This window comes from Schistocerca serialis, chromosome 11, assembly GCF_023864345.2.
Source record: "Schistocerca serialis cubense isolate TAMUIC-IGC-003099 chromosome 11, iqSchSeri2.2, whole genome shotgun sequence".
Taxonomy (NCBI): domain Eukaryota; kingdom Metazoa; phylum Arthropoda; class Insecta; order Orthoptera; family Acrididae; genus Schistocerca; species Schistocerca serialis.
Window position 1 is genome coordinate 163,652,914 of NC_064648.1, and position 69,924 is coordinate 163,722,837.

Sequence of the window (69,924 nt, forward strand, 5' to 3'; positions counted from 1 at the left end):
ATGGATGTAAATGAGGTGGGAGATGTAAGTACGAGATCAAATTTGACAGTGTTCTGAAATATCTAAGTCGAAACGAGGCCCAGGGAGTAAACAGTCTTCTGGCAGGATTACAGGCAGCCTCGGGAGAGCCGGCCATGGCGGAGCTCTCCGACCTGTTGTGCCCGGCGTATGAGACAGGCGAAGCACCCACAGACCTTAAGAAGAATGTAAAGTTATCAGTTCCAAAGAAAGCAGTTGCTGGTAGGTGTGAAAATTACTAAAGTATCGGTTTAACAACTCGTCGTTGTAAAATACTAACACAGATTCTTTACAGAAGAATGAGAAAACTGGTAGACGCCGACCTCAGGGAAGATAAGTTTGGATTCCCGAGAAACGTGGGAACATGCGAGGCGCAACCTGACCAAATGGAGGGGCGGTTGGTAGGACACGTTCCGAGACGTCGACAGGTAACCAATTTAGTTTTGAAGTGAAGTGTGGAGGGTAAAAATCGTAGAGGAAGACCAGGTGGTGAATACAGTAAGGAGATTGGGATGGATGTGGGCTGCAGTATGTACTTGGAGATGAAGAGGCCTGCAAGTTATACAGTAGAATGGAGAGCTATTTTTAAAACCAGTCTTCACACTGAGGGGCGCAACAACATCTCTCTGTGTTATAACATCTTATTTTCCAGTTGGCGTATTTCTTCATTGTTTATAACTGACTGTCAGAGTACCTCTGAAGATGACGTGAGGAATACATATTTATTTAAAGTGGGGATAGTTGAAGATCACAGGTTGCTGATGAAGAATAGATTTCGTGGATCCACTGTATTTTAATGTACTCGACTTGCTTAGCGATGATTCCTGCTTGTTTGTGAAGGGGCTGACCTGCTCGTTAATTCTGCCGCATGTCGGGCCCTGACAACAGTACGCAGTGTCGTCTGTGTACAGGGCTCTTCTTTCGATCCTCGACCCTTAGCGATGTCAGCCGTGTTGTTGGTGTGTAGCAGTGGAGACGTGACTGTCCCACGTGGCGTCTCTGCGACTGGCATAATACTTGTCCAATGGTGATCACCAAGCAGCGCTTGTACTTACCTGTTTCCAGCAACGTTTTTAGTAAACTGCACACTTTGGCATGCGAAGTTCAAAAGTAACGTTTCAAAGAGCAGTCCAGCATGCCACAACCAATGGAAGGCGCGTTCGCCGTCCACGAGAAAGCGTGCCGGCGTCGCGCCCGCCGTGTTGCGTTCAGCCTGCGTCGCTCTGCTGCTCAGTCCTGGGACCGGGTCGCCTGTGCTGTGGTTGCCGCTGAACCCGGCTTGTTCTTGTGCCATTATGTTGCTCTATTCCTTGAACAATTTTGGTCTGTCTCGAAAGCTTTCCCTGTCACTGAGAGCACGGTAACCTATAATTTGGTGTTGTTTTTTGGTCTTTCGGGTTGGGAAATCATCTTGATTTTAGCTTGCTTCTATTTTACAGAGACTATTTTCAGTTTAATGGCCGCGATGAAGAAACGTCTGATGTGTTTGAGGCAGGTGTCTTGTGAAAGGAGTGATTTATTTTGTTATCTTCCAGTGCCTCCAGTCTCTGAGCTGCTTTCTTTCCATTTCATATTCGTCAATCTTATAAAGTAGTGGATGTTAAGCGGTTGCATTCGGATTTTCGAATATTATTTCCTTGTCGGTTTCATCGAATTTTGGATACCACGGATGACCGTGAATGTTTTTGTAGCACTTTGAGGAACTTTTTTGAGGTCGTCAGTAATCAATGACATTCTCATCTGCTATTAAGGATGGTTGTTCGCAAATGGTGTGCTATGACCTGTTGGAACTTTTTTCCAAAAACTACTTCTATTGTGGGACCTAATTCTTGTGATTACCCCGCGCATCATTTGGTGGGTTTCTCTTCTTATTAGGTCACTGAAAACGTTGAAGCCAATCGTAGCATATCCATTTGGTTAGTGCCGTATGGTCTACAGAATTTCCCTACTGTTTAATTTTGTTTCTTATGTACGTCAGGAGTCTTAAGGAGTGGTTTGAATAGTTGATTGGTTAGGTTTTGTGTTAAAACGTATCAATCTGATTTTTTCGACTATCCGATTTCGTGAGTTTATGATCGTTTTAAGTTTTTTCCTAGTTTTTGTGATTCACAGCATAATAAATGATAGGTATTCGTTAGCTATGCAGTCGCCAAATTCAGTGTAGCTTCAGAATCTGGGTAGCTATGTTGTACGTAGTATATGTCCTAAGATAGAAGTGCCATAGTGATTGATAAAAGGCGGCGAGTGATTTCTGAGTCTAGCGTGATTCAAAATGGCTACAACAAGTTTAATATCTTTCTTGTTCAATTTTTCAGCAAATATCGCAGATCTAACACTGAGTCTCCTGTTCCTTTACCTGGGCACAATGAGGGTATATAATTATCGAGATCAGTTGGCAGTTCCTCGCCAGGATACATCGTTGTGGTGTTTTATACGAAAGACTATGAAGCATCTATCTCAGCTTCTACTACGGTCTGGTTTGCGTGACAGATACAGTTATCTAGATTGATTTCTCTACCTGCTCATGAGGTACGTGCTGCGACTATAATACCAACTTCTTTTTCTCTTACTATGCCTTTAGGGAGTTTGTTTTTAGAGCAGAAACCCAGTGTGTTGACAATGCAGATAGTGGCAATATCTTTCTTAGGCTTGAATGTGAAGGTTAATTCTTGTTTCCTGGTGTCTCAGGCCAGGTTGGGCATTGGCCTCCTTGTCTATCAATACGGCGATATAGACGTGGATCCGTGTTCGCCAAAGAACGTAGTAGGAGCTTTTTAGAAGCTGCTGTTATTGTTTCCCTTCTTACAAATATCAGGTTGTGAAGGGCTGTAGTGAAGACTCAGAGTATGTTTTCCGTTTGATTGTTTTCGTGACATTCTTGGACGAAGACCGTGATAGTTTCATCAATGCGCTTAATGTATTCAGTTTTGTCTGCTGAGACAGGCTGTTTTGGTCTTTCTTTGCAACTCTCATCACTATTAACGTTATCAGTGTTGGAGCTCCTGCATTTTGGTGCTTCTTGTTTCGGGTCTATTTTGCCATTAAAAATTCGATGTGCTCGACTCTGTTCTTCACATTTCTCTTTATATCGCAGCTTTTCGTGGCTTATTGGAAAGTGTTGCAATATGGACGTAGCTGTTATTGAGGAGGTAGTGTTTAAATAGTCCAACCCTGTGAGGTACACAGTGCATTCTGAACTGGTGAACAAGTAGCTTGTTAGTTGGTTCTTTGTAACTATAGATGACTGGAAGGAATTGCGGGGAATTTTGATTTAGTTTCCCGTTACCTTTAGGTCCCCTTCAGTTTTTTCGTTTGTTGTATCACGGTCAAAATTGGTTATCACAAAGGCGAGCGTGAGTCTGTGTGGTTTCTCTCTTGCTTACTGTTTGGCGTGCGATGTGATTTCTGTTACTGTTGCTTCAGATCGGTAAGTAACTCAAACTGTTCTCTCGGGTTTCGATATCTGATGGGTCTGTTGTGATGTTGGCAAATTTTTTCGGATTTTTTTATGAACGACTTGGTGGCCCAGGCAACTGTTTTAGTGCAGGTTACAACGATTTGGCGGTTTCTTTGCCACCTTCTTATAGTTTATTGTAGGGTTTGCTAAAGTGCCATAAGTTGTGTTGGATGTGCTTTAATTCCATCTGCACCCAACCAGTGGTAAGACTTGTTCTTCGTGAGATGTATTTGGATGAGTGTAAACTTTTTGTAATTGGCGACTTTGGCTGTTTACTTCGGGTTTCTTGTCCGGGTTTTCGGCTAGTTCACGTAGTGTTGCGTTTCTGGAGATCTGGTGGAGACAGAGTTCCCTGCTTCAGTCTGGTGCGCTGAAAGCTGTTGTTGCATATCAGAAACAGGACGATCCATAGTCCCCCCGCTCTGCTTGAGAGCGCTCCCAGTCAGCTTCGAGTCCTGTGCCTTTAGCCTCGGCAGATGCGAGTTGGTCGTCCCTGTCTCAAGTGTGGCGGTTGTGCACTGCCGATCCCAAGTCTGAGTCGCTCTGACAATGCTGCATTTGACGGCAGTGGCGCGAGTTCCGCATGATGCACTTTGCAGGGGACATCGTCTGAGTAACACGTGTGCTGTCGAACAACTACGTACATGTAACAACAGTTCAAGCAGTTTCGGCTGCTAGAGTGCTTGTCTCCAGATACATCAGAGGAAAGCCCTTAATAGGTATATCGGTTGCAGAAGTTAATGCTTGATACCCCACGAGTGAAAGGGTTGTAACAGGTGATTCCCTGACCACCCATATCTGCTCGCTGGTTCGCCTTTTTGAAGACCAGAACGTGACAGCAGCGGCTGTAAGCAGCAGCAGGGAGTGGCCAGTGGTGGGGCTTGCGGTCCTCTGCTGCTCCTGATTGGCTGAAAGGCCCACGTGTAAAAGGATTTCGTGGAGAGGCTCGGAGCTCGGGGAATCGAAAGCTGGTCGTCGGCGCCCGTGTGGCCGACGTGGCGGGTCGCGGGCGCTCTGGAGCGGAGTTCTGTGTCGCGACGCACAGTGTTCTCGAGTTTCAAAACGCGTTCGGATAGCGATAATCTCAGTTTGTTATCCAAATCTGGGAGTAATGTTTTTTGAGTGACCGTCCTCCTGTTGAGTTTGAACTGTGTATTTCGTACAGCCAGTCGAAAGTAATTTCCTGGACTTGGCTGTGAATGTTCCCAGTACTGCGGTCGTAACTCGGGATCTTGCCTGGGGGTAAGTAGGTAGCACGAGGGCCGTTACCTACTGGCTTTCGAGCGATGAGGTTCGATACTTTCCAACGGGTCGAGGCTCGGCTGGCGACCACTGTGTCGGACCGACTTTACGCGTGTCCCGGTGGTGCAGGACGCTTGTGTGGGTGGGCCCCGTGTCGGCTCTGGCCGCCACCACCTAAAGAGAAGGCCGCGGCGCGCTCTCGTGACGTCACGCAGAGCGGGCCAGGGTTGGCTTGGCGCTGCGCTGACAGAATCGAGGCGCACGGCCTGCAAATCTCCGTCAAATGGTTTTACAGAATCTGTTGAGCTGCCGGCGCCCCCCTGCGGCCTGGCGGGCTGCACCCGGCACCTGCCTCCCTCGTGGCGCTGCGGCCTCTGGTTCCACTGCGTCCAAACGGAAATCGCGGTTAACACTGCGGGTGCCTGCTAAGTGCAAAATTCACGAAAATCACTCCAGGTAGTACTATTTATCACAGGATTTTCAGTTGGGCTGGATACTAAATTCACACAGACACTCCTTTACTTTGCTCACTCAGGTTTTATTTGAACAAATGGGAGATCGTCTATTGATTACGAATCACAACAATTTCTGCGTACTGTGCGCTTCTAGTGAAGCTACTATGGCACATGTTTTCCAGGACTCACAGTACTTGCACAAGTTTATCCTTCCACAGTACTGTTTCTGTAAATACGCCTTTAAGTAATGTTCTTCCTTGCCCAAGAGTGGCACGTGGAACATTAACTTTTAACATCTGCCATAGTACCCTTACAAACCTCTAGCTTAACAAATCACCGTCTTGTCTCACAAACCCAATGATGCTAATCTCATATAACTCTGCCATTCGACATTTTGCGTTCCCTTCAAGCCACATTTCGCACAACAAGTCATGTGTTACTTTCTTACTATACCTGTTTGAGCCAGTCTATGTAATCAAACCACTAATAAGCTCAACAAACCCATTTACACTTTCATGCACACACCACTTCAGTCATTCGCCCCTCTCTTTTGATTTTATAAGTATCTGAATGTCTCTTGTCATGGTACTTGAATTACAAATCACGTAAAAGTACATCTTTCACACACATATGGAAAATTTTTCTGTTTCAGACATAATATGATATATACTAATATCATACATTACACATTAATAAAATCGACAAACTGCAAAGAGAGATCCTCGACGGAAAACGGAGAAAAAACGTCATACGAACATATGTCCAGAAATGCACCATCGCCACGGTAGATGACACTGACGAACGGGAATTCCTCCGACAACGTGCTGCGTTTTCCTTGTATATAACAGGCCGTGTGATTAACGCAGCCTATTGTATACACGAGGCATTTCCCAACAATTTTAGTGAGTAGTCTCAGTGCATTAGAATAGGTAGACAGAGGCTACCACTCACAAATAAGCACACAGTTATAAATGAAGGAGACGTTAGGAAAGAGAAGTACTGGCTGTACGATATCAGATTTAATGACATTTAATATTGTCATACCAGGTAGAGTCCATTTTATTGCTGGGTTTAATGCAGTGTAGTGTGGAGACAGTTATTTGCGAAAAATACTGAAGGAGGCTACAGCGAGGATTCTGAAAAGGGAGACTGTTCATTGTTTCTCCTGGCCAGATTCCTCTCGGCTGCCGAACACAGCTCTAGACCTGCAGGGATGTTGGTTGGGTTCCACCAAAGAAGTATCCTGTTCTTCAGTACGGGGAGCGTCGTTCCATTGCAAACGAAACAGACGAAGAGCACTGGTCCTTGCACCATCGTAACTAGATGCATATAGTACACTACCTGCGCTATTCCCTGAGCCTGGTGGAACCCAATTCTAATAATAATTCCTGTTCCACTTAATATAATGGCCTTAACTGACATAAAAAGACATTCCTTCTTTGAGGCAAATTTCTTGTTATCAACAATTTCGAGTTGCCGCATGGAGCACCGATTACGTAGGTACATGTATCCAAGCAGTCCGAGACAAACGAAATTGAATCCCACAGACACTGAAATCCCTGCAAGGACTACTATGCGACTGTAGATCAGGTAATATTTACTCGTCTTTTCCAAAGCAACAGCTGCCACACACACTATACTGCACGGTATAAACACGCACAGCACCTCACGACGGAATAACTGGCTTACTTCAGCAGGTAGTAGCTGGTCAGGAAGCCTGAGATGGCGAACACAAGCGTACATGTGGTAGCAGAATGAGTTCAGCCAGAAACAGCTGAGAAGTGTGAGGGCGCTGTCTATCAGCACTGCTGTAGGTAAGTCAGGGACGCCTGCCATACGATACACGACCTCAGAACACAGGATCTGGACTATGCACGTGATCTGAAAGGACAAGAGTATCTTTCCAGGCAAGTTGCGCAACTGGGGAAGGTACATGTATACTCCGGCAGTCGAAAAACGGAAAAAACATTTTTCAGTATAAATGACATTTCTAAAGGCTTCAAGCTGTCAATTTTGAAATCCTTGTATTTCAAGGTGGCGTTGGTTAAACTGAGTATCGGAAAGTGGTTAATTTGTAATTACATGTGACGAAGAAGTAGCTTTTGCGTGAGTTTGTGTAATCGGTTTTTCTTTTCGGTTTGCATTTGCGTCTTTGAGTGCGTTTTTGCCTGGGACAGTAAGGAGGTATCGAGCTGAAATTGATATCACGTACTGAGGTCGGTAGTCGCTTGGCGGTGTCAGAGTTTGAAAATTGTAAGTGAAGGCATCGAGGAGTTACGGACGTTTATGCAGCATGATTGGAAACACGAAGGGCAGAGACGCGCCGCGCCGCCTGGCCCAGTGAGCGTAGTTTGCTTTGATATCGGACCGTGTGGCGAGGTAAAAAATTACTAGTTTCCACAGTGGAATGAAAGGAGAGTAACGGAAAGTGTTTAATTCGTAACTACATAAGACGAAAACGTAGCTTTTGCGCGAGTTTGTGTGATCCGTTTTACGGTTTGTATTTGCGTCTTCGAGTGCGTTTTTGCCTGGGACAGTAAGGTCGTATGTAGTTGAAATTGATATCACGTACTGAGGTCGGTAGTCGCTTGGCGGTGTCAGAGTTTTAAAATTGTAAGTGAAGGCATCGAGGAGTTACGGACGTTTATGCAGCGTATTTTGAGACGATGAGAAGAGACGCGCCGCGCCGCCTGGCCCAGTAAGTGTAGTTTGCTTTGATATAGGACCGTTTGGCGACGTAAAAAAATACTAGTTTCCACAGTGGAATGAAAGGAGAGTAACGGAAAGTGTTTAATTTGCAAGTACATCAGACGAAAAAGTAGCTTTTGCGCGAGTTTGTGTGATCCGTTTTTCGGTTTGTATTTGCGTCTTTGAGTGCGTTTTTGCCTGGGACAGTAAGGTCGTATCGAGGTGAAATTTGTATGACGTACTGAGGTCGGTGGTCTCTTGGCGGTGTCAAAGTTTTAAGATTTGAAGTGAGGGCATCGAGGAGTTAGGGACGTTTATGCAGCGTATTTTGAGACGATGAGAAGAGACGCGCCGCGCCGCCTGGCCCAGTAAGTGTAGTTTGCTTTGATATAGGACCGTTTGGCGACGTAAAAAAATACTAGTTTCCACAGTGGAATGAAAGGAGAGTAACGGAAAGTGTTTAATTTGCAAGTACATCAGACGAAAAAGTAGCTTTTGCGCGAGTTTGTGTGATCCGTTTTTCGGTTTGTATTTGCGTCTTTGAGTGCGTTTTTGCCTGGGACAGTAAGGTCGTATCGAGGTGAAATTTGTATGACGTACTGAGGTCGGTGGTCTCTTGGCGGTGTCAAAGTTTTAAGATTTGAAGTGAGGGCATCGAGGAGTTAGGGACGTTTATGCAGCGTATTTTGAGACGATGAGAAGAGACGCGCCGCGCCGCCTGGCCCAGTAAGTGTAGTTTGCTTTGATATAGGACCGTTTGGCGACGTAAAAAAATACTAGTTTCCACAGTGGAATGAAAGGAGAGTAACGGAAAGTGTTTAATTTGCAAGTACATCAGACGAAAAAGTAGCTTTTGCGCGAGTTTGTGTGATCCGTTTTTCGGTTTGTATTTGCGTCTTTGAGTGCGTTTTTGCCTGGGACAGTAAGGTCGTATCGAGGTGAAATTTGTATGACGTACTGAGGTCGGTGGTCTCTTGGCGGTGTCAAAGTTTTAAGATTTGAAGTGAGGGCATCGAGGAGTTAGGGACGTTTATGCAGCGTATTTTGAGACGATGAGAAGAGACGCGCCGCGCCGCCTGGCCCAGTAAGTGTAGTTTGCTTAGATATAGGACCGTTTGGCGACGTAAAAAAATACTAGTTTCCACAGTGGAATGAAAGGAAAGTAACGGAAAGTGTTTAATTTGCAAGTACATCAGACGAAAAAGTAGCTTTTGCGCGAGTTTGTGTGATCCGTTTTTCGGTTTGTATTTGCGTCTTTGAGTGCGTTTTTGCCTGGGACAGTAAGGTGGTATCGAGGTGAAATTTGTATGACGTACTGAGGTCGGTGGTCTCTTGGCGGTGTCAAAGTTTTAAGATTTGAAGTGAGGGCATCGAGGAGTTAGGGACGTTTATGCAGCGTATTTTGAGACGATGAGAAGAGACGCGCCGCGCCGCCTGGCCCAGTAAGTGTAGTTTGCTTTGATATAGGACCGTTTGGAGACGTAAAAAAATACTAGTTTCCACAGTGGAATGAAAGGAGAGTAACGGAAAGTGTTTAATTTGCAAGTACATCAGACGAAAAAGTAGCTTTTGCGCGAGTTTGTGTAATCCGTTTTTCGGTTTGTATTTGCGTCTTTGAGTGCGTTTTTGCCTGGGACAGTAAGGTGGTATCGAGGTGAAATTTGTATGACGTACTGAGGTCGGTGGTCTCTTGGCGGTGTCAAAGTTTTAAGATTTGAAGTGAGGGCATCGAGGAGTTAGGGACGTTTATGCAGCGTATTTTGAGACGATGAGAAGAGACGCGCCGCGCCGCCTGGCCCAGTAAGTGTAGTTTGCTTTGATATAGGACCGTTTGGCGACGTAAAAAAATACTAGTTTCCACAGTGGAATGAAAGGAGAGTAACGGAAAGTGTTTAATTTGCAAGTACATCAGACGAAAAAGTAGCTTTTGCGCGAGTTTGTGTAATCCGTTTTTCGGTTTGTATTTGCGTCTTTGAGTGCGTTTTTGCCTGGGACAGTAAGGTCGTATCGAGGTGAAATTTGTATGACGTACTGAGGTCGGTGGTCTCTTGGCGGTGTCAAAGTTTTAAGATTTGAAGTGAGGGCATCGAGGAGTTACGGACGTTTATGCAGCGTATTTTGAGACGATGAGAAGAGACGCGCCGCGCCGCGCCGCCTGGCCCAGTAAGTGTAGTTTGCTTTGATATAGGACCGTTTGGCGACGTAAAAAAATACTAGTTTCCACAGTAGAATGAAAGGAGAGTAACGGAAAGTGTTTAATTTGCAAGTACATCAGACGAAAAAGTAGCTTTTGCGCGAGTTTGTGTAATCCGTTTTTCGGTTTGTATTTGCGTCTTTGAGTGCGTTTTTGCCTGGGACAGTAAGGTCGTATCGAGGTGAAATTTGTATGACGTACTGAGGTCGGTGGTCTCTTGGCGGTGTCAAAGTTTTAAGATTTGAAGTGAGGGCATCGAGGAGTTACGGACGTTTATGCAGCGTATTTTGAGACGATGAGAAGAGACGCGCCGCGCCGCGCCGCCTGGCAAAGTAAGTGTAGTTTGCTTTGATATAGGACCGTTTGGCGACGTAAAAAAATACTAGTTTCCACAGTGGAATGAAAGGAGAGTAACGGAAAGTGTTTAATTTGCAAGTACATCAGACGAAAAAGTAGCTTTTGCGCGAGTTTGTGTAATCCGTTTTTCGGTTTGTATTTGCGTCTTTGAGTGCGTTTTTGCCTGGGACAGTAAGGTCGTATCGAGGTGAAATTTGTATGACGTACTGAGGTCGGTGGTCTCTTGGCGGTGTCAAAGTTTTAAGATTTGAAGTGAGGGCAACGAGGAGTTACGGACGTTTATGCAGCGTATTTTGAGACGATGAGAAGAGACGCGCCGCGCCGCGCCGCCTGGCCCAGTAAGTGTAGTTTGCTTTGATATAGGACCGTTTGGCGACGTAAAAAAATACTAGTTTCCACAGTGGAATGAAAGGAGAGTAACGGAAAGTGTTTAATTTGCAAGTACATCAGACGAAAAAGTAGCTTTTGCGCGAGTTTGTGTAATCCGTTTTTCGGTTTGTATTTGCGTCTTTGAGTGCGTTTTTGCCTGGGACAGTAAGGTCGTATCGAGGTGAAATTTGTATGACGTACTGAGGTCGGTGGTCTCTTGGCGGTGTCAAAGTTTTAAGATTTGAAGTGAGGGCATCGAGGAGTTACGGACGTTTATGCAGCGTATTTTGAGACGATGAGAAGAGACGCGCCGCGCCGCGCCGCCTGGCCCAGTAAGTGTAGTTTGCTTTGATATAGGACCGTTTGGCGACGTAAAAAAATACTAGTTTCCACAGTGGAATGAAAGGAGAGTAACGGAAAGTGTTTAATTTGCAAGTACATCAGACGAAAAAGTAGCTTTTGCGCGAGTTTGTGTAATCCGTTTTTCGGTTTGTATTTGCGTCTTTGAGTGCGTTTTTGCCTGGGACAGTAAGGTCGTATCGAGGTGAAATTTGTATGACGTACTGAGGTCGGTGGTCTCTTGGCGGTGTCAAAGTTTTAAGATTTGAAGTGAGGGCATCGAGGAGTTACGGACGTTTATGCAGCGTATTTTGAGACGATGAGAAGAGACGCGCCGCGCCGCGCCGCCTGGCCCAGTAAGTGTAGTTTGCTTTGATATAGGACCGTTTGGCGACGTAAAAAAATACTAGTTTCCACAGTAGAATGAAAGGAGAGTAACGGAAAGTGTTTAATTTGCAAGTACATCAGACGAAAAAGTAGCTTTTGCGCGAGTTTGTGTAATCCGTTTTTCGGTTTGTATTTGCGTCTTTGAGTGCGTTTTTGCCTGGGACAGTAAGGTCGTATCGAGGTGAAATTTGTATGACGTACTGAGGTCGGTGGTCTCTTGGCGGTGTCAAAGTTTTAAGATTTGAAGTGAGGGCATCGAGGAGTTACGGACGTTTATGCAGCGTATTTTGAGACGATGAGAAGAGACGCGCCGCGCCGCGCCGCCTGGCAAAGTAAGTGTAGTTTGCTTTGATATAGGACCGTTTGGCGACGTAAAAAAATACTAGTTTCCACAGTGGAATGAAAGGAGAGTAACGGAAAGTGTTTAATTTGCAAGTACATCAGACGAAAAAGTAGCTTTTGCGCGAGTTTGTGTAATCCGTTTTTCGGTTTGTATTTGCGTCTTTGAGTGCGTTTTTGCCTGGGACAGTAAGGTCGTATCGAGGTGAAATTTGTATGACGTACTGAGGTCGGTGGTCTCTTGGCGGTGTCAAAGTTTTAAGATTTGAAGTGAGGGCAACGAGGAGTTACGGACGTTTATGCAGCGTATTTTGAGACGATGAGAAGAGACGCGCCGCGCCGCGCCGCCTGGCCCAGTAAGTGTAGTTTGCTTTGATATAGGACCGTTTGGCGACGTAAAAAAATACTAGTTTCCACAGTGGAATGAAAGGAGAGTAACGGAAAGTGTTTAATTTGCAAGTACATCAGACGAAAAAGTAGCTTTTGCGCGAGTTTGTGTAATCCGTTTTTCGGTTTGTATTTGCGTCTTTGAGTGCGTTTTTGCCTGGGACAGTAAGGTCGTATCGAGGTGAAATTTGTATGACGTACTGAGGTCGGTGGTCTCTTGGCGGTGTCAAAGTTTTAAGATTTGAAGTGAGGGCATCGAGGAGTTACGGACGTTTATGCAGCGTATTTTGAGACGATGAGAAGAGACGCGCCGCGCCGCGCCGCCTGGCCCAGTAAGTGTAGTTTGCTTTGATATAGGACCGTTTGGCGACGTAAAAAAATACTAGTTTCCACAGTGGAATGAAAGGAGAGTAACGGAAAGTGTTTAATTTGCAAGTACATCAGACGAAAAAGTAGCTTTTGCGCGAGTTTGTGTAATCCGTTTTTCGGTTTGTATTTGCGTCTTTGAGTGCGTTTTTGCCTGGGACAGTAAGGTCGTATCGAGGTGAAATTTGTATGACGTACTGAGGTCGGTGGTCTCTTGGCGGTGTCAAAGTTTTAAGATTTGAAGTGAGGGCATCGAGGAGTTACGGACGTTTATGCAGCGTATTTTGAGACGATGAGAAGAGACGCGCCGCGCCGCGCCGCCTGGCCCAGTAAGTGTAGTTTGCTTTGATATAGGACCGTTTGGCGACGTAAAAAAATACTAGTTTCCACAGTAGAATGAAAGGAGAGTATCGGAAAGTGGTTAATTTGTAACTACATAAGACGAAAACGTAGCTTTTGCGTGAGTTTGTGTAATCGGTTTTTCTTTTCGGTTTGCATTTGCGTCTTTGAGTGCGTTTTTGCCTGGGACAGTAAGGTCGTATGTAGTTGAAATTGATATCACGTACTGAGGTCGGTAGTCGCTTGGCGGTGTCAGAGTTTGAAAATTGTAAGTGAAGGCATCGAGGAGTTACGGACGTTTATGCAGCATGATTTGAAACACGAAGAGCAGAGACGCGCCGCGCCGCGCCGCCTGGCCCAGTGAGCGTAGTTTGCTTTGATATAGGACCGTGTGGCGACGTAAAAAAATACTAGTTTCCACAGTAGAATGAAAGGAGAGTATCGGAAAGTGGTTAATTTGTAATTACATGTGACGAAGAAGTAGCTTTTGCGTGAGTTTGTGTAATCGGTTTTTCTTTTCCGTTTGCATTTGCGTCTTTGAGTGCGTTTTTGCCTGGGACAGTAAGGTCGTATGTAGTTGAAATTGATATCACGTACTGAGGTCGGTAGTCGCTTGGCGGTGTGAGAGTTTGAAAATTGTAAGTGAAGGCATCGAGGAGTTACGGACGTTTATGCAGCATGATTTGACACACGAAGAGCAGAGACGCGCCGCGCCGCGCCGCCTGGTCCAGTGAGCGTAGTTTGCTTTGATATAGGACCGTGTGGCGACGTAAAAAAATACTAGTTTCCACAGTAGAATGAAAGGAGAGTATCGGAAAGTGGTTAATTTGTAATTACATGTGACGAAGAAGTAGCTTTTGCGTGAGTTTGTGTAATCGGTTTTTCTTTTCGGTTTGCGCTTGCGCCTTTGAGTGCGTTTTTGCCTGGGACAGTAAGGTCGTATCGAGGTGAAATTTGTATTACGTACTGAGGTCGGTAGTCGCTTGGCGGTGTCAGAGTTTGAAAATTGTAAGTGAAGGCATCGAGGAGTTACGGACGTTTATGCAGCATGATTTGACACACGAAGAGCAGAGACGCGCCGCGCCGCGCCGCCTGGTCCAGTGAGCGTAGTTTGCTTTGATATAGGACCGTGTGGCGACGTAAAAAAATACTAGTTTCCACAGTGGAATGAAAGGAGAGTATCGGAAAGTGGTTAATTTGTAATTACATGTGACGAAGAAGTAGCTTTTGCGTGAGTTTCTGTAATCGGTTTTCCTTTTCGGTTTGCATTTGCGCCTTTGAGTGCGTTTTTGCCTGGGACAGTAAGGTCGTATCGAGGTGAAATTTGTATTACGTACTGAGGTCGGTAGTCGCTTGGCGGTGTCAGAGTTTGAAAATTGTAAGTGAAGGCATCGAGGAGTTACGGACGTTTATGCAGCATGATTTGACACACGAAGAGCAGAGACGCGCCGCGCCGCGCCGCCTGGTCCAGTGAGCGTAGTTTGCTTTGATATAGGACCGTGTGGCGACGTAAAAAAATACTAGTTGCCACAGTAGAATGAAAGGAGAGTATCGGAAAGTGGTTAATTTGTAATTACATGTGACGAAGAAGTAGCTTTTGCGTGAGTTTGTGTAATCGGTTTTTCTTTTCGGTTTGCATTTGCGCCTTTGAGTGCGTTTTTGCCTGGGACAGTAAGGTCGTATCGAGGTGAAATTTGTATTACGTACTGAGGTCGGTAGTCGCTTGGCGGTGTCAGAGTTTGAAAATTGTAAGTGAAGGCATCGAGGAGTTACGGACGTTTATGCAGCATGATTTGAAACACGAAGAGCAGAGACGCGCCGCGCCACGCCGCCTGGTCCAGTGAGCGTAGTTTGCTTTGATATAGGACCGTGTGGCGACGTAAAAAAATACTAGTTTCCACAGTGGAATGAATGGAGAGTAACGGAAAGTGGTTAATTTGTAATTACATGTGACGAAGAAGTAGCTTTTGCGTGAGTTTGTGTAATCGGTTTTTCTTTTCGGTTTGCATTTGCGCCTTTGAGTGCGTTTTTGCCTGGGACAGTAAGGTCGTATCGAGGTGAAATTTGTATGACGTACTGAGGTCGGTGGTCTCTTGGCGGTGTCAAAGTTTTAAGATTTGAAGTGAGGGCATCGAGGAGTTAGGGACGTTTATGCAGCGTATTTTGAGACGATGAGAAGAGACGCGCCGCGCCGCCTGGCCCAGTAAGTGTAGTTTGCTTTGATATAGGACCGTTTGGCGACGTAAAAAAATACTAGTTTCCACAGTGGAATGAAAGGAGAGTAACGGAAAGTGTTTAATTTGCAAGTACATCAGACGAAAAAGTAGCTTTTGCGCGAGTTTGTGTAATCCGTTTTTCGGTTTGTATTTGCGTCTTTGAGTGCGTTTTTGCCTGGGACAGTAAGGTGGTATCGAGGTGAAATTTGTATGACGTACTGAGGTCGGTGGTCTCTTGGCGGTGTCAGAGTTTTAAGACTGTAGGTGACGTGTCGTTTGATTCGTTGATGCAGTAGATATTCCGGGCACCGCTAAGTGTACCCCGGCCTCTCGCTGTCACTTGGTCGGAGTGGCCGCCTTATAACGTAACTGGAAGCAAGCGGAGCGCAGCGGAGTCGCATTGCAAAGTCGTTTGCTAAGTCGGGCGGCTTGGAGGGGGACATTATGCATGCTGCCAAGCCAACAGGCTGCGTACTGCACTCATGCCTCCCCCCCCCCCCCACAAACTACACAGGCGATACAAATGCGCCTGTTGAAATAACTTGTTTGCGGCCTTGCATGTTAAGTTGGAAAGTCGTTTGCTAAGTCGGGCGGCTTGGAGGGGGACATAATGCATGCTGCCAAGCCAACAGGCTGCGTACTGCACTCATGCCTCCCCCCCCCCCCCCCACAAACTACACAGGCGATACAAATGCGCCTGTTGAAATAACTTGTTTGCGGCCTTGCATGTTAAGTTGGGAAGCAAATAAGGAAGCAGCTCGTGCGCCGCGAAGCCATCAGACACACCAGCCCCCAAGCAGCAATTAAAATTGTCGCTGTTAATTGTATTAGCAGGCGTGCCGCCCCCACCTCTGATGGCGCCTATTACAGCGTATTTTTTTTTCCCCCTGGCTTTCCTTCTAGACACCCTTTCACTGCTGCCACACAGCACTGGTTGTGTTTTAAATATTATGTAATGCTCCAATTATTTTAATGCAGCCCAATTGCGACGATTTGTGTGTGTGTGTGTGTGATCTGGAAATTTCTGTTTTGCTTTCTCAGTCTGGAAGCTAGGGTTGCAACAATATTATATTGAAGCCTGCTAACTCAGGAAGTGCAGCCTGGAAGCAAATAGCTGAACATGGATTTTATGACGCTTCCAGGCGACTGTGAGAGGCTGTGCTCATCCCTCGATTCGCACCACGGAATATCGGCCGCGAGCTGCGAATTCCGACGAATCACGGGCCGCATTTTGTGCCCCATAACCCCCCCCCCCACCACACCCCCTATCGCAATACGGGACCGCGCTTTCCGACGCATTCTGTGGTGTCACCGCCAGACACCACACTTGCTAGGTGGTACTTTAAATCGGCCGCGGTCCATTTAGTACATGTCGGACCCGCGTGTCGCCACTGTGTGATCGCAGACCGTGTGCCACCACAAGGCAGGTCTCGAGATACGGAATAGCACTCGCCCCAGTTGTACGACGACTTTGCTAGCGACTACACTGACGCAGCCTTTCTCTCATTTGCCGAGAGACAGTTAGAATAGCCTTCAGCTAAGTCCATGACTATGACATAGCAAGGCGCCATTAACCGTATCTGAAGATAGTCTTATTTGTATTATCAAGAGCGATGTACCACAAGGATGGAATAAAGTTAAGTATTCGAGGAGCTGCATACTTTTCTTATTAGCATTCAATACTTATCCTGTTCCAGAATTCACGCCCATCTGCGTTAGATAGCGTGCATTTCGGCTTCCTATATCTACAAGGTGTTGGCACATTTGCCAACACATCACATTCCGTCCTTGGCGTACAATTTATCGTCTGCCCTGTGTCCCACGCTCTTCACACTTTCCTTTTTTTATAGTTACAGTCTATAGAAATCCCTCCGCGTTTTCGGCAGGCACTTCATCTGTAACACTACGTTATGTGAATGGGCGGCACAAGTGGCAGCGTGGATTTATGCGGCATTAGGCATGTCTAGCAGTACTGGTACGTCTGTCTCTCATCTTTTGTATTACGGTGGATATCTTGCCTTCGATTGTCGTCTGACAACTTGTTAATTGGCGCCACACAGCACAGCTTATGGTACTGATTATTGTAATGCTCCAGTCGTCAGGAATTTCGATGCACCTGTTTGATCTGTCCATTCCTGTTGTTGTCTTGACAGACAGCATGGCTGATATTAGACACCACACCGACGAGTGTCTTTTATTCTAGCCACCATGTGGCTCGACTACCATTCTACACTTTGGTTTCCCCACTTTATTATTCAGTAGCGCCTACTGTTGTGGAAGTTCTTCCTTCTTACCTCACCTCACACTTAGTACTTGTTTTCACCTTTTGAGTCTCCACTTCACTGCCTGTACAGCGTTTTCGTGTGTTCTCAATTCTAGTAAACATACCATCTACACACTATGTATATTTATATTTATATATATTTATATATATTTTTCTCTATCCTCCTCCACTCACTTCATACTTATATTACCTGTTACTTTCGTTCCTTCCTTATTTCTCTCCGCCGTTTCCTCTTTGCCCGATACATCCTCCCTCTTCTCACCATGGCTTCCTTCTCCTCCTCTCATCCTTCCCCATATTACTATCCTCTTCAACTCTCTCAAACATACTTTCCTCATACATTCCCTCCCTCCCTCCCTCCCTCCCTTCTTCCTACATACTACTTTTTCTCCTCCCCATCTCTTTCTTTCCGCATTACAGCATGCAAAGCAGTCTATTCAAGTTCTGTGGTTAATACACACATCTCAGCTGCAAAAGCATCTGTTACTGAACATGCAAGAGATAGCTTGCATGGAGGAGTGACTGCTTACGCAAAACTTACTCTGCACATTTGAGATACTGTAGATGCAAGAGTTGCAGCACACACTATTCATGTTCTATTAGCGAAAACTGCTGAAAGTGAAATTATTCCTATTTATATCAGTATATCTGTACATGCAAGTGTTACTGTATACAGAAAGGTTGCTCCAAATGGAACTGTTACTGAATGTACAATGGTTAAGGCACTACAACGTTAATCACAAGGTTTACTATCCTTGCAAGTTGTGCTGTCCTCTCAAGTTGTGCTGTGCTCTCAAGTTGTGCTGTCCTCTTAAGTTGAGCTGTCCTCTCTAGTTGAGCTATCCTCTCATGTTGAGCTGCCATCTCAAGTTGAGCTGCCCTCTCAAGTTGAGCTCTCCTTGCAAGCCGTGCTGTCCTCCCAAGCTGTGCTGTCCTCGCAAGCTGTGCTGTCCTCGCAAGCTGCGCTGTCCTCACAAGCTGTGCTGTCCTCGCAAGCTGTGCTGTCCTCGCAAGCTGTGCTGTCCACTCAAGTTGTGCTGTCCTCTCAAGTTGAGCTGTCCTCTCAAGTTGAGCTGTACCTCAAGTTGAGCTGTCCTCTCAAGTTGAGCTGTAATCTCAAGTTGAGCTGCCCTCTCAAGTTGAGCTGTACTCTCTAGTTCAGCTGTCCTCTCAAGATGAGCTGTCCTCTCAAGTTGAGCTGTCCTCTCAAGTTGAGCAGTCCTCTCAATTTGAGCTGTCCTCTCAAGTTGAGCTGTCCTCTCAAGTTGAGCTGTCCTCTCAAGTTAAGCTATCCTCTCAATTTGAGCTGTCCTCTCAAGTTGAGCTGTCCTCTCAAGTTGAGCTGTCCTCTCAAGTTGAGCTGCCCTCTCAAGTTGAGCTATCCTCTCAAGTTCAGCTGCCCTCTCAAGTTGAGCTGTCCTCTAAAGTTGAGCTGTCCTCGCAAGCTGTGCTGTCCTCGCAAGCTTTGCTGTCCTCGCAAGCTGTGCTGTCCTCGCAAGCTGTGCTGTCCTCGCAAGCTGTGCTGTCCTCGCAAGCTGTGCTGTCCTCGCAAGCCGTGCTGTCCTCGCAAGCCATGCTGTCCTCGCTAGCTGTGCTGTCCTCGCAAGCCATGATGTCCTTGCAAGCCATACTGTCCTCGGAAGCCATGCTGTCCTCGCAAGCTTTGCTGTCCTCACAAGTTGTGCTGGCCTCTCAAGTTGAGCTGTCCTCTCAAGTTGAGTTGTCCTCTCAAGTTGAGCTGTCCTCTCAAGTTGAGCTGTCCTCTCAAGTTGAGCTGTCCTCTCAAGTTGAGCTGTCCTCTCAAGTTGAGCTGTCCTCTCAAGATGAGCTGTCCTCTCAAGTTGTGCTATCCGCTCAAGTTGTGCTGTCCTCTCAAGTTGTGCTGTCCTCTCAAGTTGTGCTGCCCTCTCAAGTTGAGCTGTCCTCTCAAGTTGAGCTGTCCTCTCAAGTTGAGCTGTACTCTCTAGTTGAGCTGTCCTCTCAAGTTTAGCTGTCCCCTCAAGTTGAGCAGTCCTCTCAAGTTGAGCAGTCCTATCAAGTTGAGCAGTCCTCTCAAGTTGAGCTGTCCTCTCAAGTTGAGCTCTCCTCTCAAGTTGAACTGTCCTCTCAAGTTGAGCTGTCCTTCAAGTTGAGCTGTCCTCTCAATTTGAGCTGCCCTCTCAAGTTGAGCTGTGCTCTCAAGTTCAGCTGCCCTCTCAAGTTGAGCTGTCCTCTCAAATTGAGCTCTCCTCCCAAGCTGTGCTGTCCCCACAAGCTGTGCTGTCCCCACAAACCGTGCTGTCCCAGCAAGCTGTGCTGTCCCCACAAGCTTTGCTGTCCTCGCAAGGTATGCTGTCCTTGCAAGCTGTGATGTCCTCGCAAGCTGTGCTGTCCTCCCAAGCTGTGTTGTCCCTGCAAATTGTGCTGTCTTCGCAAGCTGTGCTGTCCTCACAAGCTGTGCTGTCCTCGCAAGCTGTGCTGTCCTCGCAAGCTGTGCTGTCCACTCAAGTTGTGCTGTCCTCTCAAGTTGAGCTGTCCTCTCAAGTTGAGCTGTACCTCAAGTTGAGCTGTCCTCTCAAGTTGAGCTGTAATCTCAAGTTGAGCTGCCCTCTCAAGTTGAGCTGTACTCTCTAGTTCAGCTGTCCTCTCAAGATGAGCTGTCCTCTCAAGTTGAGCTGTCCTCTCAAGTTGAGCAGTCCTCTCAATTTGAGCTGTCCTCTCAAGTTGAGCTGTCCTCTCAAGTTGAGCTGTCCTCTCAAGTTAAGCTATCCTCTCAATTTGAGCTGTCCTCTCAAGTTGAGCTGTCCTCTCAAGTTGAGCTGTCCTCTCAAGTTGAGCTGCCCTCTCAAGTTGAGCTATCCTCTCAAGTTCAGCTGCCCTCTCAAGTTGAGCTGTCCTCTAAAGTTGAGCTGTCCTCGCAAGCTGTGCTGTCCTCGCAAGCTTTGCTGTCCTCGCAAGCTGTGCTGTCCTCGCAAGCTGTGCTGTCCTCGCAAGCTGTGCTGTCCTCGCAAGCTGTGCTGTCCTCGCAAGCCGTGCTGTCCTCGCAAGCCATGCTGTCCTCGCTAGCTGTGCTGTCCTCGCAAGCCATGATGTCCTTGCAAGCCATACTGTCCTCGGAAGCCATGCTGTCCTCGCAAGCTTTGCTGTCCTCACAAGTTGTGCTGGCCTCTCAAGTTGAGCTGTCCTCTCAAGTTGAGTTGTCCTCTCAAGTTGAGCTGTCCTCTCAAGTTGAGCTGTCCTCTCAAGTTGAGCTGTCCTCTCAAGTTGAGCTGTCCTCTCAAGTTGAGCTGTCCTCTCAAGATGAGCTGTCCTCTCAAGTTGTGCTATCCGCTCAAGTTGTGCTGTCCTCTCAAGTTGTGCTGTCCTCTCAAGTTGTGCTGCCCTCTCAAGTTGAGCTGTCCTCTCAAGTTGAGCTGTCCTCTCAAGTTGAGCTGTACTCTCTAGTTGAGCTGTCCTCTCAAGTTTAGCTGTCCCCTCAAGTTGAGCAGTCCTCTCAAGTTGAGCAGTCCTATCAAGTTGAGCAGTCCTCTCAAGTTGAGCTGTCCTCTCAAGTTGAGCTCTCCTCTCAAGTTGAACTGTCCTCTCAAGTTGAGCTGTCCTTCAAGTTGAGCTGTCCTCTCAATTTGAGCTGCCCTCTCAAGTTGAGCTGTGCTCTCAAGTTCAGCTGCCCTCTCAAGTTGAGCTGTCCTCTCAAATTGAGCTCTCCTCCCAAGCTGTGCTGTCCCCACAAGCTGTGCTGTCCCCACAAACCGTGCTGTCCCAGCAAGCTGTGCTGTCCCCACAAGCTTTGCTGTCCTCGCAAGGTATGCTGTCCTTGCAAGCTGTGATGTCCTCGCAAGCTGTGCTGTCCTCCCAAGCTGTGTTGTCCCTGCAAATTGTGCTGTCTTCGCAAGCTGTGCTGTCCTCGCAAGCTGTGCTGTCCTCGCAAGCTGTGCTGTCCTCGCAAGCTGTGCTGTCCTCGCAAGCTGTGCTGTCCTCGCAAGCTGTGCTGTCCTCGCAAGCTGTGCTGTCCTCGGAAGCGGTGCTGTCCTTGCAAGCCGTGCTGTCCTCGCAAGCTGTGCTGTCCTCGCAAGTCGTGCTGTCCTCGCTAGCCGTGCTGTCCTCGCAAGCCGTGCTGTCCTCGCAAGCTGTGCTGTCGTCGCAAGCTGTGCTGTCCTCGCAAGCTGTGCTGTCCTCTGAAGCTGTGCTGTCCTCTCAAGCTGTGCTGTGCTTGCAAGCTGTGCCATCCCCACAAGCCGTGCCGTCCCCACAAGCTGTGCTGTCCTCGCAAGCTGTGCTGTCCTCGCAAGCTGTGCTGTCCTCGCAAGCTGTGCTGTCCTCGCAAGCTGTGCTGTCCTCGCAAGCTGTGCTGTCCTCGCAAGCTGTGCTGTCCTCGCAATCTGTGCTGTCCTCGCAAGCTGTGCAGTCCTCGCAAGCCATGCTGTCCTTGCAAGCCGTGCTGTCCTCGCAAGCCGTGCTGTCCTCGCAAGCTTTGCTGTCCTCTCAAGTTGAGCTGTCCTCTCAAGTTGTGCTCTCCTCTCAAGTTGAACTGTCGTCGCAAGATGAGCTGTCCTCTCAAGTTGAGCTGTCCTCGCAAGCTGTGGTGTCCTCGCAAGCTGTGCTGTCCTCGCAAGCTGTGCTGTCCTCGCAAGCTGTGCTGTCCTTGCAAGCTGTGCTGTCCTCACAAGCTGTGCTGTCCTTGCAAGCTGTGCTGTCCTCGCAAGCTGTGCTGTCCTCGCAAGCTGTGCTGTCCTCTGAAGCTGTGCTGTCCTCTCAAGCTGTGCTGTGCTTGCAAGCTGTGCCATCCCCACAAGCCGTGCCGTCCCCACAAGCTGTGCTGTCCTCGCAAGCTGTGCTGTCCTCGCAAGCTGTGCTGTCCTCGCAAGCAGTGCTGTCCTCGCAAGCTGTGCTGTCCTCGCAAGCTGTGCTGTCCTCGCAAGCTGTGCTGTCCTCGCAAGCTGTGCTGTCCTCGCAAGCTGTGCTGTCCTTGCAAGCTGTGCTGTCCTCACAAGCTGTGCTGTCCTTGCAAGCTGTGCTGTCCTCGCAAGCTGTGCTGTCCTCGCAAGCTGTGCTGTCTTCGCAAGCTGTGCTGTCCTCGCAAGCTGAGCTGTCCTCGCAAGCAGTGCTGTCCTGGCAAGCTGTGCTGTCCTCGCAAGCTGTGCTGTCCTCACAAGCTGTGCTGTACTCGCAAGTTGTGCTGTCCTCTCAAGTTGAGCTCTCCTCTCAAGTTGAGCTGTCCTCTCTAGTTGAGCTGTCCTCTCAAGTTGAGCTGTCCTCTCAAGTTGAGCTGTCCTCTCAAGTTGAGCTGTCCTCTCAAGTTGAGCTCTCCTCTCAAGTTGAGCTGTCCTCTCTAGTTGAGCTGTCCTCTCTAGTTGAGCTGTCCTCGCAAGCTGTGCTGCCCTCGCAAGCTGTGCTGTCCTCTCAAGCTGTGCTGTCCTCGCATGCTGTGCTGCCCTTGCAAGCACTGCTGACCTCGCAACCTGTGCTGTCCTCAAAGCCGTGCTGTCCTCGCAAGCCATGCTGTCCTCACAAGCCATGCTGTCCTCGCAAGCTGTGCTGTCCTCGCAAGCTGTGCTGTCCTCGCAAGCTGTGCTGTCCTCGCAAGCTGTGCTGACCTCGCAAGCTGTGCTGTCCTCGCAAGCTGTGCTGTCCTCGCAAGCTGTGCTGTCCTCACAAGCTGTGCTGTCCTTGCAAGCTGTGCTGTCCTCGCAAGCTGTGCTGTCCTCGCAAGCTGTGCTGAACTCGCAAGCTGTGCTGTCCTCGCAAGCTGAGCTGTCCTCGCAAGCAGTGCTGTCCTGGCCAGCTGTGCTGTCCTCGCAAGCTGTGCTGTCCTCACAAGCTGTGCTGTACTCGCAAGTTGTTCTGTCCTCTCAAGTTGAGCTCTCCTCTCAAGTTGAGCTGTCCTGTCTAGTTGAGCTGTCCTCTCAAGTTGAGCTGTCCTCTCAAGTTGAGCCGTCCTCTCAAGTTGAGCTGTCCTCTCAAATTGAGCTGTCCTCTCAAGTTGAGTTCTCCTCTCAAGTTGAGCTGTCCTCTCTAGTTGAGCTGTCCTCTCTAGTTGAGCTGTCCTCGCAAGCTGTGCTGTCCTCGCAAGCTGTGCTGTCCTCTCAAGCTGTGCTGTCCTTGCATGCTGTGCTGCCCTTGCAAGCACTGCTGACCTCGCAACCTGTGCTGTCCTCAAAGCCGTGCTGTCCTCGCAAGCCATGCTGTCCTCACAAGCCATGCTGTCCTCGCAAGCTGTGCTGTCCTCGCAAGCTGTGCTGTCCTCGCAAGCTGTGCTGTCCTCGCAAGCTGTGCTGTCCTCGCAAGCTGTGCTGTCCTCGCAAGCTGTGCTGTCCTCGCAAGCCGTGCTGTCCTCGGTAGCCGTGCTGTCCTAGCTAGCCGTGCTGTCCTCGTTAGCCGTGCTGTCCTCGCAAGCTGTGCTGTCATCGGAAGCCGTGCTGTCCTCGGAAGCCCTGCTGCCCTCACAAGCCGTGCTGTCCTCGCAAGCTTTGCTGTCCTCGCAAGTTGTGCTGTCCTCTCAAGTAGTGCTGTCCTCTCAAGTAGTGCTGTCCTGTCAAGTAGTGCTGTCCTCTCAAGTTGAGCTGTCCTCTCAAGTTGAACTGTACTCTCCAGTTGTGCTGTCCTCTCAAGTTCAGCTTTCCTCTCAAGTTGAGCTGTCCTCTCTAGTTGAGCTGTCCTCTCAGATTGAGCTGTCCTCCCTAGTTGAGCTGTCCTCTCAAGTTGAGCTGTCCTCTCAAGTTCAGCTGTCCTCGCAAGTTGAGCTCTCCTTGAAAGCTGTGCTGTCCTCACAAGCTGTGCTGCCCTCGCAAGCTGTGCTGTCCCCGCAAGCCGTGCTGTCCTCGCAAGCCGTGTTGTCCTCACAAGCCGTGCTGTCCTCGCAAGCTTTGCTGTCCTCGCAAGCTGTGCTGTCCACCCAAGTTGCGCTGTCATCTCAAGTTGTGCTGTCCTCTTGAGTTGTGCTGTCTTCTCTAGTTGATCTGTCCTCTCTTGTTGATCTGTCCTCTCTAGTTGAGCTGTCCTCTCTAGTTGAGCTGTCCTCTCAGGTTGAGCTGTCCCCGCAACCCGTGCTGTCCTCACAAGCTGTGCTGTCCTCGCAAGCTGTGCTGTCCTTGCAAGCTGTGCTGTCCTCGGAAGCTGTGCTGTCCTTGCAAGTTGCACTGTCCTCGCAAGCTGTGCCGTCCTCGCAACCTGTGCTGTACCCGCAAGCCGTGCTGTAACCGCAAGCCGAGCCATCCCCGCAAGCCGTGCTGTCGGCGCAAGCCGTGCTGTCCTCGCAAGCTGAGCTGTCCTCGCAAGCCGTGCTGTCCTCACAAGCTTTGCTGTCCTCAAAAGCTGTGCTGTCCTCCTAAGTTGTAATGTAGTCTCAAGTTGTGCTCTCGTCTCAAGTTGTGCTGTCCTCTCAAGTTGAACTGTCCTCTCAAGTTGAGTTCTCGTCTCAAGTTGAGCTGTCCTCTCAGATTGAGCTGTCCTCTCAAGTTGAAATGTCCTCTCAAGTTGAGCTGTCCTCCCTAGTTGAGCTGTCCTCTCAAGTTGAGCTGTCCTCTCAAGTTCAGCTGTCCTCGCAAGTTGAGCTCTCCTTGAAAGCTGTGCTGTCCTCACAAGCTGTGCTGTCCTCGCAAGCTGTGCTGTCCTCGCAAGCTGTGCTGTCCTCGGAAGCTGTGCTGTCCTCACAACCTGTGCTGTCCTCCCAAGCCGTGCTGTCCTCACAAGCCGTCCTGTCCTCACAAGTCGTGCTGTCCTCAGAAGCTGTGCTGTCCTCGCAAGCCGTGCTGTCATCGCAAGCTGTGCTGTCCTCGCAAGCCGTGCTGCCCTCACAAACTGTGCTGTCCTCACAAACCGTGCTGTCCTCGCAAGCTTTGCTGTCCACGCAAGCTTTGCTGTCCTCGCAATCTGTGCTGTCCTCCCAAGTTGTGCTGTCCTCTCTAGGTGTGCTGTCCTCTCAAGTTGTGCTGTCCTCTCAAGTTGTGCTGTCCTCTCCAGTTGTGCCTTCCTGTCAAGTTGAGCTGTCCTCTCAAGTTGAGCTGTCCTCTCAAGTTGACCTGTCCTCTCAAGTTCAGCTGCCCTCTCAAGTTGAGCTGTCCTCTCAAGTTGAGTTGTCCTCTCAAGTTACTCTCGCAAGCTGTGCTGTCCTCGCAAGCCGTGCTGTCCTCGCAAGCAGTGCTGTCCTTGCAAGACGTGCTGTCCTCGCAAGCAGTGCTGTCCTCGCAAGATGTGCTGTCCTCGCAAGCCGTGCTGTCCTCACAAGCTGTGCTGTCCTCGCAAGCCGTGTTGTCCTCGCAAGCTGTGCTGTCCTCACGAGCTGTGCTGTCCTCAGAAGCTGTGCTGTCCTCGCAAGCTGTGCTGTCCTCGGAAGCGTTGGTGTCCTCGCAAGCCGTGCTGTCCTCCCAAGCTGTGCTGTCGACGCAAGCTGTGCTGTCCCCACAAGCCTTTATGTCCCCGCAAGCCGTGCTGTCCTCGCAAGCCGTGTTGTCCTCACAAGCCGTGCTGTCCTCGCAAGCTTTGCTGTCCTCGCAAGCTGTGCTGTCCACCCAAGTTGCGCTGTCATCTCAAGTTGTGCTGTCCTCTTGAGTTGTGCTGTCTTCTCTAGTTGATCTGTCCTCTCTTGTTGATCTGTCCTCTCTAGTTGAGCTGTCCTCTCTAGTTGAGCTGTCCTCTCAGGTTGAGCTGTCCCCGCAACCCGTGCTGTCCTCACAAGCTGTGCTGTCCTCGCAAGCTGTGCTGTCCTTGCAAGCTGTGCTGTCCTCGGAAGCTGTGCTGTCCTTGCAAGTTGCACTGTCCTCGCAAGCTGTGCCGTCCTCGCAACCTGTGCTGTACCCGCAAGCCGTGCTGTAACCGCAAGCCGAGCCATCCCCGCAAGCCGTGCTGTCGGCGCAAGCCGTGCTGTCCTCGCAAGCTGAGCTGTCCTCGCAAGCCGTGCTGTCCTCACAAGCTTTGCTGTCCTCAAAAGCTGTGCTGTCCTCCCAAGTTGTAATGTAGTCTCAAGTTGTGCTCTCGTCTCAAGTTGTGCTGTCCTCTCAAGTTGAACTGTCCTCTCAAGTTGAGTTCTCCTCTCAAGTTGAGCTGTCCTCTCAAGTTGAGCTGTCCTCGCAAGTTGAGCTGTCCTCGCAAGTTGAGCTGTCCTCTCAAGTTGAGCTGCCCCTGAAGTTGAGCTGACCTCTCAAGTTGACCTGTCCTCTCAAGTTGAGCTGTCCTCTCAAGTTGAGCTGTCCTCTCAGATTGAGCTGTCCTCACAAGCTATGCTGTCCTCACAAGCTGTGCTGTCCTCAGAAGCTGTGCTGTCCTCGCAAGCTGTGCTGTCCTCGCAAGCTGTGCTGTCCTCGCAAGCTGTGCTGTCCTCGCAAGCTGTGCTGTCCTCTCAAGCTGTACCGTCCTCGCAACCTGTGCTGTCCCCGCAAGCCGTGCCGTCCCCGCAAGCCGTGCCGTCCCCGCAAGCCATGCTGTCGGCGCAAGCTGTGCTGTCCTCGCAAGCCCTGCTGTCCTCGCAAGCCGTGCTGTCCTCGCTAGCCGTGCTGTCCTCGGAAGCAGTGCTGTCCTCGCAAGCTGTGCAGTCCTCACAAGCTGTACAGTTCTCGCAAGCTGTGCTGTCCTCGCAAGCTTGCTGTCCTCGCAAGCTGTGCTGTCCTCGGAAGCTGTGCTGTCCTCAGAAGCTGTCCTGTCCTCGGAAGCTGTGCTGTCCTCGCAAGCTGTGCCGTCTTCGCAAGCTGTGCTGTCCTCACAAGCTGTGCTGTCCTCGGAAGCTGTGCTGACCTCGCAAGCTGTGCTGTCCTCGGAAGCTGTGCTGTCCTTGCAAGCTGTGCTGTCCTCACAAGCTGTGCTGTCCTAGCATGCTCTGCTGTCCTCCCAAGTTGTGCTGTCCTCGCAAGTTTTGCTGTCCTCGCAAGATGTGCTGTCCTCTCAAGTTGTGCTGTCCACTCAAGTTGTGCTGTCCTCTCAAATTGTGCTGTCCTCTCAAGTTGTGCTGTCCTCTCAAGTTGTGCTGTCCTCTCAAGTTGAGCTGTCCTCTCAAGTTGTGCTGTCCTCTCAAGTTGAGCGGTATTCTCAAGTTGAGCTGTCCTCTCAAGTTGAGCTGTCCTCCCAAGTTGAACTGTCCTCTCAAGTTGAGCTGTCCTCTCAAGTTGAGCTGTCCTCACAAGTTGAGCTATCCTGGCAAGTTGAGCGTTCTTCTCAAGTTTTGCTGTGCTCTCAAGTTGAGCTGTCCTCTCAAGTTGAGTTGTCCTCGCAAGTTTATCTGTCCTCTGAAGTTGAGCTGTCCTGTCTAGTTGAGCTGTCCTCTCTAGTTGAGCTGTCCTCACAAGCTGTGCTGTCATCGCAAGCTGCGCTGTCCTCGCAAGCTGTGCTGTCCTCGCAAGCTGTGCTGTCCTCGCAAGCTGTGCTGTCCTCGCAAGCTGTGCTGTCCTCGCAAGCTGTGCTGTCCTCGCAAGCTGTGCTGTCCTCGCAAGCTGTGCTGTCCTCACAAGCTGTGCTTTCCTCGCAAGCTGTGCCGTCCTTGCAAGCTGTGCTGTCCTCACAAGCTGTGCTGTCCTCGGAAGCTGTGCTGTCCTCGCAAGCCGTGACGTCCTCGCAAGCCGTGCTGTCCTGGCAAGCCGTGCTGTCCTCGCAAACCGTGCTGTCCTCGCAAGCCGTGCTGTCCCCGCAAGCCATGCTGTCCTCGCAAGCCGTGCTGTCCTTGCAAGCCATGCTGTCCTCGCAATTTTAGCGGTCCTCGTAAGCTGTGCTGTCCTCCCAAGCTGTGCTGTCCTCGAAAGTTGTGCTGTCGTCTCAAGTTGAGCTGTCCTCCTAAGTTGAGCTGTCCTCTCAAGTTGAACTGTCCTCTCATGTTGAACTGTACTCTCCAGTTGTGCTGTCCTCTCAAGTTCAGCTTTCCTCTCAAGTTGAGCTGTCCTCTCTTGTTGCGCTGTCGTCTCAAGTTGAACTGTCCTCTCAAGTTGAGCTGTCCTCTCAGATTGAGCTGTCCTCTCAAGTTGAAATGTCCTCTCAAGTTGAGCTGTCCTCCCTAGTTGAGCTGTCCTCTCAAGTTGAGCTGTCCTCTCAAGTTCAGCTGTCCTCGCAAGTTGAGCTCTCCTTGAAAGCTGTGCTGTCCTCACAAGCTGTGCTGTCCTCGCAAGCTGTGCTGTCCTCGCAAGCTGTGCTGTCCTCGGAAGCTGTGCTGTCCTCAACCTGTGCTGTCCTCCCAAGCCGTGCTGTCCTCACAAGCCGTCCTGTCCTCACAAGTCGTGCTGTCCTCAGAAGCCGTGCTGTCCTAGCAAGCCGTGCTGTCATCGCAAGCTGTGCTGTCCTCGCAAGCCGTGCTGCCCTCACAAGCTGTGCTGTCCTCACAAACCGTGCTGTCCTTGCAAGCTTTGCTGTCCACGCAAGCTTTGCTGTCCTCACAATCTGTGCTGTCCTCCCAAGTTGTGCTGTCCTCTCTAGGTGTGCTGTCCTCTCAAGTTGTGCTGTCCTCTCAAGTTGTGCTGTCCTCTCCAGTTGTGCCTTCCTGTCAAGTTGAGCTGTCCTCTCAAGTTGAGCTGTCCTCTCAAGTTGACCTGTCCTCTCAAGTTCAGCTGCCCTCTCAAGTTGAGCTGTCCTCTCAAGTTGAGTTGTCCTCTCAAGTTACTCTCGCAAGCTGTGCTGTCCTCGCAAGCCGTGCTGTCCTCGCAAGCAGTGCTGTCCTCACAAGACGTGCTGTCCTCGCAAGCAGTGCTGTCCTCGCAAGACGTGCTGTCCTCGCAAGCCGTGCTGTCCTCACAAGCTGTGCTGTCCTCGCAAGCCGTGTTGTCCTCGCAAGCTGTGCTGTCCTCGCGAGCTGTGCTGTCCTCAGAAGCTGTGCTGTCCTCGCAAACTGTGCTGTCCTCGGAAGCGTTGCTGTCCTCGCAAGCCGTGCTGTCCTCCCAAGCTGTGCTGTCGACGCAAGCTGTGCTGTCCCCGCAAGCCTTTATGTCCCCGCAAGCCGTGCTGTCCTCGCAAGCCGTGTTGTCCTCACAAGCCGTGCTGTCCTCGCAAGCTTTGCTGTCCTCGCAAGCTGTGCTGTCCACCCAAGTTGCGCTGTCATCTCAAGTTGTGCTGTCCTCTTGAGTTGTGCTGTCTTCTCTAGTTGATCTGTCCTCTCTCGTTGATCTGTCCTCTCTAGTTGAGCTGTCCTCTCTAGTTGAGCTGTCCTCTCAGGTTGAGCTGTCCCCGCAACCCGTGCTGTCCTCACAAGCTGTGCTGTCCTCGCAAGCTGTGCTGTCCTTGCAAGCTGTGCTGTCCTCGGAAGCTGTGCTGTCCTTGCAAGTTGCACTGTCCTCGCAAGCTGTGCCGTCCTCGCAACCTGTGCTGTCCCCGCAAGCCGTGCTGTAACCGCAAGCCGAGCCATCCCCGCAAGCCGTGCTGTCGGCGCAAGCCGTGCTGTCCTTGCAAGCTGAGCTGTCCTCGCAAGCCGTGCTGTCCTCACAAGCTTTGCTGTCCTCGAAAGCTGTGCTGTCCTCCCAAGTTGTAATGTAGTCTCAAGTTGTGCTCTCGTCTCAAGTTGTGCTGTCCTCTCAAGTTGAGCTGTCCTCTCAAGTTGAGCTCTCCTCTCAAGTTGAGCTGTCCTCTCAAGTTGAGCTGTCCTCGCAAGTTGAGGTGTCCTCGCAAGTTGAGCTGTCCTCTCAAGTTGAGCTGCCCCTCAAGTTGAGCTGACCTCTCAAGTTGACCTGTCCTCTCTAGTTGAGCTGTCCTCTCAAGTTGAGCTGTCCTCTCAGATTGAGCTGTCCTCACAAGCTATGCTGTCCTCACAAGCTGTGCTGTCCTCAGAAGCTGTGCTGTCCTCGCAAGCTGTGCTGTCCTCGCAAGCTGTGCTGTCCTCGCAAGCTGTGCTGTCCTCGCAAGCTGTGCTGTCCTCTCAAGCTGTGCCGTCCTCGCAACCTGTGCTGTCCCCGCAAGCCGTGCCGTCCCCGCAAGCCGTGCCGTCCCCGCAAGCCATGCTGTCGGCGCAAGCTGTGCTGTCCTCGCAAGCCCTGCTGTCCTCGCAAGCCGTGCTGTCCTCGCTAGCCGTGCTGTCCTCGGAAGCAGTGCTGTCCTCGCAAGCTGTGCAGTCCTCACAAGCTGTACAGTTCTCGCAAGCTGTGCTGTCCTCGCAAGCTTGCTGTCCTCGCAAGCTGTGCTGTCCTCGGAAGCTGTGCTGTCCTCAGAAGCTGTCCTGTCCTCGGAAGCTGTGCTGTCGTCGCAAGCTGTGCCGTCTTCGCAAGCTGTGCTGTCCTCACAAGCTGTGCTGTCCTCGGAAGCTGTGCTGTCCTCGCAAGCTGTGCTGTCCTCGGAAGCTGTGCTGTCCTCGCAAGCTGTGCTGTCCTCACAAGCTGTGCTGTCCTCGCAAGCTGTGCTGTCCTCGCAAGCTGTGCTGTCCTCGCAAGCAGTGCTGTCCTCGCAAGCCGTGCTGTCCTCCCAAGCCATGCTGTCCTCGCAAGCTGTGCTGTCCTCGCAAGCCGTGCTGTCTTCGCAAGCTTTGCTGTCCTCGCAAGATTTCCTGTCCTAGCATGCTCTGCTGTCCTCCCAAGTTGTGCTGTCCTCGCAAGTTTTGCTGTCCTCGCAAGATGTGCTGTCCTCTCAAGTTGTGCTGTCCACTCAAGTTGTGCTGTCCTCTCAAATTGTGCTGTCCTCTCAAGTTGTGCTGTCCTCTCAAGTTGTGCTGTCCTCTCAAGTTGAGCTGTCCTCTCAAGTTGTGCTGTCCTCTCAAGTTGAGCGGTATTCTCAAGTTGAGCTGTCCTCTCAAGTTGAGCTGTCCTCCCAAGTTGAACTGTCCTCTCAAGTTGAGCTGTCCTCTCAAGTTGAGCTGTCCTCACAAGTTGAGCTATCCTCGCAAGTTGAACTGTCCTGGCAAGTTGAGCGTTCTTCTCAAGTTTTGCTGTGCTCTCAAGTTGAGCTGTCCTCTAAAGTTGAGTTGTCCTCGCAAGTTTATCTGTCCTCTGAAGTTGAGCTGTCCTGTCTAGTTGAGCTGTCCTCTCTAGTTGAGCTGTCCTCGCAAGCTGTGCTGTCATCGCAAGCTGTGCTGTCCTCGCAAGCTGTGCTGTCCTCGCAAGCTGTGCTGTCCTCGCAAGCTGTGCTGTCCTCGCAAGCTGTGCTGTCCTCGCAAGCTGTGCTGTCCTCGCAAGCTGTGCTGTCCTCACAAGCTGTGCTGTCCTCACAAGCTGTGCTTTCCTCGCAAGCTGTGCCGTCCTTGCAAGCTGTGCTGTCCTCACAAGCTGTGCTGTCCTCGGAAGCTGTGCTGTCCTCGCAAGCCGTGACGTCCTCGCAAGCCGTGCTGTCCTGGCAAGCCATGCTGTCCTCGAAAACCGTGCTGTCCTCGCAAGCCGTGCTGTCCCCGCAAGCCATGCTGTCCTCGCAAGCCGTGCTGTCCTTGCAAGCCATGCTGTCCTCGCAATTTTAGCGGTCCTCGTAAGCTGTGCTGTCCTCCCAAGCTGTGCTGTCCTCGAAATTTGTGCTGTCGTCTCAAGTTGAGCTGTCCTCCTAAGTTGAGATGTCCTCTCAAGTTGAGCTGTCCTCTCAAGTTGAGCTGTCCTCTCAAGTTGAGATGTCCTCTCTAGTAGATCTGTCCTCTCTAGTTGAGCTGTCCTCTCTAGTAGATCTGTCCTCTCTAGTTGAACTGTCCTCTTTAGTTGAGCTGTCCTCTCTAGTTGAGCTGTCCTCTCTAGTTGAGCTGTCCTCTCTAGTTGAGCTGTCCTCTCAAGTTGAGCTGTCCTCTCAAGTTGAGCTCTCCTCTCAAGTTGAGCTCTCCTCTAAATTTGAGCTGTCATATCAAGGTGAGCTGTCCTCTCAAGTTGAGCTGTCCTCTCAAGTTGAGCTGTCCTCGCAAGCTGTGCTGTCCTGGCAAGCCGTGCTGTCCACACAAACCGTGCTGTCCTCGCAAGCCGTGCCGTCCTCGCAAGCCATGCTGTCGTCGCAAGCCGTGCTGTCCTTGCAAGCCGTGCTGTCCTCAAAGCTGTGCTGCCCTCGCAAGCCGTGCTGTCCTCACAAGCCGTGCTGTCCTCGCAAGCCTTGCTGTCCTCGTCAGCCGTGGTGTCTTCGCAAACCGTGCTGTCCTCGCAAGCCATGCTGTCCTCGCAAGCCGTGCTGTCCTCGCAAGCTTTGCTGTCCTCGCAAGCCGTGCTGTCATTCCAAGCGGTGCTGTCCTCCCAAGTTGTACTGTCGTCTCAAGTTGAGCTGTCGCCTCAAGGCCGGCCGCGGTGGTCTAGCGGTTCAGGCGCTCAGTCCGGAACCGCGCAACTGCAACGGTCGCAGGTTCGAATCCTGCCTTGGGCATGGATGTGTGTGATGTCCTTAGGTTAGTTAGGTTTAAGTAGTTCTAAGTTCTAGGGGACTGATGACCACAGATGTTAAGTCCCATAGTGCTCAGAGCCATTTGAACCATTTTTTTTGTCGCCTCAAGTTGGGTTGTCCTCTCAAGTTGAGCTGCCCTCTCAAGTTGATCTCTCCTCTCTAGTTGATCTGTCCTCTATAGTTGATCTGTCCACTCTAGTTGAGATGTCCTCTCTAGTTGAGCTGTCCTCTCAGGTTGAGCTGTCCCCGCAAGCTGTGCTGTCCCCGCAAGGTGTGCTGTACTCGCAAGCTGTGCTGTCCGTGCAAGCTGTGCTGTCTTCGCAAGCTGTGTTGTCCTCACAAGCTGTGCTGACCACGCAAGCTGTGCTGTCCTCGCAAGCCGTGCTGTCCTCGCAAGCCGTGCTGTCCTCGCAAGCCGTGCTGTCCTCGCAAGCAGTGCTGTCCTCGCAAGGCGTGCTGTCCTCACAAGCCGTGCTGTCCTCGCAAGCCGTGCTGTCCTCGCAAGCCGTGTTGTCCTCGCAAGCTGTGCTGTCCTCGCAAGCAGTGCTGTCCTCGGAAGCTGTGCTGTCCTCGCAAGTTGTGCTGTCCCCGCAAGCCGTGCTGTCCCCGCAAGCCGTGCTGTCCCCGCAAGCCGTGCTGTCCTCGCAAGCCGTGCTGTCCTTGCAAGCCGTGCTGTCCTCGCAAGCTTTGCTGTCCTCTCAAGTTGTGCTGTCCACCCAAGTTGTGCTGTCCTCTCAAGTTGAACTGTCCTCTCAAGTTGAGCTGTCCTCTCAAGTTGAGCTGTCCTCTCAAGTTGAGCTGTCCTCTCAAGTTGAGCTGTCCTCTCAAGTTGAGCTCTCCTCTCATGTTGAGCTCTCCTCTCAAGTTGAGCTCTCCTCTCAAGTTGAGGTGTACTCTCAAGTTGAGCTGTCCTCTCAAGTTGAGCTGTCCTCTCAAGTTGAGCTGTCCTCGCAAGCTGTGCTGTCCTCGCAAGCTGTGCTGTCCTCGCAAGTTGTGCTGTCCTCGCAAGCTGTGCTGTCCTCGCAAGCTGTGCTGTCCTTGCAAGCTTTGCTGTCCTCCCAAGCTGTGCTGTCGTCCCAAGCTGTGCTGTCCCCACAAGCTGTGCTGTCTCCACAAACTGTGCTGTCCCCGCAAGCTGTGCTGTCCTCGCAAGCTTTGCTGTCCTCGCAAGGTGTGCTCTCCTCGCAAGCTGTGTTGTCCTTGCAAGCTGTGCTGTCCTCGCAAGCTGTGTTGTCCTTGCAAATTGTGCCGTCCTCGCAAGCTGTGCTGTCCTCGCAAGCTGTGCTGTCCTCGCAAGCTGTGCTGTCCTCCCAAGCTGTGCTGTCCTCGCAAGCTGTGCTGTCCTCGCAAGCTGTGCTGTCCTCGCAACCGGTTCTGTCCTCGCAAGCCGTGCTCTCCTCGCAAGCTGTGCTGTCCTCGCAAGCTGTGCTGTCCTCGCAAGCTGTGCTGTCGTCGCAAGCTGTGCTGTCGTCGCAGGCTGTGCTGTCCTCGCAAGCTGTGCTGTCCTTGCAAGCCGTGCTGTCCTCAAAAGCTTTGCTGTCCTCTCAAGTTGTGCTGTCCATCCAAGTTGTGCTGTCCTCTCAAGTTGAACTGTCCTCTCAAGTTGAGCTGTCCTCTCAAGTTGAGCTGTTCTGTCAAGTTGAGCTGTCCTCTCAAGTTGAGCTCTCCTCTCAAGTTGAGGTGTACTCTCAAGTTGAGCTGTCCTCTCAAGTTGAGCTGTCCTCTCAAGTTGAGCTCTCCTCGCATGCTGTGCTGTCCTCGCAAGCTTTGCTGTCCTCGTAAGGTGTGCTCTCCTCGCAAGCTGTGTTGTCCTTGCAAGCTGTGCTGTCCTCGCAAGCTGTGTTGTCCGTGCAAATTGTGCCGTCCTCGCAAGCTGTGCTGTCCTCGCAAGCTGTGCTGCCCTCGCAAGCTGTGCTGTCCTCGCCATCTGTGCTGTCCTTGCAAGCTGTGCTGTCCTCGCAAGCTGTGGTGTCCTCGCAAGCGGTTCTGTCCTCGCAAGCCGTGCTGTCCTCGCAAGCTGTGCTGTCCTCGCAAGCTGTGCTGTCCTCGCAAGCTGTGCTGTCCTCGCAAGCTGTGCTGTCCTCGCAAGCTGTGCTGTCCTCGCAAGCTGTGCTGTCCTTGCAAGCTGTGCTGTCCTCGCAAGCTGTGCTATCCTCGCAAGCTGTGCTGTCCTCGCAAGCCGTGCTGTCCTCGCAAGCTGTGCTGTCCTCAGAAGCTGTGCTGTCCTCGCAACCTGTGCTGTCCTCGCCAGCCGTGCTGTCCTCGCAAGCCGTGCTGTCCTCGCAAGCCGTGCTGTCCTCGCAAGCCGTGCTGTCCTCGCAAGCTTTGCTGTCCACTCAAGTTGAGCTGTCCTCTCAAGTTGAGCTGTCCTCTCAAGTTGAGCTGTCCTCTCAAGTAGAGCTGTCCTCTCAAGTTACGCTGTCCTCTCTAGCTGAGCTGTCCTCTCAAGTTGAGCTGTTCTCTCAAGTTGAACTGTCCTCTCAAGTTGAGCAGTCCTCTCAAGTTGAGCTGTCCTCGCAAGCTGTGCTGTCCTCGCTAGCTGTGCTGTCCTCGCAAGCTGTGCTGTCCTCGCAAGCTGTGCTGTCCACGCAAGCTGTGCTGTCCTCGCAAGCTGTGCTGTCCTCGCAAGCTGTGCTGTCCTCGCAAGCTGTGCTGTCCTCGCAAGCTGTGCTGTCCTCGCAAGCTGTGCAGTCCTCGCAAGCTGTGCTGTCTTCGCTAGCTGTGCTGTCCTTGCAAGCTGTGCTGTCCTCGCAAGCTGTGCTCTCCTCGGAAGCTGTGTTGTCCTCAGAAGCTGTGCTGTCCTCAGAAGCTGTCCTTTCCTCGGAAGCTGTGCTGTCCTCGCAACCCGTGCTGTCCTCGAAACCTGTGCTGTCTTCGCAAGCCGTGCTGTCCTCGCAAGCCGTGTTGTCCTCGCAAGCTGTGCTGTCCTTGCAAGCTGTGCTGTCCTCGGAAGCTGTGCTGTCCTCGCAAGCCGTGCTGTCCCCGCAAGCCGTGATGTCCCCGCAAGCCATGCTGTCCTCGCAAGCCGTTCTGGCCTTGCAAGACATGCTGTCCTCGCAAGCTTTGCTGTCCTCGTAAGCTGTGCTGTCCACCCAAGTTGTGCTGTCATCTCAAGTTGTGCTGTCATCTCGAGTTGAGCTGTCCTCTAAAGTTGAGCTGTCCTCTCAAGTTGAGCTCTCCTCTCATGTTGAGCTTTCCTCTCAAGTTGAGCTCTCCTCTCATGTTGAGCTTTCCTCTCAAGTTGAGCTCTCCTCTCAAGTTGAGATGTACTCTCAAGTTGATCTGTCTTCTCAAGTTGAGCTGTCCTCTCAAGTTGAGCTGTCCTCGCAAGCTGTGCTGTCCTCGCAAGCTGTGCTGTCCTCGCAAGTTCTGCTGTCCTCACAAGCTGTACTGTCCTCGCAAGCTGTGCTGTCCCCGCAAGCTGTGCTGTCCTCGCAAGCTGTGCTGTCCTTGCCAGCCGTGCTGTCCTCGCAGGCCGTGCTGTCCTCGCAAGCCTTGCTGTCCTCGCAAGCTGTGCTGTCCTCCTTAGCTGTGCTGTCCTCGCAAGCTGTGCTGTCCTCGCAAGCTGTGCTGTCCTCGCAAGTTGTGCTGTCCTCGCAAGCTGTGCTGTCCTCGCAAGCTGTGCTGTCTCACAAGCTGTGCTGTCCTCGCAAGCTGTGCTGTCCCTGCAAGCCGTGCTGTCCTCGCAGGCCATGCTGTCCTCGCAGGCCGTGCTGTCCTCGCAAGCCTTGCTGTCCTCGCAAGCTGTGCTGTCCTCGCTAGCTGTGCTGTCCTCGCAAGCTGTGCTGTCCTCGCAAGCTGTGCTGTCCTCGCAAGCTGTGCTGTCCTCGCAAGCTGTGCTGTCCTCGCAAGCTGTGCTGTCCTCACAAGCTGTGCTGTCCTCGCAAGCTGTGCTGTCCTCGGAAGCTGTGCTGTCCTCACAAGCTGTGCAGTCCTCGCAAGCTGTGCTGTTTTCGCTACATGTGCTGTCCTCGCAAGCTGTGCTGTCCTCGCAAGCTGTGCTGTCCTCGGAAGCTGTGTTGTCCTCAGAAGCTGTGCTATCCTCGGAAGCTGTCCTGTCCTCGGAAGCTGTGCTGTCCTCGCAACCCGTGGTGTCCTCGCAACCTGTGCTGTCTTTGCAAGCCATGCTGTCCTCGCAACCCGTGCTGTCCTCGCAAGGCGTGCTGTCCTCGCAAGCCGTGCTGTCCTAGCAAGCCGTGCTGTCCTGGCAAACCATGCTGTCTTCGCAAGCCGTGCTGTCCTCGCAAGCTGTGCTGTTCTTGCAAGCCGTGCTGTCCTCACAAGCCATGCTGTCCTCGCAATTTTAGCGATCCTCGCAAGCTGTGCTGTCCTCCCAAGCTGTGCTGTCCTCAAAAGTTGTGCTGTCGTCTCAAGTTGAGCTGTCCTCTCAAGTTTAGCTGTCCTCTTAAGTTGAGCTGTCCTCTCAAGTTGAGCTGTCCTCTCTTGTTGATCTGTCCTCTCTAGTTGAACTGTCCTCTTTAGTTGAGCTGTCCTCTCTAGTTGGGCTGTCCTCTCTAGTTGAGCTGTCCTCTCTAGTTGAGCTGACCTCTCAAGTTGAGCTTTCCTCTCAAATTGAGCTCTCCTTACAAGATGAGCTCTCCTCTCAAGTAGAGCTCTCCTCTCAAGTTGAGCGGTCATCTCAAGGTGAGCTGTCCTCTCAAGTTGAGCCGTCCTCGCAAGCTGTGCTGTCCTCGCAAGCTGTGGTGTCCTCGCAAGCTGTGCTGTCCTCGCAAGCTGTGCTGTCCTCGCAAGCTGTGCTGTCCTCGCAAGCTGTGCTGTCCTCGCAAGCTGTGCTGTCCTCGCAAGCTCTGCTGTCCTCGCAAGCTGTGCTCTCCTCGCAAGCTGTGCTGTCCTCGCAAGCCGTGCTGTCCTCGCAAGCTGTGCTGTCCTCGGAAGCTGTGCTGTCTTCGCAACCTGTGCTGTCCTCGCCAGCCGTGGTGTCCTCGCAAGCCGTGCTGTCCTCGCAAGCCGTGCTGTCCTCGCAAGCTGTGCTGTCCTCGCAAGCTTTGCTGTCCACTCAAGTTGAGCTGTCCTCTCGAGTTGAGCTGTCCTCTCACGTTGAGCTGTCCTCTCAAGTAGAGCTGTCCTCTAAAGTTGCGCTGTCCTCTCTAGCTGAGCTGTCCTCTCAAGTTCAGCTGTTCTCTCAAGATGAACTGTCCTCTCAAGTTGAGCTGTCCTCTCAAGTTGAGCTGTCCTCGCAAGCTGCTCTGTTCTCGCAAGGTGTGCTGTCCTCGCAAGCTGTGCAGTCCTCGCAAGCTGTGCTGTCCTCACAAGCTGTGCTGTCCTTGCAAGCCGTGCTGTCCTCGCAAGCCGTGCTAGCCTCGTAGGCATTGCTGTCCTCGAAAGTTGAGCAGTCCTCTCAAGTTGTGTTCTCCTCTCAAGTTGAACTGTCCTCGCAACTTGAGCTGTCCTCTCAAGTTGAGCTGTCCTTGCAAGCTGTGCTGTGCTCGCAAGCCGTGCTGTCCTCGCAAGCCGTGCTGTCCTCGCAAGCCTTGCTGTCCTCGCAAGCTGTGCTGTCCTCGCTAGCTGTGCTGTCCTCGGAAGCTGTGCTGTCCTCGCAAGCTGTGCTGTCCTCACAAGCTGTGCTGTCCTCGCAAGCTGTGCTGTCCTCGCAAGCTGTGCTGTCCTCACAAGCTGTGCTGTCCTCGCAAGCTGTGCTGTCCTCGCAAGCTGTGCTGTCCTCACAAGCTGTGCTGTCCTCGCAAGCTGTGCAGTCCTCGCAAGCTGTGCTGTCTTCGCTAGCTGTGCTGTCTTTGCAAGCTGTGCTGTCCTTGCAAGCTGTGCTGTCCTCGGAAGCTGTGTTGTCCTCAGAAGCTGCGCTGTCCTCGGAAGCTGTCCTGTCCTCGGAAGCTGTGCTGTCCGCGCAACCCGTGGTGTCCTCGAAACCTGTGCTGGCCTCGCAAGCCGTGCTGTCCTCGCAAGCCGTGTTGTCCTCGCAAGCTGTGCTGTGCTCGCAAGCTGTGCTGTCCTCGGAAGCTGTGCTGTCCTCGCAAGTTGTGCTGTCCCCGCAAGCCGTGCTGACCCAACAAGCCATGCAGTCCTCGCAAGCCATTCAGTCCTTGCAAGCCGTGCTGTCCTCGCAAGCTTTGCTGTCCTCGCAAGCTGTGCTGTCCACCCAAGTTGTGCTGTCATCTCAAGTTGTGCTGTCATCTCGAGTTGTGCTGTACTCTAAAGTTGAGCTGTCCTCTCAAGTTGAACTGTATTCTCAAGTTGAGCTGTCCTCTCAAGATGAGCTGTTCTGTCAAGTTGAGCTGTCCTCTCAAGTTGAGCTGTCCTCTCAAGTTGAGCTATCCTCTCAAGTTGAGCTGTCCTCTCAAATTGAGCTCTCCTCTCATGTTGAGCTCTCCTCTCAAGTTGAGCTCTCCTCTCAAGTTGAGGTGTACTCTCAAGTTGAGCTGTCCTCTCAAGTTGAGCTGTCCTCTCAAGTTGAGCTGTCCTCGCAAGGTGTGCTGTTCTCGCAAGCTGTGCTGTCCTCGCAAGTTGTGCTGTCCTCGCAAGCTGTGCTGTCCTCGCAAGCTGTGCTGTCCTCGCAAGCTGTGCTGTCCTCGCAAGCTGTGCTGTCCTTGCAAGCCGTGCTGTCCTCGCAGGCCGTGCTGTCCTCGCAAGCCTTGCTGTCCTCGCAAGCTGTGCTGTCCTCGCTAGCTGTGCTGTCCTCGCAAGCTGTGCTGTCCTCGCAAGCTGTGCTGTCCTCGCAAGTTGTGCTGTCCTCGCAAGCTGTGCTGTCCTCGCAAGCTGTGCTGTCCTCGCAAGCTGTGCTGTCCTCGCAAGCTGTGCTGTCCCTGCAAGCCGTGCTGTCCTCGTAGGCCATGTTGTCTTCGCAAGCCTTGCTGTCCTCGCAAGCTGTCCTGTCCTCGCTAGCTGTGCTGTCCTCGCAAGCTGTGCTGTCCTCTCAAGCTGTGCTGTCCCTGCAAGCCATGCTGTCCTCGCAGGCCATGCTGTCCTCGCAGGCCATGCTGTCCTCGCAAGCTTTGCTGTCCTCGCAAGCTGTGCTGTCCTCGCTAGCGGTGCTGTCCTCGCAAGCTGTGCTGTCCTCGCAAGCTGTGCTGTCCTCGCAAGCTGTGCTGTCCTCGCAAGCTGTGCTGTCCTCGCAAGCTGTGCTGTCCTCGCAAGCTGTGCTGTCCTCGCAAGCTGTGCTGTCCTCGCAAGCTGTGCTGTCCTCGCAAGCTGTGCAGTCCTCGCAAGCTGTGCTGTCTTTGCTAGCTGTGCTGTCCTCGCAAGCTGTGCTGTCCTCGCAAGCTGTGCTGTCCTCGGAAGCTGTGTTGTCCTCGGAAGCTGAGCTGTCCTCGGAAGCTGTCCTGTCCTCGGAAGCTGTGCTGTCCTCGCAACCCGTGCTGTCCTCACAACCTGTGCTGTCCTCGCAACCTTTGCTGTCCTCGGAAGCCATGCTGTCCTCGCAACCCGTGCTGTCCTCGCAAGGCGTGCTCTCCTCGCAAGCCGTGCTGTCCTGGCAAGCCGTGCTGTCCTCGCAAACCGTGCTGTCCTCGCAAGCCGTGCTGTCCTCACAAGCTGTGCTGTTTTTGCAAGCCGTGCTCTCCTCGCAAGCCGTGCTGTCCTCGCAATTTTAGCGGTCCTCGCAAGCTGTGCTGTCCTCCCAAGCTGTGCTGTCCTCGAAAGTTGTGCTGTCGTCTCTAGTTGAGCTGTCCTCTCAAGTTGAGCTGTCCTCTTAAGTTGAGCTGTCCTCTCAAGTTGAGCTGTCCTCTCTAGTTGATCTGTCCTCTCTAGTTGAACTGTCCTCTTTAGTTGAGCTGTCCTCTCTAGTTGAGCTGTCATCTCTAGTTGAGCTGTCCTCTCTAGTTGAGCTGTCCTCTCAAGTTGAGCTTTCCTCTCAAATTGAGCTCTCCTCTCAAGTTGAGCTCTCCTCTCAAGTTGAGCTCTCCTCTCAAGTTTAGCGGTCATCTCAAGGTGAGCTGTCCTCTCAAGTTGAGCCGTCCTCGCAAGCTGTGCTGTCCTCGCAAGCCGTGCTGTCCTTGCAAGTCGTGCTGTCCTCGCAAGCCGTGCTAGCCTCGTAGGCTTTGCTGTCCTCGAAAGTTGAGCAGTCCTCTCAAGTTGTGCTCTCCTCTCAAGTTGAACTGTCCTCGCAAGTTGAGCTGTCCCCTCAAGATGAGCTGTCCTCGCAAGCTGTGCTGTCCTCGCAAGCCGTGCTGTCCTCGCAAGCCGTGCTGTCCTCGCAAGCCTTGCTGTCCTCGCAAGCGGTGCTGTGCTCGCTAGCTGTGCTGTCCTCGCAAGCTGTGCTGTCCTCGCATGCTGTGCTGTCCTCGCAAGCTGTGCTGTCCTCGCAAGCTGTGCTGTCCTCGCAAGCTGTGCTGTCCTCGCAAGCTGTGCTGTCCTCGCAAGCTGTCATGTCCTCGGAAGCTGTGCTGTCCTCACAACCCGTGCTGTCCTCGCAACCTGTGCTGTCCTCGCAAGCCGTGCTGTCCTCGCAAGCCGTGTTCTCCTCGCAAGCTGTGCTGTCCTCGGAAGCTGTGCTGTCCTCGGAAGCTGTGCTGTCCTCGCAAGCCGTGCTGTCCCCGCAGGCCGTGCTGTCCCCGCAAGCTGTGCTGTCCTCGCAAGCCGTTCTGTCCTTGCAAGCCGTGCTGTCCTCGCAAGCTTTGCTGTCCTCGCAAGCTGTGCTGTCCACCCAAGTTGTGCTGTCATCTCAAGTTGTGCTGTGATCTCGAGTTGTGCTGTCCTCTAAAGTTGTGCTCTCCTCTCAAGTTGAACTGTTCTCTCAAGTTGAGCTGTCCTCTCAAGTTGAGCTGTTCTGTCAAGTTGAGCTGTCCTCTCAAGTTGAGCTGTCCTCTCAAGTTGAGCTGTCCTCTCAAGTTGAGCTGTCCTCTCAAGTTGAGCTGTCCTCTCAAGTTGAGCTGTCCACTCAAGTAGAGCTGTCCTCTCAAGTTGCGCTGTCCTCTCTAGCTGAGCTGTCCTCTCAAGTTGAGCTGTTCTCTCAAGTTGAACTGTCCTCGCAAGTTGAGCTGTCCTCTCAAGTTGAGCTGTCCCCGCAAGCTGTGCTGTCCTCGCAAGCTGTGCTGTCCTCGCAACCTGTGCTGTCCTCGCAAGCTGTGCTGTCCTCGCAAGCTGTGCTGTCCTCGCAACCTGTGCTGTCCTCTCCAGCCGTGCTGTCTTCGCAAGCCGTGCTGTCTTCGCAAGCTATGCTGTCCTCGCAAGCCGTGCTGTCCTCGCAAGTTTTGCTGTCCTCTCAAGTTGGCTGTCCTCTCAAGTTGAGCTATCCTCTCAAGTTGAGCTGTCCTTTCAAGTTGAGCTGTCCTCTCAAGTAGAGCTGTCCTCTCAAGTTGCGCTGTCCTCTCTAGCTGAGCTGTCCTCTCAAGGTGAGGTGTCCTCTCAAGTTGAGCTGTCCTCGCAAGCTGTGCTGTCCTCGCAAACTTGGCTGTCCTCGCAAGCTGTGCTGTCCTCGCAAGCTGTGCTGTCCTCGAAAGCTGTGCGGTCCTCGCAAGCTGTGCTCTCCTCGCAAGCCGTGCTGTCCTCACAAGCCGTGCTGTCCTCGCAAGCTGTGCTGTCCTCGCAAGCCGTGCTGTCCTCACAAGCCGTGCTGTCCTCGCAAGCTGTGCTGTCCTTGCAGGCTGTGCTGTCCTCGCAAGTTGAGCTGTCCTTGCAAGTTGAGCTGTCCTCTCAAGTTGAGCTGTCCTCTCAAATTGAGCTGTCCTCTCTAGTTGATCTGTCCTCTCAAGTTGAGCTGACCTCGCAAGCTGTTCTGTCCTCGCAAGCTGTGCTGTCCTCGCAAGCTGTGCTGTCCTCGCAAGCTGTGCTGTCTTCGCAAGCTGTGCTGTCCTTGCAAGCCGTGCTGTCCTCGCAAGCCATGCTGTCCTCGCAAGCTTTGCTGTCCTCTCAAGTTGAGCAGTCGTCTCAAGTTGTGCTCTCCTCTCAAGTTGAACTGTCATCTCAAGTTTAGCTGTCCTCCCAAGTTGAGCTGTCCTCGCAAGCTGTGCTGTCCTCGCAAGCTGTGCTGTCCTCGCAAGCTGTGCTGTCCTCGCAAGCTGTGCTGTCCTCGCAAGCTGTGCTGTCCCAGCAAGCTGTGCTTTCCCCGCAAGCTGTGCTGTCCCCGCAAGCTGTGCTGTCCACGCAAGCTGTGCTTCCCCACAAGTTGTGCTGTCTTCGCAAGCTCTGCTGTCCCCGCGAGCTGTGCCGTCCTCGCAAGCTGTGCTGTCCTCGCAAGCTGTGCTGTTTCTGCAAGCCGTGCTGTCCTCGCAGGCCATGTTGTCCTCGCAAACTTGGCTGTCCTCGCAAGCCATGCTGTCCTCGCAAGCTGTGCTGTCCTCGCTAGCTGTGCTGTCCTCGCAAGCTGTGCTGTCCTCGCAAGCTGTGCTGTCCTCGCAAGCTGTGCTGTCCTCGCAAGCTATGCTGTCCTCGCAAGCTGTGCTGTCCTCGCAAGCTGTGCTGTCCTCGCATGCTGTGCTGTCCTCGCAAGCTGTGCTGTCCTCGCAAGCTGTGCTGTCCTCGCAAGCTGTGCTGTCCTCGCAAGCTGTGCTGTCCTCGCAAGCTGTCCTGTCCTCGGAAGCTGTGCTGTCCTCACAACCCGTGCTGTCCTCGCAACCTGTGCTGTCCTCGCAAGCCGTGCTGTCCTCGCAAGCCGTGTTCTCCTCGCAAGCTGTGCTGTCCTCGCAAGCTGTGCTGTCCTCGGAAGCTGTGCTGTCCTCGCAAGCCGTGCTGTCCCCGCAGGCCGTGCTGTCCCCGCAAGCTGTGCTGTCCTCGCAAGCCGTTCTGTCCTTGCAAGCCGTGCTGTCCTCGCAAGCTTTGCTGTCCTCGCAAGCTGTGCTGTCCACCCAAGTTGTGCTGTCATCTCAAGTTGTGCTGTCATCTCGAGTTGTGCTGTCCTCTAAAGTTGAGCTGTCCTCTCAAGTTGAACTGTCCTCTCAAGTTGAGCTGTCCTCTCAAGTTGAGCTGTTCTGTCAAGTTGAGCTGTCCTCTCAAGTTGAGCTGTCCTCTCAAGTTGAGCTGTCCTCTCAAGTTGAGCTGTCCTCTCAAGTTGAGCTGTCCACTCAAGTAGAGCTGTCCTCTCAAGTTGCGCTGTCCTCTCTAGCTGAGCTGTCCTCTCAAGTTGAGCTGTTCTCTCAAGTTGAACTGTCCTCTCAAGTTGAGCTGTCCTCTCAAGTTGAGCTGTCCTTGCAAGCTGTTCTGTCCTCGCAGGCTGTGCTGTCCTCGCAAGCTGTGCAGTCCGCGCAAGCTGTGCTGTCCTCGCAAGTCGTGCTGTCCTTGCAAGCCGTGCTGTCCTCGCAAGCCGTGCTAGCCTCGTAGGCTTTGCTGTCCTCTCAAGTTGAGCAGTCCTCTCAAGTTGTGCTCTCCTCTCAAGTTGAACTGTCCTCGCAAGTTGAGCTGTCCTCTCAAGTTGAGCTGTCCTCGCAAGCTGTGCTGTCCTCGCAAACTGTGCTGTCCTCGCAACCTGTGCTGTCCTCGCAAGCTGTGCTGTCCTCGCAAGCTGTGCTGTCCTCGCATCCTGTGCTGTCCTCTCCAGCCGTGCTGTCTTCGCAAGCCGTGCTGTCTTCGCAAGCTATGCTGTCCTCGCAAGCCGTGCTGTCCTCGCAAGCTTTGCTGTCCTCTCAAGTTGGCTTTCCTCTCAAGTTGAGCTATCCTCTCAAGTTGAGCTGTCCTTTCAAGTTGAGCTGTCCTCTCAAGTAGAGCTGTCCTCTCAAGTTGCGCTGTCCTCTCTAGCTGAGCTGTCCTCTCAAGGTGAGGTGTCCTCTCATGTTGAGCTGTCCTCGCAAGCTGTGCTGTCCTCGCAAACTTGGCTGTCCTCGCAAGCTGTGCTGTCCTCGCAAGCTGTGCTGTCCTCGAAAGCTGTGCGGTCCTCGCAAGCTGTGCTCTCCTCGCAAGCCGTGCTGTCCTCACAAGCCGTGCTGTCCTCGCAAGCTGTGCTGTTCTCGCAAGCCGTGCTGTCCTCACAAGCCGTGCTGTCCTCGCAAGCTGTATTGTCCTTGCAGCCTGTGCTGTCCTCGCAAGTTGAGCTGTCCTTGCAAGTTGAGCTGTCCTCTCAAGTTGAGCTGTCCTCTCAAATTGAGCTGTCCTCTCTAGTTGATCTGTCCTCTCAAGTTGAGCTGACCTCGCAAGCTGTTCTGTCCTCGCAAGCTGTGCTGTCCTCGCAAGCTGTGCTGTCCTCGCAAGCTGTGCTGTCTTCGCAAGCTGTGCTGTCCTTGCAAGCCGTGCTGTCCTCGCAAGCCATGCTGTCCTCGCAAGCTTTGCTGTCCTCTCAAGTTGAGCAGTCGTCTCAAGTTGTGCTCTCCTCTCAAGTTGAACTGTCATCTCTAGTTTAGCTGTCCTCCCAAGTTGAGCTGTCCTCGCAAGCTGTGCTGTCCTCGCAAGCTGTGCTGTCCTCGCAAGCTGTGCTGTCCTCGCAAGCTGTGCTGTCCTCGCAAGCTGTGCTGTCCCCGCAAGCTGTGCTTTCCCCGCAAGCTGTGCTGTCCCCGCAAGCTGTGCTGTCCGCGCAAGCTGTGCTTCCCCACAAGTTGTGCTGTCTTCGCAAGCTCTGCTGTCCCCGCGAGCTGTGCCGTCCTCGCAAGCTGTGCTGTCCTCGCAAGCCGTGCTGTTTCTGCAAGACGTGCTGTCCTCGCAGGCCATGTTGTCCTCGCAAACTTGGCTGTCCTCGCAAGCCTTGCTGTCCTCGCAAGCTGTGCTGTCCTCGCTAGCTGTGCTGTCCTCGCAAGCTGTGCTGTCCTCGCAAGCTGTGCCGTCCTCGCAAGCTGTGCTGTCCTCGCAAGCTGTGCTGTCCTCGCAAGCTGTGCTGTCCTCGCAAGCTGTGCTGTCCTCGCAATCTGTCCTGTCCTCGGAAGCTGTGCTGTCCTCGCAACCCGTGCTGTCCTCGCAACCTGTGCTGTCCTCGCAAGCCGTGCTGTCCTCGCAAGCCGTGTTGTCCTCGCAAGCTGTGCTGTCCTCACAAGCTGTGCTGTCCTCGGAAGCTGTGCTGTCCTCGCAAGCCGTGCTGTCCCCGCAGGTCGTGCTGTCCCCGCAAGCCGTGCTGTCCTCGCAAGCCGTTCTGTCCTTGCAAGCCGTAATGTCCTCGCAAGCTTTGCTGTCCTCGCAAGCTGTGCTGTCCACCCAAGTAGTGCTGTCATCTCAAGTTGCGCTGTCATCTCGAGTTGTGCTGTCCTCTAAAGTTGAGCTGTCCTCTCAAGTTGAACTGTCCTCTCAAGTTGAGCTGTCCTCTCAAGTTGAGCTGTTCTGTCAAGTTGAGCTGTCCTCTCAAGTTGAGCTGTCCTCTCAAGTTGAGCTGTCCTCTCAAGTTGAGCTGTCCTCTCAAGTTGAAATCTCCTCTCATGTTGAGCTCTCCTCTCAAGTTGAGGTGTACTCTCAAGTTGAGCTGTCCTCTCAAGTTGAGCTGTCCTCTCAAGTTGAGCTGTCCTCGCAAGCTGTGCTGTCCTCGCAAGCTGTGCTGTCCTCGCAAGTTGTGCTGTCCTCGCAAGCTGTGCTGTCCTCGCAAGCTGTGCTGTCCTCGCAAGCTGTGCTGTCCTCGCAAGCTGTGCTGTCCTCGCAAGCTGTGCTGTCCTCGCAATCGGTTCTGTCCTCGCAAGCCGTGCTGTCCTCGCAAGCCGTACTGTCCTCGCAAGCTGTGTGTCCTCGCAAGCTGTGCTGTCCTCGCAAGCTGTGCTGTCCTCGCAAGCTGTGCTGTCCTCGCAAGCTGTGCTGTCCTCGCAAGCTGTGCTGTCCTCGCAAGCTGTGCTGTCCTCACAAGCTGTGCTGTCCTCGCAAGCCGTGCTGTCCTCGCAAGCTGTGCTGTCCTCGGAAGCTGTGCTGTCTTCGCAACCTGTGCTGTCCTCGCCAGCCGTGCTGTCCTCGCAAACCGTGCTGTCCTCGCAAGCCATGCTGTCCTCGCAAGCCGTGCTGTCCTCGCAAGCTTTGCTGTCCACTCGAGTTGAGCTGTCCTCTCGAGTTGAGCTGTCCTCTCAAGTTGAGCTGTCTTCTCAAGTAGAGCTGTCCTCTCAAGTTGTGCTGTCCTCTCTAGCTGAGCTGTCCTCTCAAGTTCAGCTGTTCTCTCAAGTTGAACTGTCCTCTCAAGTTGAGCTGTCCTCTCAAGTTGAGCTGTCCTCGCAAGCTGTTCTGTCCTCGCAAGCTGTGCTGTCCTCGCAAGCTGTGCGGTCCTCGCAAGCTGTGCTGTCCTCGCAAGCTGTGCTGTCCTCGCAAGCTGTGCTGTCCTCACAAGCTGTGCTGTCCTCGCAAGCTGTGCTGTCCTCGCAAGCTGTGCTGTCCTCGCAAGCTGTGCTGTCCTCGCAAGCTGTGCTGTCCTCGCAAGCTGTGCTGTCCTCGGAAGCCGTGCTGTCCTCGCAAGCTGTGCTGTCCTCGGAAGCTGTGCTGTCCTCGCAACCTGTGCTGTCCTCGCCAGCCGTGCTGTCCTCGTAAGCCGTGCTGTCCTCGCAAGCCGTGCTGTTCTCGCAAGCCGTGCTGTCCTCGCAAGCTTTGCTGTCCACTCAAGTTGAGCTGTCCTCTCAAGTTGAGCTGTCCTCTCAAGTTGAGCTGTCCACTCAAGTAGAGCTGTCCTCTCAAGTTGCGCTGTCCTCTCTAGCTGAGGTGTCCTCTCAAGCTGAGCTGTTCTATCAAGTTGAACTGTCCTCTCAAGTTGAGCTGTCCTCTCAAGTTGAGCTGTCCTCGCAAGCTGTTCTGTCCTCGCAAGCTGTGCTGTCCTCGCAAGCTGTGCGGTCCTCGCAAGTTGTGCTTTCCTCGCAAGTCGTGCTGTCCTTGCAAGCCGTGCTGTCCTCGCAAGCCGTGCTAGCCTCGTAGGCTTTGCTGTCCTCTCAAGTTGAGCAGTCCTCTCAAGTTGTGCTCTCCTCTCAAGTTGAACTGTCCTCGCAAGTTGAGCTGTCCTCTCAAGTTGAGCTGTCCTCGCAAGGTGTGCTGTCCTCGCAAGCTGTGCTGTCCTCGCAAGCTGTGCTGTCCTCGCAACCTGTGCTGTCCTCGCAAGCTGTGCTGTCCTCGCAAGCTGTGCTGTCCTCGCAACCTGTGCTGTCCTCTCCAGCCGTGCTGTCTTCGCAAGCCGTGCTGTCTTCGCAAGCTGTGCTGTCCTCGCAAGCCGTGCTGTCCTCGCAAGCTTTGCTGTCCTCTCAAGTTGGCTGTCCTCTCAAGTTGAGCTGTCCTCTCAAGTTGAGCTGTCCTTTCAAGTTGAGCTGTCCTCTCAAGTAGAGCTGTCCTCTCAAGTTGCGCTGTCCTCTCTAGCTGAGCTGTCCTCTCAAGGTGAGGTGTCCTCTCAAGTTGAGCTGTCCTCGCAAGCTGTGCTGTCCTCGCAAACTTGGCTGTCCTCACAAGCTGTGCTGTCCTCGCAAGCTGTGCTGTCCTCGAAAGCTGTGCGGTCCTCGCAAGCTGTGCTCTCCTCGCAAGCCGTGCTGTCCTCACAAGTCGTGCTGTCCTCGCAAGCTGTGCTGTCCTCGCAAGCCGTGCTGTCCTCACAAGCCGTGCTGTCCTCGCAAGCTGTGCTGTCCTTGCAGGCTGTGCTGTCGTCGCAAGTTGTGCTGTCCTTGCAAGTTGAGCTGTCCTTGCAAGTTGAGCTGTCCTCTCAAGTTGAGCTGTCCTCTCAAATTGAGCTGTCCTCTCTAGTTGATCTGTCCTCTCCTCGCAAGCTGTTCTGTCCTCGCAAGCTGTCCTGTCCTCGCAAGCTGTGCTGTCCTCTCAAGCTGTGCTGTCTTCGCAAGCTGTGCTGTCCTTGCAAGCCGTGCTGTCCTCGCAAGCCGTGCTGTCCTCGCAAGCTTTGCTGTCCTCTCAAGTTGAGCAGTCGTCTCAAGTTGTGCTCTCCTCTCAAGTTGAACTGTCATCTCAAGTTGAGCTGTCCTCTCAAGTTGAGCTGTCCTCGCAAGCTGTGCTGTCCTCGCAAGCTGTGCTGTCCTCGCAAGCTGTGCTGTCCTCGCAAGCTGTGCTGTCCTCGCAAGCTGTGCTGTCCTCGCAAGCTGTGCTGTCCCCGCAAGCTGTGCTGTCCCCGCAAGCTGTGCTGTCCCCGCAAGCTGTGCTGTCCGCGCAAGCTGTGCTGTCTCCACAAGTTGTGCTGTCCCCGCAAGCTCTGCTGTCCCTGCGAGCTGTGCCGTCCTCGCAAGCTGTGCTGTCCTCGCAAGCCGTGCTGTCCTCGCAAGCTGTGCTGTCCTTGCAAGCCGTGCTGTCCTCGCAAGCCGTGCTGTCCTTGCAAGCGGTGCTGTCCTCGCAAGCTGTGCTGTCCTCGCAAGCCGTGCTGTACTCGAAAGCCGTGCTGTCGTCGCAAGCCGTGCTGTCCTCGCAAGCCGTGCTGTCCTCGCAAGCTGTGGTTTCCTCGCAAGCCGTGCTTGCAGTGATTTCAAGGTGTGCAGCATTCGCACTCTGTGCAGCTTTCACAAGGTATGCTGCCTTAGCAAAGTGTGCTACGTTCACAATGTGTGCTGCCTTTGCAATGTTTGCAGCCTTCACAAGTGATTCTGTCTTCGCAATGTGGTTCAAATTGCTCTGAGCACTATGGGACTTATTATCTGAAGTCATCAGTCACCTAGAACTTCGAACTACTGAAACCTAACCAACCTAAGGACATCACACACATCCGTGCCCGAGGCAGGATTCGAACCAGCGACCATAGGAGTTGCGCAGGTCCTGACTGAAGCGCCTAGAACCTGTCGGCCACCGCGGCCGGCTTCTTCACAATGTGTGCTGCCTTCATACTGTATGCTGCATTTATACAGTGTACTGGCTTCACAAGGTGTTCTGCCTTCACAAGTTGGCCCTCCTTCACAATATGTACTGCCTTTGCAGTGTCTTATTCCTTCACATGGTCTTCTTCCTTTGCATGCTGTGCTACCTTCGCAAGGTTTGCTACTTTCGAAAGGTTGACTGCCTTCACCGGATATGCAGCTTCCGCAAGGTAACCTTGCAAAGGCAGCACATATTGTGAAGGCAACACACCTAGCTAATGCAGCATTTCTTGTGAAGCAGCACTCCTTGAGAAGCCAGCACATCTTGTGAAGGTAGCACATCTTCTGATAGTAGAGGCAGAAAACCTAGCATAGGCTGCACACCTTGCGAAGGCTACACACTGTGTCAAGGCAGAACAGCTTGCAAAGGCAGCACACCTCACGAAAGTAGCACACCTTGCGAAGACAGGACAGAATGCAATGGCAGAAAATCTTGCAAAGGAGAACACCTTGCAAAGAACAACTGCCTTGCAAAGGCAGCACACCTTGTGGAGGCTGCACACATTGCAAATGCAGGACACCTTGCAAAGACAGCACATTTCCTAAATACAGCCCTCCTCCAAAGGACAGCACATATCCCAAAGGCAGCACACCTTCTGGAGACAGTTTACTTTCGTGCATATTGTCCACAAACTGAGGAAAGAAATATAGGATGTGAAGTTACCTTCCCATTCCTGCATATTTTTGCGGGAACGGTCGCAGCATTCGGCATCTGGCAGTAGGTGTGCAGGGTTGAGGTTCCGTCATGACTTCTGGTGTGGTGGGCGCCCTGTCGCTCCACATCAGCTGTGCACGCGAGTGCAGCGTGCTCAGTGCAGCTGCTGCGCCACACTTCTGTGTGCAGCACGTTGGTCTCTGTTCCACAGGTGTAGCCTGTACGAGCGACCTTCCAAGCAGTTAATAATTAATGTAAACCCAGCCATGTCGCTGTTTTATGCTCTACGTGTTAATTTAATGGTACTCTTGTCTTACGTTTTATAATTCAATAGAAGAGTTCCGATTAGGAGATTGACCTCTTGGACGTAGAACGCCTTTCATATCTTCTGCCAAAATGATATTACCTTACTTAAATCTGAAGAGAGGGACAATTTTGTAATTAAAGGAAATCTGCTCGTTTACGTCGTTTACTGCTATCAGGTGGAACATATATATTAAATAGCCAGGTGTTGTAAACAGTACAAGCTACAACTGTATTACATATGAGTTTTCAACGTGATCCACTATTATGCCCTCTTTCGCGAGTATCACGGTCTCTAATTCATCTCCAGTTCCAGCATTAATTACAGCGCTTTATCCCAATACATCGTGTAGTGCAGTATCCTTTACTTCTGTAACTAGAATAATATCAATGTTTGGCTCATACATAAAGTCTTTCAAGGTACTTGCTTATAGGGAGCTCCCTATGCTCTTTATGGATTCATAATGTATCACATTTCATAAATTCAACTCTTTCATCGCATGCAGTCAGTATGAAAGCTATGGATAAGTGTCACATACGTATCTACCTCTGTCGCTTGGTTTGGATGAGGTAACCATTCCCGTCCCCCCTTGCAATCTTAGTAAACATGCAGCGAAAATCGTGCACAGACACACATGTGAAACTCTTAAATTGACCGAATCAGTTCGATAGCTCTGATTCAGGGCCTAGTGTAATGCCACCATGTGTTTGAAACCTCCGCAAAGAATTCTGTTGCATGGTTCATACTGATGTCTCGATATCGCCATCGTGTAACTTACAGCAAGTATTTTATTCTTGTCGCTCACCTACATTAAGGAAAATGGGAAACATTTACCACCTTCCGATATTGTTGTCATTGTTAGTAAGTAGAATGAAAGTAGTCTCTGGTCAGGAGAAACTAAAAGCGATTATTTGTTTCCACAGACAGAGCTTAACAATTCGTATCAGTACACTGTCCCATCCAAGGGGCAGATTCGTTAGTCTGTCGTATGCATATAACGAGATAACATAAAGACTTTACGTCACAGCTACTCAGTTCATGGGGCTAGGGAACCTACACACATCGACATCATTCACTTCTTGTTTGCTGAGATAGTATAAATTTCCTAAGTAAAATGACATTGCAAGTTGTTGTTGTAGTGAACATCTTCTAAATGCTTAATGCAAAGACACTATTTACACACGGTCATCCTGACTGACGATGCGAGGAAGTAAATTGACTGGCTCGGTTAAGAGGTGTATATAATTTTGATTCGTTTCACAATAGATTCACGTAGAATGGTCAATTTTGAAAGTTTCGGCGAACAATACAGTTAAGACTTTGATTACGATACATGCATCACATTCTTGTAAAGCTATTGTATTAAACGTGTGCTACTTTCGATATTAATCGCAATTGCAGAAAGCAGCAATGAATATGTCTCGTCTCGTTTCTGGGACCGTTTCCCGTACTGTGCGACCCACAGAGCTTTATCGCTGCATCAGCGGTCGATTGTTGCTGTTGCCGCCACGGAATGATGGCAGTTAAATTCAAATTTCCTCCAAGTATAAGGGATTCTACGATATAAATGAAAATGGAAAGAAGTAACGAAAGCGGCAACTAGCAGTCAAACTCAACGTTCCTGGTGGTTTAATGCTATGACAATTTTAGACAATAAACTACGCAGTGGAACTGAGAGCTATCACAGGAATCTGCAATATACCCTCGATGGACAAACTGATTAAAGTTTTCGTCCTTGCCACTTCTCATTTTACAGACAACTGATTCTGACTACTTCTTATGAACTGCACTTAACTGAGGCCGTAACTCATGTCGAAGTTGTCTGTTTGTATTACTACTATCGCATCTTTCTTAGGTAAAGAACGAGCAAAATAGCAGTTTTGCGTTTAGCATGCAATCATCCAGGATACAATTTCTACAGTCAGAGCATTTTCTGTTGCGGCATAGGAATGATTATGTGATTACTTCTATATGGAATTCATCTGTAACTTTATGAACTCAATATTTAGAAAGAGGGCCAACCGAATTACATACTGCACACTGTGAATAATTGCTGCAATTTTGGTGGCAACAACAACAAACAACCAGTCAGTGCCGAGATTTGGCTGTAGAATAGTGGCAACACAGAGCTACCGTTGCAGCCGAGTGGTTCATGAAGCCTTGGCCGTGACCACAGCGGCTGAGGCGCGTCTACAGCCGTAGCAACCGCACAGCAGCCCACACTGAGGTGTGACGTCACACGGCACCCCTGTCTCGGTTGACCACCCACGACGTGTTTCGCTACATTTGATCAATTCACTATTTGCTCATACCTGAAACGTTAGTAAGTTTTTTTTTGTGATCGGTATAAACAAATGAAACGTGTTGTATAATACTCCCCTACGAGGGGCATTACTATTAACAATTTTACATTCAATTTTTATCAATAGCTTATTTGCTAGTTACCCCATTTCCTCTTTCTACGCTCAGTTAGCGTCAAGCAAATCACGCGTACCTTCGAAACTTGGACCTTTTTACCAGGTACATCTCTAGAAGTATTAGGTGCGTAACATGTCTTTGTAATTTACACGCAGAACTTAATTTTCTACGAAAAAGACAGACGTTAATCCTTATCTCTGTTTAAGATACGCGTCGGAATCTCTCCCTACTTGAAGCGGCGAACGTATGTCCGAAACTCCGCCCATAGCTCATCCCCGCATATACTGCCGATTGCAACGTGCGCGCCCAGTAGTCACTGATCAGTTACGCCATTGTAATCTGTCCAGAGTGAGCTGTTTCGCCGTCCACAGATTATTACAGAACGTGCACGGCCTTTATATCCAGTTTATGTATTTTAGACTTTCCGTTTCAAGGTTTGCCAAATGACAGTCGCTCCCAGTCCGTGTTTCACGACCGCTTTCTTTGCAGTCTGCCGCCGATTGTGAACTTAGCTCCTTTTCCAGTCACATAACGTTTCTTCCAACGTTTATTCTAATGACTGATGCCTCTTGTTACTCCATGCCATGAATGGTTATCTGCATTCCGAAGAGCTAAATGAAAATTAATGCAACGTAGACTATTATTTTAAACTGATGGAAGTAACAGTTCTTAGCGAGTAGCCTCGAACCCGATATTCAGTTCAGAGTTTACCTCGGACGAGAAAAAACGTTCTGTGTAGTGTTGAAAGTTGTGACGAAAAAAGGAATCTATTTATTTCCATTCTCTACAAAGGCAGTACAAAAAAATCAACTTATCCCATATCTGTAATACAAATTTATTTGAAAGCGCTGGCCATCGCTACGGTCGTACGAAGGCAATCCAAAGTTTATTCCACACCGCCAGACTGCGTTATGCGATACTCTCTGGCGCTGTGTGCTGACGGATTTGAAATCGCAGCCGCCTGTCTCTGTGACGTGGCAGTCTTGTTCGCTCACAGTTATTTCATATTTCGTGTTACCTCCTTTCATGCTAAAAGACCGCAGCCTTCTCTCCACGCACACGAAAACAGATTTCTATTTTTTTTTTTTTTTCATTTCACGAAAATGCGTGATTCGCGCCGAACCAGCGATAAGGAAAGACACGTTCTATTGGCGCCTCGCGTGGCTGAAGACGCTGACTGCGAAAGGAGTTTCGGAGGACGCAGTGCAGCCGTTGGTCGACAGATGGCAGAAGGCGACTTGCAGTGTCCGGCAGTGATATAAACAATAAGACGCTAAAAAGAAAGAAACAGCGCGGAAAAGAGTAACATGTCTACTGGGCATCTTGTGACACACGGCGATCACGGACCTTGTATATAATAGTGCACACGAAAATTCTGATAGCCTTTTGTTGAGAATTGTAAATATCGAAAGCGGGAGAAATGTTAAGCGTAAAAATAAAATCTTTGCTTCTCTGTGTTTCCGTTTTGTAACAGGAAAGGTAAGTTAATATTTACTTTCATTGCGTGAAACAAAAAGTAAAACATTCCTTAGCAGTTCTACGTATGTCTACCGAGTGTGTTTTTCACAAACCGATCTTCCACCACCGCCTGTGGTTCGTCATTTAAACACTATCATATCGGTTTTCGAAATGCGGTTACCGGTTACGGATTTTTTACTGTATTTTAAAGGTAAAACACACTATCACCACATTCCATCATTTTACCGTTTGTAGCACAATCATTTTATCAGAGACTAAGTAAGTATTGAACTCCTGGGAATGCGGTCAGCGCTCAAGTCGGCTCATCTCTGGCATGAATGACGGTGCACGATGACAAAATCTCGCTTAAACAGCACTGCTTAAAGTTATGCCTTTTTTCACATACGTGGCACATAGGCCTCTGGATGACTTCCAAACGGGTCGACCCCCCATGTTCCGCCACGTCACTCGAATACCAGCACTGGTTACACGAAATCGCCAAATAATGACATTGTATTGACTTTGAACTTTTTTAATTATGCTTGCAGATCTTAGTAACGTAGAAGCCGAATGTATTTTTCTGTTGATTCTCCCTCTTCTGCAGCCCACAGAGCTTTGTCAGTGCCCCAGCCATTGATTGTTGGTGCTAGCCTTCCGCAACGTCGGCAGTTGAACTTTCTAGATACTAATGTCGATTTTATTAAGTAAATGAAAACGGAGGAAAATGAAAATAATTGCAAAACCACCAGTCAAACGTAACGTTTAGCGAAGTTATAGGCGAGCAAAGCCTTAAGCCAAAAATTACGACAATGGGGCACACATAACCGTTATTGCATAAATCCACATTCAGAGTTGGGCCTTCCACGCACAATGTCGCAAAAGTTACCGTTATGTCCAAACGAAATTACGCATCGTATTCTTAGATGAAAAATGCCACTGACTTCCACTAATCACTTGTGGCGTAATGTCTTCATAACACTTCCACCTCACTACAATAACCGGTTGTGAGCTCTATTACACATTCTGTCCGATGTAGAAGCACTTCAATATTTCCGCAATAGTAATTTAGGAGATACTCAAAGCTGTCACCTTTGGTCCTCTTAATTATCACGTCAGTATTCACATATGTTACGTGAGCGTCGACCACCGGTTTGTTCACACGGAGAGATGATGATTTATTGTCATCAAACAGCACATGTGTAAACCGAATCACAAAACTCGTCGTTCATCCGAACATGAGTTAACTATCGTATTCGCCTCTAGAAAACTGTACTTATTGATAAAAGCGACAGTAATTTCCGTAACCGTTCTCTTTCCATAGCTAAATGTTTCGTCAACTGTTAATTGCATTCTTCTTAGTTCAAGGGTTTTCAGTTCTTCAGCAATACATAAAGTAACAGTTTCAAAGACGAGATATTTATGAAATGCCAGTAAAACAGCACTGCGCCGAAAATTCCGTTACGACTGTGGACGGAGTGTGTCGCAACGACATTCTTCTGACACACACTTCCGGCGTTCTTGGCCGGCTTAGACGTGAGTAACAAATCGTGGTTCAGATGAATGTCTCCACCGCCTCTTCCTGGACCAGCTGACACCAGCCGTGCTGCCAAACGAGGTGTCGACGTCTGCGACGCTGCTTCCCCCGTGCTTAAAACGTAAACGAGTCTTGAGACTCCTCTGTCATCTGTCGATGCTACGGCAACAGCCGCCATGCGGCTACAAGTTGCTGCTGTACATTCTCCTCTCTGCGGCCTGTCTTTCCACACAAGTGATGGGGCTCGGTTTTACGTGAATATAAGTAACGTAACTATTATTGCGTACAACACCACAGCCAATATTTACAGTTACTAGTAACTGCTTTTTCGCATTACTCATCTTAAATGTATTCACTTTTCGTAATATCTTAACTGTTTTCGTATGTGCTTGTGGTCGTCGGCAAGCAAATGCATCATTACCAGTGCAGAAAACTCATCGCCGTCAAACCGGCATCGGAGACGAATTTGCGTACCTGGAAAGGTAGCTACTTACGAGAGTTTACATGTATTCTGGAACCTACACAGCTTACTCTGTTATTGGCCACACTAAGAAAATAAAATTAGCACTCGAAAAATTCCGTCTGTTTAGGAACTTAGGGAATGTCAAGGGCGCACTCTTTGTTTGGCTCTAGCTTTAAAACGCCATAAAAACATTTAGTCGTGTATATGTAACCTTTTGCAACTCTGCACCTTACAAATTATTTTTCTCGCCTTACCCGTGTTTCTACTAGCTGACTAGTGAAATGTTTTCCTTATTACAGCATTTTCCATTGCGAAGTGGGGCTGTGGCCCTTTACATATTCCGGCCACATATTAAGAGAGTGTTATGATTGTCCTGATGACAATGATGATGGAAAAGAGAAAGTTGTTATTATTGTGTCTCGTATTATCATGAGCTTAGTGAGTATCTATGCAGTTTCTTTGCGACAGTACTTCATTCTCCTCACTAAAATAATACAGTGAGTGCTCTGACACATTATGGTTTATTGAAAAAATTAAATTCTTCGCTATTTCAAAGCGTCTCAATTTTGTTCTACTGTAAGTGTAAAACAGTTTGAAAACGTGGAAATGGCGGATATCTGTTCGACTGTGTTTTACTCTCTGGGCGATAAGCGCAAAAATACTTTTTTAAGGCATTGTCTTCGCCTCGACAAACGAATCTCCTCTCTGTTGACAACATTCTGACATTGTTTCCGTCACGTCTTCCTCCTCGAAATTCTACAGTAGTCTGTTTCACATTTTTGCTGTACGTTAAAAAATACCGCATTTTTTTTTTTTTTACTACGAAAAACGAGATTATCATTTTTATTTCTTCTTGTGAAGTGTGCTATCCGTCGCGTTTAAATGACCGACATTGCACAGTTGTACCACAGATTGGCACGATTTGTGTATCTACATACTCTTCAGAAATCATTGCCCATTCTAATCAGGAAACGTATTTAAATCTTGCTTCGTAACGATTTGGTTAAATGTATCACATGTGCTTTTACGTAGTCACTGTGTACTGAACTTCAAAGTTATAAATCGCTCGTCACGCATTCCGTCATTTTGCTGTATTTAGCACTTTCTACCATATACGAAGTGTATTGGATGGCTGAGAATTCGACCATTACTGTCGCGTCACGTCTAGAAGAAACAGGGTGGGGGAAAACAATTTGACCGAAAGTGCAGAGCAGGAAGGCAGCAACAAATGAAGGAATTTCGGTATTGCGAGTGTCAGTTGAATATTTCGGGCGCTATACCAACATGGCAACTGTGGTCACTTTGAAGATTTGCTATGACATACTTATAGCAATAAGTGGCGGCTCCCTTCTTACTCATTTTCACCTTTTTAAGACATATTGAAACATGAGACATGCACATCTGATTCTCTTCATCTCTAAAAACGTGCAGTGTCCTAAGTCAGCTAAGTGCGATACACGTGTAAGTGGCGCTTTAAATTTATCTTGTTCTCATAATGGCGGTTGGTTAGTTCACATAGCCTGTGTTTACGTATACATTTTCTGTAAACTACCAGTCATTTGGAGCCAAGACGGTCGTGTGTGGGATTTTAATTACGTTCCGGTGCCGCCGAAAATATTCAGTCGCGAAGCCTACTTGCTCAAATTTTTGTGTTTCATGCTGCGTTTCCACGATACACTTTTGGTCAGATTGTTTCTATGCACCCTGTATGACGACGCCGGATGGCAAACTTCGCTGAATCACAACAGCTTAAATTTTTCTTTTCTTACGAACGCTGGGTGACTGCCACCCATATTCTGCCACGTCACTGGAACGCTAGCACGCGACACATAAAATCACGAAACCAGTATCAGATTCGCGTAATTACACTGTACCGATTATGTGCATATTTAAACGTTAATCACAAATGTAGATTGCAGTAATGTGTAAGATGAATTTCTTTCTACGTTAGTCTTCCGCGTCATGCAACCGACAGAGCTTTGTCGCTGCCTCAGCGACTGATTGTTGCTGCTACTACGCAGAACGATGTCAATTTTAAAGTCTGCCGCGAGTAATGGCGGTTTTCTGAAGCAAACGAAAGCGGGAGAAAAATGTATATGTATCATCTGATCGAGAGTGAATCCCTAATTGGCACAGCGACTTAATTTTTAATATTTACGAGCAGCAGAGCCTGGCGTAGCCGTCCAGTTGCGAGATGCGTGTCCATTCCGACACGTGAATCGCACCCCTAGTCGCTGCCAGTTGTAACATTGTAATGCATTCGAAGTGTGCTCTTTCGCACACCGCACCTACATGGATGGTCTTGTGTCTCAGCTGCGTCCAGCTGATTGTATCCTACACTCCTAACAAGTTGACCATTCTGTGAGAAAATCTTCTGGAAAACACGTATAGAAATTGTCAAAAAACACCTTCAGAACCTTTCTATCCAAGCCTGTTAACGCTTGTGCTACTTATATTATGGTCACTTTAATGACACACGTGGTGCAGAATATGCGTAGCGGTAAGGGATGGAACTTATTTACACCCCACGGCTTTGAAAACGTATCATGGCTAGAAAAATTCCTGTCGAGTCGAGGCGAAACCTTAAACAAGTACACAGGATTAGCAGATATGTTGTCACCACCCATCGATTGTGAAGGTTTAATAAACAAGTTGACAGCGTCGTCTGTTTCGCATCGAGGCGGAATATAATCGCAGTGTGAGAACCTGTGTTACTTCGTGGCAATGTGTCCAGCTGTTGTCATGTATTTCTACAGACTGCATTCGTATCTGGTAACGGATAAGGAAAAAGATCTATCATCGGCCCTAACACACTGCGCATGTGAAGAGGAGCACCGTATGGAAACTAACAAGTAATTTACTGGAAAGGTGATAAAAATGGAAAAAAAAATCTTGCGTCAGCGATATTATTCTGTCGTGTCTGGGCAGCGCCGAACGCGAGAACGAACGCCACCAAAGCTTTATTTTAATTTACGGCGCCTTTTTGCGTTGTACGGCGCTCGTTGGCGCACGTGAAACTTTGGACACACACACAGCGTTTCATACCTTAGGCCATAGTCACACACATGTAGACGGCAAATGCATCTATCCTTGCCGTGTCGAGGTTCGAAACCAGGTAGATAAGACAGTTGCAGTATTAAGCACTCATATCAACGACGGATCTCCGTGTCGTATTAGCGTCACACGTGTAGCAATTCCGTTAAGCTAATTTCCCCAAGACTCGCAGTGCTAATCCGGTATCTATCCTTGTTGCGTTTGGTCAGGTGGGACGACAGCAAACGTTTCACACACTGTCCTGACAATTCTTTATTTTCACGAATGACAGAATTCCTGTTCTTGTTAGACTGTGGCTCATTTAGCTGGCCGCTTCTACAGAAGAGCAAATATCGGCCTGGCGGGAAGCATACAGTTTTCTGGCCGTTTCCTCAGGAGTACGTGTGGTGTGTTTCATTATGGCTTAAGAACTAACATTTGTGATGTCCGAATTTACACAGAATAAGAGGCTATGGTCCCTGCATACTCCAGTACAGATAGCGACACAGTATCGAGATATGAAGCGTGAAGAACCGAATACGTTACTGATGGAGGACGCCCTTATACCGAGTTAGAGATTAACATCCCGTCGTCTCAAAATCTTCGCCATTCGTAACGTTTTACACCTGACGACCGACACGCATCCCTGCTTTCAACCCATGGAAGGACACACTCGCCCTGTTTATTACGGCCGACTCTGCAGCGCCACACGTGCAGCCCCTGCCTTCGACAGAGCTCGGCCTTACAGTATTCTCACTAAGACGATGCGTTTAGTACTGCGAAAGATTTGTCCTATAATTAAGTTTTAGCGTTTAAATGGTGTACTGTTTATTCTGCTACTGCTTTAATGTGTTATCTAAACATATAAATAGCGTACATCTAATCGATCGTTAGGAAAACGGGGATTACATGTTCCAAACGCACAAATTTCCATCGCTTTATTTTCTGCATCGACATTCGAATCGCACAGCCTTTGTTGCCAAAGAGTTTTCGTTGTGGTTTGCTTCCTCCTCTGCGAAGTAGTGCTGTGATTTCTTACACATTCCATCCACGTATCAAATCAGCATGGAAGTTGCCCTAATGAGAATAGAGAAGAAATTTAACATTACTAGGTGCTCGTACGAAGTTTGGTATCCGCTCTCCGACGTGTCCGAAAAGTCCATACCAGGAAACCGCACTACAAAATGGCACGCATTGTGTATGTTGATAATCTTTAAAAACCGTGTCCCAATTACGGCAAGCACAGTTGCTAAGCTAAAACTAGTGTGTACTAATAAAATGTTTAATATGTCTCCAATACACTGACTTTACATAGGAAAGCGTCTCACGTTGAATTGCTAGAACAATAATTAAAAAAGGTGGCAATGTTATTTACGCACTATCTTTTAAATAGATATGATGGTATCTGATACTCAACTACTAATGCAAAGAAACGTACTGATGCTAAAATGCTTTAAATTCTTGCTATCATTTAATCTTTAAAATTTAATAATTCTCTTCCTGTTAATATTTAATTAATTAACTTACGTCGTTCAGATTTCGTAACGATGACGGCCTTAAAATTTAAAGTTGTTCAGTCCCTGTTTTGTTTTCTTTCAATTGTTGCGAGCCAGCGATGGTGCAATATTGTTCGCTTTCAAGTCTACACATTTATAAAAATCAGGTCCAGGAAACACTTTTGTGATCACGGTTGCGATTCAGACGGTATTCGCGTAATTGTACTGATTAAGAGTTATCGTTTCCGAAAGATGCAGGTTCGATCAAAGCTGTGCGCACTTTTGCGCGTATAATGAAAATATTCCTAACACGTCGCGTAACAAAAAGTAACATGCGAATCACAACCGTGGTCAAACGAAGAAAATATATGATGACATAAATGTTCTTCGCTGTTATTCAGGACAGGTTTAGATTGAACACCGCAATTTTCAGTCTTTTTAAATCACAGTACGATACGCTTTAGGGATATTTGTTTTACGCTGGAGTACAGCCGCTGTCCAGGTTGAAACTACAGTTGCGAAATCCGATCTGTGCGGCCTCTCTGATGACAGAATACGTAAAACCCTTGTATGAAATAAAATAGTCTGTTTGTCTCGGTTTTGCGTCGTTAACAGTGCTGCCAATATTTTTGCTTGAAACCCAAGTGCGAAATATTATACATAGTTAAGCCGAACATATTTCTCCGTCAGTTCTGCGTCCCCTGCGGCCTACAGAGCTTTGCCACTGATGGCAGTTCGACTGTCTCGCGAGTGACGGCTGTTATCTGACCTTTCTTAAAATCCACCCACAGCAGGATGTCGCGCCGCCCGCCATTCACGAGATACGTGTCCGTTCCAACATGTGAATCACACGCCTAGTCGATGGCCAGTTGCACCATTTTAATGCATGCCGACAGTGCTGTTTCGCAGGCCGCACATTCATGGTCGGCCTTCTGTCACAGCTGCCTCCAGCTGATGGTATCCTAAATTTCTGAGGAGGAGGTTGTGTGAGAAAATCTTCCAGAAAACACGTACAGAAATCGCCAAAAAACACCGTCAAAACATTTTTATCCGGGTCAGTTAATGCATGAGATTCTGTTTGATTATGCTCACCAGGATCACACGCTTTGTGTGGTAAGAGTTGTTACGTATTTACGCTCCAAGGTTATGAAGACTTGTAACGGCTAGAAAGATTCGTCTTGAGTCACACCCAATTCTTAAACATACTCGCATTATCAGCGTCTATATTGTCAAGAGACATCGATTGTGATGATGTATAAAAAATTGTCGACAATGTCACCTGCTTTGTGCCGATGCGGAATTTAAACGCGGTGTGTATCGACAGATTCCATTCGTAACTGGAAACAGATTAAAATATATCTATCCAGAACCTTTAAACACTGCACCTGTGAGGACAAAGAACACGTTCAAGTCAAGCAGTAATTCACTGACAAGGCGGTAGAAAATTAAAACAAAAAAACTTGTCTCATCCATATTCTTCTGTCCTGTTGCTGGGCAGAGCCGGTCGCGAGAACCAACGCCACAAGAGCTTTGTTCACGGTGCCTGAATGCGTTACAAGCTGCACGCCGGCCTCTGCAAAATTTTGGACACAAACCGTGTTCCGTACCTTCGGCCAATCTCGAAACTCTGCCGTAGTGTCCTATTGTTATCACGTAAAACTAAAGTTATTATATATTGATTGTCTCTTATTAAACGTGCTATCACTCGTGTTTCAATAGTCGACATCGCAAAGTTGTCCCACGAGCCAGTGCGATTTGTATGTCTACGTACTCTTTCTAAATGATTGCCCAGTGTGGGACAAGCACATCTGCGGGAAATTCGTTATGATACAATTATTATCTAGTATTCGAATCTCTGATTTGTCGGTTATATACATATTTCGGGAGGTGTATGCGGCCTTCAAATCGTTTTGTGAGTGACAGTAAAATACTAGGACTGTTAATACATTCTACATCTGCGATATCGATGCTGGATGTGTCCCTACAACCACAGCCGCCTCTCGCTTAGTGGCACAGCCTCCGGCTCACAACAGTGGATGGTGACAAAATCATCCCATAAACCTGTGTACAGCGGTGGGAATGTGAATTTACTCCAAGTCTCCTGCCCACATCTAAACGCCTAATCTTTTCAGGTGCAAAACGCTTCCACCAGTGCTCGCCTCGTATTTCTTTCGACAACGAGCGTAATTCCGGTGTATTAATAAAGCAGCCACGAACGCTTTAATGGGCCTGGATAAGACTTTTGAACATCCCTTTACGTGTGATCTGCTCCTCACACTTCTCCATCTTATATTTTCACTGACCTCCGTAAGGAATTCGTATTCTACATTACATATTGACGTCTTCCTTTCACAATACGAAAACACCGCCAAGTTTGTTTCATCGTCGACAGTTGCTCAGCGGAGACCATAGGTGTGAAACGTATGAAGTTTGGAACGTACCGCAGGTGTTCGTTCCGGCTAGTGGAATCTATTAAGGTCTCACATGTAACCACCACAACAGAAAATTGGTTTCCGAAATTTTGGTCATCTAAATGTTGTGCCCCGCGTAGTCGATGTCTCTGTCGCGCCTTTCATCTTGACTGCTCAGTACAAACATGGAAACTCGCGGCAGGTATCCGATTCTGTTAGCCCACCTTGGTGCAGGGCTAGAAGCAATATTCACCACATTTCAGTATTGTCAAAACAGTTAGTAAGTGGAATAGTGTTTGCCTCTGGTCTGGAGAAGGAATAGGTGCTACTTGGTTCCATAGTGTCGTACATATTTATCGAACAAAAAAAAAAAAAAAAAAAAAAATATATAGAGGAATTAAATTCACCGTATTCATCAGTCGAATCCACACTTCCACATCATAGACACTATAAATTTATTTCGTCTTCATTCACGATGATAGTTCCAATGTCATAGACCCAGTTAAGTGTTTTGTTTAATTATGAACGCTTTGGCAACTGACCAACGGTGCATGCTTTCACTAATACCGATTCTGTAGGGTCTCATACGTTGCTCCATAATAGCGTGACAGACACACTTGTCACAACATTTATGCGGTTACCGCTCTACTAGAGAACTTTTTGTAATCAGAAAACATATTGCACGTCTAATTCCGTACTGCCTCGTTATACGTGTCACATTTCCTTTTACATAGTTACTGTCTACTGAACTTTAAAGTTACAGATCGCTACCAACGCATTCTGACATCTTGCCATTGTTAGAACATCCTACGAACGATTAAGTGTACTGGACTCCTGAGAATTGGAACAACATTCTGTAACGCATCGACTCGCATAAACTGGGCGGAAAAACTATTTCACCAAAAGCGTAGGGCACAAAGAGAGCGTCAAACGAAGGAATGTGAGTATAGAAAATACAGGTGGCAGTTAAACATTTAAGGCGCTGCGGCAGCATGAAAACGGTGGTCAGTTACAACATTTTCCATACATACTCCTGTTAATTAAGTGGTGCCTCATTTTTCACTTTTTTTAAATATACTCAAACAAGAAACACGGGCATGTGATTGTCCTCATTTCTGAACAAGTATTGTCTCGTTCGTCAGCTGAATGCGATACACGCGTTTGTGACGCTTGAAATTTATCTTGTTCTCGCCGTGACGACTGGTTAGTGCAAACATTCTGTTTATGTATACGTTTTCTGTAAAATACCTATCATTTTGAACAAGGACCTCAGTGTGGCAGATTTCAATTACGATCCCGTAGTGCTGAAAATATGCATTTACGACCCTTAGTTGCCATACACGCATTCCTATGTTTCATGCTGTCCTTCCGCCCTGCATTTTTGTTTCTCCACGCCCTGTATAACGGTGCTGGATGGCAAACCTCGCTCAAACAGCAATGTTTAAATTAGTCGCTTCATACGTTCGTTACACGTATGTCACTGAATGACACCAAGCCAGCTTGTCCGCCTATATTCCGCCACGTCACTGGAAAGCCAGCACGCGATCCTCAAAATCACGAAACCAGCACCAGATTCGGACGGTGACACCGTACTGGTTGTAAGCACATTCGGACATTAATCGCAATTGCAGATCATAGTAATGTAGGAGCCGAGTTTATCTTTCCGTTAATTCTCCGTCTCCCGCAGACCACAGAGCTCTGTCGCTGCATCAGCGGTCGATTGTTGCTGCTGGCGCCACGGAATGATGGCAGTTAACATTCAGAGTTTCTCCGGAGTAACTGGGATTCTGTTAAAGGAATGAAAACAGAAAGAAGTAACGAATGAGCCAACTCGAAATCAAACACTACGTTTCTGGTAGTTTAATGCGATGACAATTTTGAATGATAACTTTCGTGATGCGATTGAGTTACCAGCAATTACAGAAACCCAGGTTTTAAGTTGGGCCCTCCACAGACAAACTCACTATAGTTATCGTCCGTGCCAAGTTTCATTTTACACACAACGGAATTACACTATTTATTATGACCTACACATAACCTAGCCTGTAATTCATGACGAAGTTGACTATTTCTACTACCACTCTCGTATTTTTTTTAGGTAAGGAATTAGCAAAATGCTCAGACGAGAAAGCAGTCTTGCGTCTGTCACGCAATCCTCCTGGAAACAATTCCTCTATCCAGAGCATTTCTTTCTCCGACAGAGGAATGATTTTACAGTTACCTTTGCATGTAATTCATACTTTACTGTATAAACTGAATATTTAGTAAAAGGGCGAACCGAGTTAAATACTGCATAGTGTGAATGAATGCTGCGATTTTCCAACAAAGAACAACAGGCACAAAATACTGAGACTCGGCTACAGATGTCTGCCATCACCGAGCTGCAGTGGCAGCTGAGTCATTCGTGAAATCTTAATGGCGGCCACGGCTGCCGAGGCTCGTCCACGGATGCAGCAGCAGCCCACAGTGTGGGGTGACGTCACAAGGCACCCCTGTCTCCAAGACAACGCACGACGTGTTTTGCTGTATGTAATCACTTGTTTCTCTTTATCGAGCATTTCCATACTTACTCACCTTTGAACTCCAGTATATTTTCTCGGTATCAATACAATCAATTTAAACGCTCTGTATAATACTTTTTTACGAGCGGCACGAGTATTAACAATTTTACATTCAATTTTGTCGGGCACTTGTTCGTTATTTACTGTATTTCCTCATTCTAAACCCAGCGTCAAGCAAATTACGTTCACCTCTGAAACTTGGTCCGCCTTTACAAGGCACATCTCTAGTAGTATTAGGTGCTTAACACGTCTGTATGATTTGCGTGCAAAATTTGATCTTCTACGCAAAAGGCAGACGTCATTTCGCGTCTGCTGCCAGTTGTAAGATGCATTCAAGTAACGTGTCCCACTCACTGACCAGTTACGCCGATTTTAATCTGTCCACCCGGTGCCATAACGCCGCCCACAGATTTCTGGGTAGTCCTCCTACGTAACAGAACTTTTCCGCTCTTTGCCTCCCGCTGCTGTCGATGTAGTTCAGATTTTCCGTTTCAAGATCCGCCAGACAGTCGATCGCTCGTAACACGCGGTCCGCGACCGCATTCTCTGAAGACTGCCGCCGGTTGTGAATTTGGCTCTTTCTCCATTCAGATGATGTATCTTCCAGCGTCGCACCTAACTGCTTATGCCTCTTGTTACTCGATGCTACGAATTGTGCCCCTTTACTGAACAACTAAAAGAAAATTAATGCCACGTATTATTTTGAGTAGTTGAAAAGTACACTTCGTAGGCAATATACTTGCACCTCACATTGAAATCAATTTTTTTTCCTCTCAGGAAAAAGAAAAGATGTTCCGGGGAGTGTTGGAATGTGACGAAAAAAACAGTATTTATTTCCATTCTTTGCAAAAGAAATACGAAATATAAACTTATTTTATGTTTTAATATGCTACTACTTATTTGACAGCGCTGAGCAACGCTTCGCTCCAGAACGAAAACAGTCTGAAATTTATTCTACGACTCCTGACTGCGTTATACGATATTCTCTGGTGCTGTGTGGAGGCGAATTTGGAACCGCAGGCGCCTGTTTCTCTGGTGTGGCGGTCTTGTCCGCTCACAGTTATCTCATTTTATCTTCTGTCATACATATAGGCTACAGGCCTCCCTCGTTTTCCACTACAAGAGATTTCGATGTACGGATGTTCTGTTTTTATTTCTTGGAAGTGCGTGATTCGCACCCGAATCAGCGGTATACGCTGTGATGGCGCCCCGTGTTGCAGAAGAAGGTAACTGCGAAAGGAGTTACAGAGGATGCAGTGTCGTCGATGGCCGACAGATGGCAGCATGCGACTTCCCGTGTTAAGCTTTGATATAGGGAATATGCCCGTGAAACGGAATACACAGTGCGAAAAAGATGTATACGGGCTCCATTGTGTATAATATGGACATTGAAATTCTGATACCTTTTTATAGTAAATTATAAATGTCGAACGGAGGAGAATGTTTAGCGTAAAAATAAAATTTTTGAATCACTTGTGTTTCCGTTTCGAGAAAGTAACGGAATGTTAATAATCGCTTCCATTCTGTCAAACAAAATATAAACGTTATTTAACAGTTCTACACACGGCTAACGAATGTGCTTTCCATAAACCGAACTGCCGCTACCGCTTCTGGTTCGTCATGTAAACGCTATCATATCGACTCCCGAAACATGGTCACCGGTGCCGGATTTCTCGCTGTATTTCGAGGGAAAAAAACACTACCACAGCATTCCATCATTTTACGGTTTTAAGCACTTTCATTTTATCGAAGAATTGAGACTGCGGTCAGCACCCTGGTCATGTGTGATGATGTGTAACAGTGCAGGATGACAAAACCCCGCCCAACCGCCACTGCTTACGTTTGCGTTTTCTCACACACGTCAGTGACTGACTACCAAAAGGGACGCCACTCGAACGCCAGCACGGGTTACACAAAATCGTAAAACCAGCGTCGCATTCGCATACTGACACGGTACTGGCGTTGGGCACTTTTAATCGCGGTTGCAGATCGTGGAAAGATAAAGCTGAGTTTATTTTTCCGTTAATTCTGCGTCTGCTGCAGCCCACAGTGCTTTGTCGCTGCCCCAGCGACCTATTGTTGCTGCTGGCGCTCCACAATGTCGGCAGTTTATCACTTGCTCGCTGACAATGGCGGTTTTATGGAGAAAATGAAAACGGAGATATTATAGTAAATGCACAACCACCAATCAAACTTTACATGTAAACGATAAACCTTTAAACGATAAACATCGTCGGTGGGGCACACATAACTATATGTTGTCCATTTAAACCCTCATTTACAGTTAGGCCTTCCACACACAAACACGCAAAACTTATCATTCTGTCCAATCGAAATTACGCATCGCATTCCTCAATGAAAAATACTACTCACTTCCACTAATCACTTGTGGCGTCGTGCTTGCGTGACAGTTCCACCTCCCTGTAGCAAACGATTGTCTGCTATATTAAACACTGTCCGCATATAAAAGCATTTCAATATTTTCGCAATAGTAATTGACGAGCTAAAAAGGTTTTTCGTCTTGTTACTGCTTAATTATCATGTCGGCATTCACAAACGTTGTGTGAGCTCCCTGTTAACAGGGATTGATAATGTTTTATCGCTCTGAAACAGCGGCTGAAACTCGTATGCAGACGTAGAAACTGAATCGCAAAAGTTGGCGTTCGTTCCAACAGAAACTACCCATGACACTGGTCGCTAGAAAATGATATTAACTTATATAAGCGAGAGTAATTTCCATAGCCATTGTCTTCGTAAAGCTGAATGTTTTGTAAACTCACCATCGTAATTAGTTCAAAGGCTTTCGTTTCTTCAGCAATACGTAAACGAACAATTACAGAGACTTGGAACCGTGCCGTACTTTCGTTACAAATGGGAACGGAGTGTACCGCAGCTACATTGCCCTGACACTCGCTTTTCGGCGTTCTTCGCCGGATTAGCCGCGAATAACAAACCGAAGTTGGGACGAATCTCTCCGTCGCCTCTTTCTGGACCAGCCGACTACAGCCGTGCTGGCAAACAAGGTGTCGATGTCTGCGACGCTGCTTCCACCACGGGTTAAAAGTTATCAAGTCTAGGAGAGCCTCTGCAGCTTCCCAACGCTAAGGCAGCAGCCGCCGTGACGGTACAAGTTACTGCTGCACACTCTCGTCTCTGCGGCCTGTCTTCTCACGGAGCAGATGTTCCTTGGTTTTACCTGAATATAAATAACGTAAGTAATGTTGCCAAAACACTAAGGCGAATATTTACATTTATTACTAACTGTTTTCTCGCATTATCGTCCTAAGCATATTCAGGTTTCCTAATACCCTCACTGTTTTCACATGTGTTTGTGGCCGCCGGCAATCAAATGCGCCATTAGCAGTGCAGGAAACTCACCGTCGTCAAACCAGCATCGGAGAGAAATTTGCTTACCGAGAAAGCAACTTGTGAAGGTTTCCATCTATTCTAGAGCCGACACAGCTTGGCCTGTTGTTGACCGCACTAAGAGAAGACATGTGGCACTCGAAAAAGACCGTCGTTTTAGGAAGTTAAGGAATTTCAAGGGCATACTTTTTGTTTGGCTCTAGCTTCAATACACTCTAAAATCGTCTCAGAGGTGTTTATGTTACCGTCTGCAACTCTGTCGCTTACGTATAATTAATCTGGCCTAAACTTGTGTTTTAGGAGCTGACTGCTTGACATGTTTTGCTTAATTTGGCACCTTCCATTGCGACGTGGTGCTGTGGCCCTTTACATATTCGGCCACACACTAAAAGAGTGTTACAATTGTCGTGATGATAATGGATAGAGAATGAGTTGTTGTTATTATTGTATCTCGTATTATCGAGAGCTTAGTGCGTAGCTGTGCAGTCTCTTTGCGACAGTACTTCATTAACTAGAGACCACGGCCGTAGTTACTTGCTCGTACACCACAGTGACGTCATAACATCCACACTCGCGTCTCATTCATTATGAACGGCTGCGCACTGCCACATATGCTAGCCCTGAAATCGGGTGAGCCCGGCCTTTTTGCTTCTCACTAGAATAACACGGTAACTACTCTCAAAAGAGCCATGCATTTCTGGACAGACGATTTTTTCCATTTAATACAACTTTTCTTTTACTACAGGTATTAACACACTTGGAAAGCGTGTAATCGGCGGATATCTGTCCGATCGTGTTTAACTCACTGGGCTACAAGCGCAAAACGTGTACGCCTCACGGCTTTGTCTTCGCCTCCATAAACGGATTACGTGACGTCTGTTGCCAACATGCTGATTTTATTCCTGCTGCGTCTTCATATCTCGAATTTCTACCGTAGTCGGTTCCACATTCTTGGTATATAT